This window comes from Hemitrygon akajei, chromosome 31, assembly GCF_048418815.1.
Source record: "Hemitrygon akajei chromosome 31, sHemAka1.3, whole genome shotgun sequence".
Lineage (NCBI taxonomy): Eukaryota > Metazoa > Chordata > Chondrichthyes > Myliobatiformes > Dasyatidae > Hemitrygon > Hemitrygon akajei.
Window position 1 is genome coordinate 33,895,296 of NC_133154.1, and position 71,786 is coordinate 33,967,081.

Consider the following 71,786-nt stretch of genomic DNA (forward strand, 5'->3'; position numbering starts at 1 on the left):
CAATCTATGCCTTAAATGCATCCAATGACTTGGCCTTCACAGCCCTCTGTGAAAACAAATTCCACTGATTCACCACCCTCTGGCTGAAGAAATTCCACCTCATCTCAGATTTGAAGGGACATCCCTTTACTCTGAGGCTGTGCTCTCAGATCCCTGACTCTCCTACTGATGAAAACGTCCTCTCCATGTCCACTCCATCTAGGTCTTTCAGTACCTGGTTGGTTTCAGTGAGATCCCCCCTCCCAGAGGTACAGGCCCAGAGAAATTAACACTACATACTCTGCACTTTATCCAGAGGGTGGTGAATTTGTGGAATTTTTGGGTGGTGGGGTGGAGGTATGCGTCATGGTCCAGTCCGTGGACTCCTCATTCCAGTTATTTCCTTTTCCCCGTGTCCCATTGGACACCTTGATTAAGGCACTTGACCTTCATTTCGAACCGGCAGCATTCGGTGCTGGACCATCATCAGAAGTTCATCACCGGTAACCAGTCACCGGAAACCAGTCACCGGAAACCAGTCACCAGAAACCAGTCACCGGTAACCAGTCACCAGTAACCAGTAACCGGAAGCCAGTCACCGGTAACCAGTCACCGGAAGCAAGTCACCGGAAACCAGTCACCGGAAACCAGTCACCGGAAGCCAGTCACCGGTAACCAGTCAATGGTAACCAGTCACCAGAAGCCAGTCACCGGAAACCAGTCACCGGTAACCAGTCACCGGAAACCAGTCAACGGAAACCAGTCACCGGTAACCAGTCACCGGAAGCCAGTCACCGGTAACCAGTCACCGGAAACCAGTCACCGGAAACCAGTCACCGGAAGCCAGTCACTGGTAACCAGTCACCGGTAACCAGTCACCAGAAGCCAGTCACCGGAAGCCAGTCACCGGTAACCAGTCACCGGAAACCAGACACCGGAAACCAGTCACCAGAAACCAGTCACCGGTAACCAGTCACCAGTAACCAGTAACCGGAAGCCAGTCACCGGTAACCAGTCACCGGAAGCCAGTCACCGGAAACCAGTCACCGGAAACCAGTCACCGGAAGCCAGTCACCGGTAACCAGTCACTGGTAACCAGTCACCAGAAGCCAGTCACCGGAAACCAGTCACCGGTAACCAGTCACCGGAAACCAGTCAACGGAAACCAGTCACCGGTAACCAGTCACCGGAAGCCAGTCACCGGTAACCAGTCACCGGAAACCAGTCACCGGAAACCAGTCACCGGAAGCCAGTCACCGGAAACCAGACACCGGAAACCAGTCACCAGAAATCAGTCACCGGAAACCAGTCACCAGTAACCAGTAACCGGAAGCCAGTCACCGGTAACCAGTCACCGGAAACTAGTCACCGGAAGCCAGTTACCGGTAACCAGTCACCGGAAACCAGTCACCAGAAACCAGTCACCGGAAGCCAGTCACCGGTAACCAGTCACCAGAAGCCAGTCACCGGAAACCAGTCACCGGAAGCCAGTCACCGGTAACCAGTCACCGGAAACCAGTCACCGGAAACCAGTCACCGGTAACCAGTCACCGGAAGCCAGTCACCGGTAACCAGTCACCGGAAGCCAGTCACCGGTAACCAGTCACCGGAAACCAGTCACCGGTAACCAGTCACCGGAAACCAGTCACCGGAAACCAGTCACCGGTAACCAGTCACCGGAAACCAGTCACCGGAAACCAGTCACCGGTAACCAGTCACCGGAAGCCAGTCACCGGTAACCAGTCACCGGAAGCCAGTCACCGGAAACCAGTCACCGGTAACCAGTCACCGGAAACCAGTCACCGGAAACCAGTCACCGGTAACCAGTCACCGGAAGCCAGTCACCGGTAACCAGTCACCGGAAGCCAGTCAGCTCAGCAAGGCGGCTATGCTCGTCTCGGGGCCACCGAGAATCGCGGACTCTAGTTGCTTCTGTGCCGTGGCCGCTTAGTGAATTCAGTCGTTTTCGTGTCCAGCTGGGTTGCCGGCCGTTTTGCCGCTACTCCAAGTAAGATACAGATTCTGTTGTTTCCATGGCCGGCTGAGACTGAGTCGAGTTGGGAGCCTGCCAGGCGCAGTTCCTGGGTGGAGTAGAGAGCCTGCCAGGCGCAGTTCCTGGGTGGAGTCGAGAGCTTGTCGTCCGCTGTTCCTGGGTGGAGTCGAGAGACTGCCGGGCGCAGTTCCTGGGTGGAGTCGAGAGCTTGTCGTCCGCTGTTCCTGGGTGGAGTCGAGAGCCTGCTGTCCGCAGTTCCTGGGTTGAGTCAAGAGCCTGCCGGGCGCAGTTCCTGGGTGGAGTCGAGAGCCTGCCGGGCGCAGTTCCTGGCTGGAGTCGAGAGCCTGCCAGGCGCAGTTCCTGGGTGGAGTCGAGAGCTTGTCGTCCGCTGTTCCTGGGTGGAGTCGAGAGCTTGCCGTCTGCAGTTCCTGGATGGAGTCGAGAGCCTGCCGTCTGCAGTTCCTGGGTGGAGTCGAGAGCTTGTCGTCTGCTGTTCCTGGGTGGAGTCGAGAGCTTGTCGTCCGCTGTTCCTGGGTGGAGTCGTGAGCCTGCCGTCCGCTGTTCCTGGGTGGAGTTGAGAGCCTGCCATGGGCTGTTCCTGGGTGGAGTCGAGAGCTTGTCGTCCGCTGTTCCTGGGTGGAGTCGAGAGCCTGCCGGGCACAGTTCCTGGGTTGAGTCGAGAGCCTGCCAGGCGCAGTTCCTGGGTGGAGTCGAGAGCTTGTCGTCCGCTGTTCCTGGGTGGAGTCGAGAGCCTGCCAGGCGCAGTTCCTGGGTGGAGTCGAGAGCCTGCCAGGCGCAGTTCCTGGGTGGAGTCCAGAGCTTGTCGTCTGCTGTTCCTGGGTGGAGTCGAGAGCTTGTCGTCCGCTGTTCCTGGGTGGAGTCGAGAGCCTGCCGGGCGCAGTTCCTGGGTGGAGTCGAGAGCCTGCCAGACGCAGTTCCTGGGTGGAGTCGAGAGCTTGTCGTCCACTGTTCCTGGGTGGAGTCGAGAGCCTGCCAGGCGCAGTTCCTGGGTGGAGTCGAGAGCTTGTCGTCTGCTGTTCCTGGGTGGAGTCGAGAGCTTGTCGTCCGCTGTTCCTGGGTGGAGTCGAGAGCCTGCAGGGCGCAGTTCCTGGGTGGGGTCGAGAACCTGCCAGGCGCAGTTCCTGGGTGGGGTCGAGAGCCTGCCAGGCGCAGTTCCTGGGTTGAGTCAAGAGCTTGCCGTCCGCAGTTCCTGGGTGGAGTCGAGAGCCTGCCGGGTGCAGTTCCTGGGTGGAGTCGAGAGCCTGCCGGGCGCAGTTCCTGGCTGGAGTCGAGAGCCTGCCGGGCGCAGTTCCTGGGTTGAGTCGAGAGCTTGCCGTCCGCAGTTCCTGGGTGGAGTCGAGAGCCTGCCGGGCGCAGTTCCTGGGTGGAGTCGAGAGCTTGTCGTCCGCTGTTCCTGGGTGGAGTCGAGAGCCTGCCGGGCGCTGTTCCTGGGTGGAGTCCAGAGCTTGTCGTCTGCTGTTCCTGGTTGGAGTCGAGAGCCTGCCGGGCGCAGTTCCTGGCTGGAGTCGAGAGCCTGCCGGGCGCTGTTCCTGGGTGGAGTCGAGAGCCTGCCGGGCGCAGTTCCTGGGTGGAGTCGAGAGCTTGTCATCTGCTGTTCCTGGGTGGAGTCGAGAGCTTGCCGTCCGCAGTTCCTGGGTGGAGTCGAGAGCCTGCCAGGCGCAGTTCCTGGGTGGAGTTGAGAGCTTGCCGTCCGCAGTTCCTGGGTGGAGTCGAGAGCCTGCCGGGCGCAGTTCCTGGGTGGAGTCGAGAGCCTGCCGTCCGCTGTTCCTGGGTGGAGTCGAGAGCTTGTCGTCTGCTGTTCCTGGTTGGAGTCGAGAGCTTGTCATCCGCTGTTCCTGGGTGGAGTCGAGAGCCTGCCGGGCGCAGTTCCTGGGTGGAGTCGAGAGCCTGCCAGGCACAGTTCCTGGTTGGAGTCGAGAGCTTGCCGTCCGCAGTTCCTGGGTGGAGTCAAGAGCCTGCCGGGCGCAGTTCCTGGGTGGAGTCGAGAGCTTGCCGTCCGCAGTTCCTGGGTGGAGTCAAGAGCCTGCCGGGCGCAGTTCCTGGGTGGAGTCGAGAGCCTGCCGGGCGCAGTTCCTGGGTGGAGTCGAGAGCCTGCCGGGCGCTGTTCCTGGTTGGAGTCGAGAGCTTGTCGTCCGCTGTTCCTGGGTGGAGTCGAGAGCCTGCCAGGCGCAGTTCCTGGCTGGAGTCGAGAGCCTGCCAGGCGCAGTTCCTGGCTGGAGTCGAGAGCCTGCCGGGCGCAGTTCCTGGCTGGAGTCGAGAGCTTGTCGTCTGCTGTTCCTGGGTGGAGTCGAGAGCTTGTCGTCCGCAGTTCCTGGGTGGAGTCGAGAGCCTGCCGGGCGCAGTTCCTGGCTGGAGTCGAGAGCCTGCCGGGCGCAGTTCCTGGGTGGAGTCGAGAGCCTGCCGGGCGCAGTTCCTGGGTGGAGTCGAGAGCCTGCCGGGCGCTGTTCCTGGGTGGAGTTGAGAGACTGCTGTCCGCTGTTCCTGGGTGGAGTCGAGAGCCTGCTGTCCGCTGTTCCTGGGTGGAGTTGAGAGACTGCTGTCCGCTGTTCCTGGGTGGAGTCGAGAGCTTGTCGTCTGCTGTTCCTGGGTGGAGTCGAGAGCCTGCCGTCCGTTGTTCCTGGGTGGAGTCGAGAGCCTGCTGTCCGCTGTTCCTGGGTGGAGTTGAGAGCTTGTCGTCTGCTGTTCCTGGGTGGAGTCGAGAGCCTGCCAGGTGCAGTTCCTGGGTGGAGTCGAGAGCTTGTCGTCTGCTGTTCCTGGGTGGAGTCGAGAGCCTGCCAGGTGCAGTTCCTGGGTGGAGTCGAGAGCTTGTCGTCTGCTGTTCCTGGGTGGAGTCGAGAGCCTGCCAGGCGCAGTTCCTGGCTGGAGTCGAGAGCCTGCCGGGCGCAGTTCCTGGGTGGAGTCGAGAGCTTGTCGTCCGCAGTTCCTGGATGGAGTCGAGAGCCTGCCAGGCGCAGTTCCTGGCTGGAGTCGAGAGCCTGCCAGGCGCAGTTCCTGGGTGGAGTCGAGAGCCTGCCGGGCGCAATTCCTGGGTGGAGTCGAGAGCTTGTCATCCGCTGTTCCTGGGTGGAGTCGAGAGCTTCCCGTCCGCAGTTCCTGGGTGGGGTCGAGAGCCTGCCGTCTGCAGTTCCTGGGTGGAGTCGAGAGCTTGTCATCCGCTGTTCCTGGGTGGAGTCGAGAGCCTGCCAGGCGCAGTTCCTGGGTGGAGTCGAGAGCTTCCCGTCTGCAGTTCCTGGATGGAGTCGAGAGCCTGCCGTCTGCAGTTCCTGGGTGGAGTCGAGAGCTTGTCATCCGCTGTTCCTGGGTGGAGTCGAGAGCCTGCCAGGCGCAGTTCCTGGGTGGAGTCGAGAGCCTGCCAGGCGCAGTTCCTGGGTGGAGTCGAGAGCTTGTCATCCGCTGTTCCTGGGTGGAGTCGAGAGCCTGCCAGGCGCAGTTCCTGGGTGGAGTCGAGAGCCTGCCAGGCGCAGTTCCTGGGTGGAGTCGAGAGCTTGTCATCCGCTGTTCCTGGGTGGAGTCGAGAGCCTGCCAGGCGCAATTCCTGGGTGGAGTCGAGAGCTTGTCATCCGCTGTTCCTGGGTGGAGTCGAGAGCCTGCCAGGCGCAGTTCCTGGGTGGAGTCGAGAGCCTGCCAGGCGCAGTTCCTGGGTGGAGTCGAGAGCCTGCCGGGCGCTGTTCCTGGGTGGAGTCAAGAGCCTGCCAGGCGCAGTTCCTGGGTGGAGTCAAGAGCTTGCCGGGCGCAGTTCCTGGGTGGAGTCGAGAGCCTGCCGGGCGCTGTTCCTGGGTGGAGTCGAGAGCCTGCTGGGCGCAGTTCCTCGGTGGAGTCGAGAGCATGTCGTCCGCTGTTCCTGGGTGGAGTCGTGAGCCTGCCAGGCGCAGTTCCAGGCTGGAGTCGAGAGCCTGTCAGGCGCATTTCCTGGCTGGAGTCGAGAGCCTGCCGGGCGCAGTTCCTGGCTGGAGTCGAGAGCTTGTCGTCTGCTGTTCCTGGGTGGAGTCGAGAGCTTGTCGTCCGCAGTTCCTGGATGGAGTCGAGAGCCTGCCAGGCGCAGTTCCTGGCTGGAGTCGAGAGCCTGCCAGGCGCAGTTCCTGGGTGGAGTCGAGAGCCTGCCGGGCGCAGTTCCTGGCTGGAGTCGAGAGCCTGCCGGGCGCAGTTCCTGGGTGGAGTCGAGAGCCTGCCGGGCGCAGTTCCTGGGTGGAGTCGAGAGCTTGTCGTCTGCTGTTCCTGGGTGGAGTCGAGAGCCTGCCGTCCGCTGTTCCTGGGTGGAGTTGAGAGACTGCTGTCCGCTGTTCCTGGGTGGAGTTGAGAGACTGCTGTCCGCTGTTCCTGGGTGGAGTCGAGAGCCTGCCGTCCGCTGTTCCTGGGTGGAGTCGAGAGCCTGCCGGGCGCTGTTCCTGGGTGGAGTCGAGAGCTTGTCGTCTGCTGTTCCTGGGTGGAGTCGAGAGCCTGCCGTCCGCTGTTCCTGGGTGGAGTCGAGAGCCTGCCGGGCGCTGTTCCTGGGTGGAGTTGAGAGACTGCTGTCCGCTGTTCCTGGGCGGAGTCGAGAGCTTGTCGTCAGCTGTTCCTGGGTGGAGTCGAGAGCCTGCCGTCCGCTGTTCCCGGGTGGAGTCGAGAGCCTGCCGGGCGCTGTTCCTGGGTGGAGTTGAGAGACTGCTGTCCGCTGTTCCTGGGTGGAGTCGAGAGCTTGTCGTCTGCTGTTCCTGGGTGGAGTCGAGAGCCTGCCAGGTGCAGTTCCTGGGTGGAGTCGAGAGCTTGTCGTCTGCTGTTCCTGGGTGGAGTCGAGAGCCTGCCGGGCGCTGTTCCTGGGTGGAGTCGGGAGCCTGCCGGGCGCAATTCCTGGGTGGAGTCGAGAGCTTGCCGGGCGCAGTTCCTGGGTGAAGTCGAGAGCCTGCCGTCTGCAGTTCCTGGGTGGAGTCGAGAGCTTGCCGTCTGCAGTTCCTGGGTGGAGTCGAGAGCTTGTCGTCCGCTGTTCCTGGGTGGAGTCGAGAGCTTGTCGTCCGCTGTTCCTGGGTGGAGTCGAGAGCCTGCCAGGCGCAGTTCCTGGGTGGAGTCGAGAGCTTGTCGTCTGCTGTTCCTGTGTGGAGTCGGGAGCCTGTCGGGCGCTGTTCCTGGGTGGAGTCAAGAGCCTGCTGTCCGCAGTTCCTGGATGGAGTCGAGAGCCTGCCAGGCGCAGTTCCTGGCTGGAGTCGAGAGCCTGCCAGGCGCAGTTCCTGGGTGGAGTCGAGAGCCTGCCGGGCGCAGTTCCTGGCTGGAGTCGAGAGCCTGCCGGGCGCAGTTCCTGGGTGGAGTCGAGAGCCTGCCGGGCGCAGTTCCTGGGTGGAGTCGAGAGCTTGTCGTCTGCTGTTCCTGGGTGGAGTCGAGAGCCTGCCGGGCGCTGTTCCTGGGTGGAGTTGAGAGACTGCTGTCCGCTGTTCCTGGGTGGAGTCGAGAGACTGCTGTCCGCTGTTCCTGGGTGGAGTCGAGAGCTTGTCGTCTGCTGTTCCTGGGTGGAGTCGAGAGCCTGCCGTCCGCTGTTCCTGGGTGGAGTCGAGAGCCTGCCGGGCGCTGTTCCTGGGTGGAGTTGAGAGACTGCTGTCCGCTGTTCCTGGGTGGAGTCGAGAGCTTGTCGTCAGCTGTTCCTGGGTGGAGTCGAGAGCCTGCCGTCCGCTGTTCCTGGGTGGAGTCGAGAGCCTGCCGGGCGCTGTTCCTGGGTGGAGTTGAGAGACTGCTGTCCGCTGTTCCTGGGTGGAGTCGAGAGCTTGTCGTCTGCTGTTCCTGGGTGGAGTCGAGAGCCTGCCAGGTGCAGTTCCTGGGTGGAGTCGAGAGCTTGTCGTCTGCTGTTCCTGGGTGGAGTCGAGAGCCTGCCGGGCGCTGTTCCTGGGTGGAGTCGGGAGCCTGCCGGGCGCAATTCCTGGGTGGAGTCGAGAGCTTGCCGGGCGCAGTTCCTGGGTGAAGTCGAGAGCCTGCCGTCTGCAGTTCCTGGGTGGAGTCGAGAGCTTGCCGTCTGCAGTTCCTGGGTGGAGTCGAGAGCTTGTCGTCCGCTGTTCCTGGGTGGAGTCGAGAGCTTGTCGTCCGCTGTTCCTGGGTGGAGTCGAGAGCCTGCCAGGCGCAGTTCCTGGGTGGAGTCGAGAGCTTGTCGTCTGCTGTTCCTGTGTGGAGTCGGGAGCCTGTCGGGCGCTGTTCCTGGGTGGAGTCAAGAGCCTGCTGTCCGCTGTTCCTGGGTGGAGTCGAGAGCTTGCCGTCCGCAGTTCCTGGGTGGGGTCGAGAGCCTGCCGGGCGCAATTCCTGGGTGGAGTCGAGAGCCTGCCGGGCGCAATTCCTGGGTGGAGTCGAGAGCCTGCCGGGCGCAATTCCTGGGTGGAGTCGAGAGCTTGCCGTCCGCAGTTCCTGGGTGGGGTCGAGAGCCTGCCGGGCGCAATTCCTGGGTGGAGTCGAGAGCTTGTCATCCTCTGTTCCTGGGTGGAGTCGAGAGCCTGCCAGGCGCAGTTCCTGGGTGGAGTCGAGAGCCTGCCAGGCGCAGTTCCTGGGTGGAGTCGAGAGCCTGCCGGGCGCTGTTCCTGGGTGGAGTCAAGAGCCTGCCAGGCGCAGTTCCTGGGTGGAGTCAAGAGCTTGTCGTCCGCTGTTCCTGGGTGGAGTCGAGAGCTTGTCGTCCGCTGTTCCTGGGTGGAGTCGAGAGCCTGCCGGGCGCAGTTCCTGGGTGGAGTCGAGAGCTTGTCGTCCGCTGTTCCTGGGTGGAGTCGAGAGCCTGCCGGGCGCAGTTCCTGGGTGTAGTTGAGAGCTTGTCGTCCGCTGTTCCTGGGTGGAGTCGAGAGCCTGCCAGGCGCAGTTCCAGGGTGGAGTCGAGAGCTTGTCGTCCGCTGTTCCTGGGTGGAGTCGAGATCCTGCTGTCCCTGTCCTTCCAGCTGAGTAGGTCCGGCCATTTGCTGCTACTCCGAGTTGGGTATTCTGTCTCCTCGTTGTCCTAGTCCTTCAAGCTCCAAGTCTGAGTCCGAGTCAAGTCCGAGTCCAAGTCGAGTCCTAGTCCAGGTTTTACCAGTTTGTTATCCAACGCTTATGTCCATGTTGACATTTTTGTCGTTGCTCCCTGGCCTTCCTAGTAACTATCAATAAACACTGTTCTGTTTGTACTATCTGTGTGCCTGTGTCCTGCACTTGGGTCTGCTCCCAACGCCTCCTGGTAACACTATGTCTCTAGCAAAGGAGGTGTAAGGCATTTCTTCACTCCACTAGCCTGCTTAGCATCCCCCTCCACCCCCCCCCCCCACCCCCTCGCCATCCCTGGACAGGGTCATGTGAAGCCATGGGAGCAGGTGGTGGTTGGTCGTATGTGCAGCTGGAGTACGTCACCAGTCCTGGTTATGCGACCACTGACACCAGGCAGACAGTCTCTGAAGAGTATTGATAATGGCTGGGGTAAAGGCATTGCTTAGAAGAAGGCAATGGCAAACCACTTCTGTAGAAAAATTTGCCGAGAACAATCATGGTCTTGGAAAGGCCATAATCACCCATGCCATACAACACAGCACGTAATGATAATGATGACATTACTCAAGAACAGCAGATAAATAGAGCACGAGACTTGAATCCACTGCTGCCTAATGCCAAGGCTGGAATATACCCCACAGAGCCACAGCTGGAGGGCATTATAGTGAATGCCAGCTGCAATCACCCTGGCCTCATCTCCCCTTCCATGGCACATTGTGTTCTAATGCATGAGACAACAAGCTGAAGGGAAAGTTGAAAATGTCATTAAGATGGACTGAATACAAAGAAAACTTTCAAAAATTGAGCTTTTACCAGCAGACAATCCAGACATCAGAAGTCTGGGGAGGAGGGGACGTCAATCATGCCCATTGCCTGAGGATAGAAGGCAGGAGCAGGTCACGGCAACGTAATAGAGCTTTGACCAGCGACCAGCGGCATTTGGGATTGATAAGTAAGAGCAAATTACAGGAAGGCCGGGGCAAGCACAACGACCATCATCTGAGTGGGATTAGAGTGGTGATCTTAAGGCTTTAGCTCTTTGAGGCTTTACTCAGAGAAAGCAAAGGAAAGAAAAGCTCAAGTTTCTCCTTCTCTTCTTTATATCTGCTCAGCTTGGACAGTAGAGATACCAGGCAGGATAGTGCTATGCTCCTCTGGTGGGATGTGGGGAGGCAGGGAGACCTCCAGTGTCCCTGTTGACTACAACTGCAAGAAGTTAGTCCAGCTGCAGCTTCTAACAAACCATGTAAAGGAGTTGGTGCTGGAACTGGATGAACTCCGGATCATTGGAGAGGATGGAGGGGTGATAGATAACAACTTATAGAGAGGTAGTTACACCCAAGGTACAGGACACAGGAAACTGGGTGACAGTCAGGAAGGGGAAAGTGTTTACGGAGCCAGTGCAGAGTACCCCTGTGGCCATCCCCCTGAACAGCAGGTATATCACTTTGGATACTATCGGGAGGGATGACCTAACAGAGGAAAGTCTTAGTGGTTGGGTCTCTCTGGCTTTATGGCTCGGAAGGTGAGTGGGGAGAAGAGGCACACTGTGGTGACAGGAGATTCTGTGGGTGAGATCAAGATTCCCACTGGTAGATTCCCGGGTGCCAGGGTCTGGAATATCTTGGATTGAGTCCTCAGCATTCTTAAGTGGGAGAGTGAACAGCCAGGACTCATGGTAGATATAGGTACCAATGACATGGGTAGGACGAGTGACAAGGCTCTGCATTGGGAGTTAGGTGCCAAGTTAAAGGGCAGGACCTTCAGGGTTGTGATCTCAGGATTGCTACCCATGCCATGTGCTAGTGAGGCCAGAGTTGGGAAGATCATACAGTTTAACATGTGGCTGAGGAGTTAGTGTAGGAGGGAGGGCATAAGGTTTTTGGATCATTGGGCTCTCTTCCAGGGAAAGTGGGACCTGTGGAAGGGACGGTTTGCACCTGAACTGGAGGGGGACTAATATCCCAGCAGGAAGGTTTGTTAATGCGGGGTGGGGTTTAAACTAGAGTTGCAGGGGGATGGGAACCAGAATGCCTGGAGAGTTAGTGGAGAGATTGTGGAGACAGATGTTGGTAAGACCTCAGACAAAGTTAGGAATCAAAAGATTGAGCATGGTGTGATTAATATCCTGAGCTGCCTATATTTAAATACAGGAGGTATCGTAGGAAAGGTGGATGATAGTGCTGAAGATGAGGCAGCTGGTTTACAACCAGAGGCAACGTGCAGTGAGGAGAGGCTATTGATCGGGAAAAATTGCAGTCAACAGGATGAGTTGCAAAGTAAAAGATGGAAAAATTCGAAAAGGGTGAATACAGCACTGAAGGTGTTATATTCGAATGCCCGCAGTATGCGGGATAAGGTCGATGTACCTGCAGCACAGTTTCAGATTGACAGGTATGAAGTTGTACACATCACTGAATCACGGCTGAAAGATTACAGCTGGGAGCTTAATGTCCAAGGATACACCTTGTATCAAAAGGGTAGACAGGAAGGCAGGCAAGGCAGCGTTGCTCTGTTGATAAAAAACAAAATCAAATTATTAGAACAAAGTGACAAAGGGTCGGAAGGTGTTGAATCATTGTGGATGGAGCTAAGGAACTGAAAGGGTAAAACGAGTTATATACAGACCCCCAGCAGTAAGGATGTGGTTTACAAATTACAACTGGAGATAGAAAATGCACGCCAAAAGGGCAATGTTACAATAGTCATGTAGGACTTCAATATGTAGGCACTGAGGCCAGGGGAAAAAAAAACAGAGGTCATGGGTTAAGGGTGAAGGGGGAAAGTTTAAAGGGAACATTGGGGGGGGGGCTTCTTCAAGCAGAGAGTGGTGTGAGTGTGGAATGAGTTGCCAGATGAAGTGGTGAATGCAGGCTCACTTTTGACATTTAAGAAAAACTTGGACAGGTATATGGATGAGAGGGGTACGGAGGGATATGGCCCAGGTGCAGGTCAGTGGGACTAGGCAGAAAAATGGTTCGGCACAGCCAAGAAGTGCCAAAAAGCCTGTTACTGTGCTGTAATGTTCTATGGTTCTATTGGGAAAACCAGGTTGGTGCCAGATTACGGGACGGGGAGCTTCTAGAGTGTCTACGAGACTTTTTAGAGCAGCTCTTGGTTGGGCCCACTAGGGGAATCAGCTGCTCTGGATTGGGTGTTGTGTTATGAACTGGAATTGATTAGAGAACTTAAGGTAAAAGAGCCCTTAGGGGCAAGTGAATTCACCCAGCAGTTTCAGAAGAAGATGCTAAAGTCAGATGTATCAGTATTACAGTGGAGTAGAGGGAATTACAGAGGCATGAGAGAGGAGTTGGCCAGAATTGATTGAAAAAGAACACTGGCAGGGATGATGGCAGAGCAGCAGTGCCTGGACTTTCTGGAAGCAATTAGGAAGGCACAGGATATATACATCCCAAAGAGGAAGAAGTATTCTAAAGGAAATGTAACACAGCCATGGCTAACAAGAGAAATCAAAACCAACGTAAAAGCCAAAGAGAGGGCATGTGATAGAGCGAAAATTAGTGGGAAGTTAGAGGATTGGAAAACATATAAAAACCAACCGGGAGTAACTAAAAAGTCATTAAGAAAGTAAAGGTGCGATATGAAAGTAAGCTCGCCAATAACATTAAAGAGGATACCAAAAGGTTTCTTCAGATACATGAAGTGTAAAAGAAAGGCGAGAGTGGATATTGGGTCACTGGAAAATGATGCTGGAGAGGTAGTAATGGGGGACAACAAAATAGTGGATGAACTGATTAAGTATTTTGCATCAGTCTTCCCTGTAGAAGACACTAACAGTTTTGTAGAAGTTCCAGGAGATTGGGCCTGAGAGGAAGATTGGACGACCGAGCAGACTCTATGGGCCAAATGGCCTAATTTTGCTCCTAATCACCTTTCCAGCTCTTAGCTTCATCCCACCCCCTCCGGTCTTCTCCTATCATTTTGCATTTCCCCCTCCCCCCACTACTTTCAAATCTCTTACTATCTTTCCTTTCGGTTAGTCCTGACAAAGGGTCTCGGCCCAAAACGTCAACAGCGCTTCTTCCTGTAGATGATGCCTGGCCTATTGTGTTCCACCAGCATTTTGTGTGTGTTGTTGTTTTAATTTTGCTCCTATATCTTTTGGTCTATGGTCTAAAAATGTTACCCAAACCACCCTCTCTGGCACCAACAATCATTCCATGGTCAAAGCCACTTAGATCACAATTATTCCCCATTCTGATGTTTGGTCTGAACAACAACTGAACCTCTTGACCACGTCTGCGTGCTTTTACGCATTGAGTTGCTGTCACGTGATTGACTGATTAGATGTTTGCATTAACGAGCAGACTTACAGGTGTACCTAATAAAGTGGCGACGGCGTGTAGATATTGAATGCACAGAGTCTTTTTGTCCTGGATAAAGGCAATTAAAACTGGAGGTCACAGGTTTAGGGTGAGGAAGGAAAGATTTAAAAGGGACTAGAGGAGCAACATCTTCACACAGGGGTGGTGTGTGTATAGAATAAGCTGCCAGAGAAAGGAGTTGAGGTGAGGATAATAACAGAACTTAAAAGATATTTGGACAAGTATGTGGATAGGAATAAGGTAATATGCATAAATGGGACTGGCTTAGATGGGGGGCCTTGGTCAGCATAGACAAGTTGGGCTGAAGGGCCTATATTAGTCCCCAACCTCTCTCAGCTGTGTTCAAGAAATGACACCTAATCATCCATTGTGCTTTCATTTTTAATATAAATCCTTTGAGTAATTAGCCCCTAATTAAAACATCAGAATATTAATGGTTTTAAACCCTGTGTAAAATGTTCTCTGAAACTTTGACAAACTTCTGTAGGTGCACAGTGGAGAGTATCCTGATTGGTTGCATCATGGTCTGGGATGGGACCCTGGTGCCCAAGAATGAAAAAAACCAACAGAGAGAGGTGGATCCAGCCAGTCCATTACAGGAAAAGTCCTCCTCACCATTCAGCACATCTACAATCATAGCAACATCCATCATCAAGGACTCTCGCCATCCAGGACACGCTCCCTCTTCGCATGTTTGGGAGAAATTCTTAGTTGCTTCGCCAAGGAAGCCAAAGACCAGACCAAGCCAAGTCCACCTTCATCATGTGAGAGTTCCATGCAAGAGTCTGGTAACAGTGTGATAGAAGCTGTCCTTGAACCTTGTAGTGTGTGTTAGAGACATAGAGTTGTCAAGTTTTAACAGTGCGATAGGAACTGTCGTTGAGCCTAGTGGTGTATGTTAAGGTCATAGAGTTGTTGAGTTTTACAACATGGAAACAGGCCTTTCCAGCCTATCCAGTCCATGCCATCCAGGATTCCCATCTCAACTTGTCCCATTTGGCCCACATCCCTTAAAGCCTTTTCTATCCACACACCTGTCCAAGTCTGTTTTTTTAATATTTCAAGCTTATTATTGTGATTACAAGACCCTGTTAGGCATTGGTAATATCATATACTGCAAGTCCAGTGCACTAGTTTATTAGCAGGACCAATGGGGAGGGAGCTTCATTGCCTGGATTGTGGAGTGGACTAGCCTGAAGCCACGGGCTTCCCTGTTACAGCCACCCAGGAGAGGAGAAGCTGAGCAGTGTGGGAGAGTCTTTGAGGGACACATTGGAATCCATATTAGGTTGGGGGCTGGCCCCTCCTGTCAGTGCTGCACTCCATTGTCAGCTCAGTGCTGCCCTCTAGTGCTCATTCTGTGCAACCCTTGGTGCTACCCTCTGGTGTTTGCTCAATGCTGCCCTCTTGGTGTTTGCTCAGTGCTGCCCTCCAGTGTTCACTTGGTGCTGCCCTCTGGTGTTTGCTCAGTGCTGCCCTCCAGTGTTCACTTGGTGCTGCTCTCCGGTGTTCACTCAGTGCTGCCCTCCAGTGTTCACTTGGTGCTGCTCTCCGGTGTTCACTCGGTGCTGCCCTCTGGTGTTCGCTCAGTGCTGCCCTCCAGTGTTCTCTTGCTGCTGCCTCCAGTATTTGCTCTGTGAAAGAACAAGCTGGAACAGGACTACATGATGTCACTCAGGACCTTGGACAATATTATTTTTATAACTTTTTTCTTTGTGGCTATGTTTTTCTGAAATTACAACCATTTATGCTATTTGCACTATGTGCTATGCACTATTGGTAATGTGTGTTACTGATGGGAAATGAGCGATAGTCTACACTCAGCCAGGCAGAGGTGCATCGTTCCTCCTCCTTTCCCTTCCTCAATAAGCCTGGTCAGCAAGACCACCAACATAAGGAGGCCCACACCTGTGAAATAGACAAAACCTCACTTTGGAACGAATGCTAGGAAATGCTGACTGCCTTGCAACTTTGACAGTACCAGTGCATCAGAGGTCTGTGAACACTATGGATTCCATCTGCTGTTCATTACGGACACCTGTTCAAGGCAACACTTTCTGCATGACATGAGTGCTCGAGTGAGAGTGCTGCCACATCGCCTATTAACGAGAATGCAAAGAGTGGTGAGGCCTCGCTGGAGGCTGCCAACGGCAGCAGGATCCAGACCCACTGAACATGACAGGTGAAACTCTGCTTCAGTGGGTGATATTACACGTGAGACTTCATCCTGACTGAAGAGGCCAGACATCGGCTCGGTGCAAATTTCCTGTGTGCCTAAGGACTGTTAGTCAATCTTAAGAACTGCCGGCTCGTGGATGTCAAGGACTTTGTGTCGTTACCCTGCTCCCCCAGTAAGTTCCCCACAATGACTCTGTCAAGCACATGTACCACCGCATGTGAGTTTACTCGCCTGCCAGGCAAATTCCCAAACCTTACCAAGCCCACATTTTCCGGTACAGTCCCAAAACATGGGGTCGAGCAGCACATTTCCACAACTGGCCTGCCAGTCCATGCTCGCATGCGTAGACTGGACCTAGAAAAGCTGGTAACTGCAAAGGCTAAGCTTACCAAAATGGAAAGACTTGGATTGTACGCCAGTCAAATAGCCCCTGGGCTTCACCCCTGGTTGCCACCCATGTGGTGATTGCTAATGCCTTACCGAGGCCACCATCCCCAACAGTTACTCAGTCCCACACATCCAAGACTTTACAGCATGTTTAGCTGGAAAGTTGATTTTTTTCCAAAGTCAGTCTAGTTAGTGGCTACCATCAGGTATCCTGTGTGCTCGCAGGAGATTCCCAAAATTGCTGTGATAACCCAGATTAGCCTTTTTGTGTCTCTGTACATGCTGTTTGGGCTGAAAAATGCAGCACAGACTTTCCAACAGCTGATGGACTCTGCATTAAAAGACAGATTTTGTTTACTTGTCGCCAGTGTGTCCAGATCTGAACACGTATCACATCTCCACTCATTTTGAGCGCGTAAGCCAACACAGGTGATTATTCACCCTGCTAAATGCCAGTTTGGGTTGTTAACCATTGACTTTCTTGACCATCGCATCTCCGCGGAAGGTGGGAAACCCCTCCAATCAGAAGTAGCCACTGTTATGGATTTCTCACTGCTCTGCACGACTAAAAAACTACAGGAGTTTTTTGTTACGGTGAATTTCTATCAGCACTTCATTCCGCGAGCTTCTGAGCTTAAGCTCCCCCTGTATTGTGTGCTTAAAGGCAATATCCCTAATCACATGCTTGACTGGTCATCGGACATGACCAGGGCAATTGATGATGCAAAACCAGTTCTGTCCAACACAACTCTTCTGGCGTACCCGCTCCCCAATACTCCTGTAGCCATTTTTCGTTTACTTCTTGAGGGTCGCCATTTCACAGCGTTCGTTGACCACAAACCCCTCATGCTTGTGATGGCCAAAGTATCAGATCCTTGGTCTGCACGGCAGCAATGCCAACTGGTCTACAACTGTTATAGAACACACCAAGGGGAAAAATAATGTGGTTGAGAGCATACACATAGGGTTTGACTTTGTTGGCATGGCAGCCAGCCAACCTACAGACCCAGAGGTCCAGGCTTACTGAACAGCAGTCACAGGCCTGTGGTTGGCGGACATTAAGTTAGGGGAAGCTGGGGAATCTCTCCTGTGTGATGTCTCAACCAGTCGCCCTCGGCCCATAGTGCCCGCAAACTGGAGGAGGACTCGATGCATGGCCTCTCGCGTCCAGGCCAGAAGTCTTCGCAGAAACTGGTTGCACTAAAGTATATGTGCCGTGCCCTTAGAAAGGACGTGTGTGATTGGACTGCGGCCCATGTGGAGTGCCAGCGAGCAAAAATTAACCGGTCATTCTTGGCAATTTCTAGAGTGTTGCATTCCCCCCCCCCCCCAACCCTCCATGGATGATGTATCCCGTGGGTCCTGCTGGGTCTCAGAACAGCTCCAAAAGAGGACCTGTAGTCACCTGCTGCTGAATCGGCATACAGGCAGCCATTATGTATGCCAGGTGACGCCATGACCAAGCGGTTGGCCTCTCAACAGCGTTCCACCCTCCTCAGTAAATTCAATTCCTACCTCCCGTCGAGGTGCACAGCAGTCTAGGGTTCCTGTTGACCTGCATTCCGCCTCAGTTGTTTTTTGGCCACCGTGATGCACACCAACATCCCCTCAGGCCACCTTACCATTGCCTGTTCCACGTTTTGGAACAGGGAGAAAAGGCTTTTATCATAGATATGAGGAGTAAACTTGCAAATATTTTGGTCGATCAGGCCCACCAGGATCTGGAGCATTCTGCTGCCATGCACCTGGTGTCACAACATGACCATGAGTGTGTCAATGCTCCTCTGGATGAGCCAGAGGCTCCCGCTGACCCACAGGACACGGGACCCGAGCTGGGTGCTCCAGACAGGCTCACGATGCTGGTGGGTGGTGGGTGGGGGGGGGGCCTCTGTCGGGTAGTGCAATTGGTGGAAACGTACATAATTCACAAACACTGATGTTGAGTTGGGGTTCACTTTAAGAGGCTGGTCTGACCTGATGATGTAATTACACAAAGGACTTATAGCGCATTTTGTTTTCACTTTCTGGTGCTCAATAAATGAGTTACTACTGCTTTTCTGAAACATAAAGCGCCTCCGTCATTTTCTTTGCGAAAACCTACGCAATGACTCCAGAAAGCCCTTAAGGCACAGAGACATGCCAGCTAGACAAAGTGTGTGGAACTGTCAAAAGGCCACTCTCATCCAAACTCCCTTGATAACCAGCCCAAATTCTCAACTTTGCTTCCCATTCCCCTGCTCAATGGTCTCACATCCTGTGCCTCCTTAACCTCCCTTATACCTTTAAAACACAGATATAAATCATAATACTTCTTGACACAGAAGCAGAATTAGGCCATTTGGGCCATCGAGCCTACTCCAACATTCTATCACGTCTGATTTATTATCCACCTATTCTCCTATCTCCTATCTCCCTATTCTCCTATCTTCTCCCCGTAACCTGACTAATCAGGAACCTATCAACCTCTACTTTAACTACACCCAATGGCTTGGCCTCTGCAGCCGTTATTGGCAATGAATTCCACCTCTTCCTTCAGAAATTCCTCCTCATTTCTGTTCTACAGAGATGTCCCTCCATCCTGTTGCTGTGCCCTCTGGTCGTAGACTCCCCCACTGAAGGAAAAATCCTCTCCACATCCACTCTATCTAGGCCTTTCAATATTCGGTATGTTTCAACGAGGTCAACCCTCATTCTTCTAAACTCCAGCGAGTATAGGCCCGGATGCACCAAACACTCCTCAAACGTTAACCCTTTCATTCCCGGAATCATTCTCGTGAACCTCCTCTGGACCCTCTCTAATGCCAGCACATTTTTTCTTAGAAATGAGCCCCACCACTGCTCAAAATACTCCGAGTATGCTCCAACCAGGGCCTTAGAAAGCTTCAGTATTACATCCTTGCTTTTATATTCCAGTCCTCTTCAAACGAGTGCTAACATTGCATTTGCCTTCCTCACCACCGACTCAACCTGCAAATCAACCTTCAGGAGACCCTGTAGGAGGACTCCCAAGTGCCTCTGAACCTCTAATTTCTGAATCCGTTCTCAGTTTGAAAAGTAGTCTATATTCTTTCTACCAAAGTGCATGACCAAGCATGCCACGGCAGCACAGAAGCAGGAGCAACAGCTCAGGGCATCGAGGTTTGGAGTTCACTCCTGGCGTCCTCTATAAGGAGTTTGCACATCTTCCCCGTTTAATTTGTGGGTTTCCTCCCACAGTCCAAAGTCGTACTGGTTAGCAGGTTAATTGGTCATTGTAAATTGTGCTATGATTAAGCTAGGGTTAAATAGGTGGGTTGCTGGGCGGCGCAGTCATTGGGCTGGAAGGGTCTGTTCCGGCTGTATCTCTAAATAAATAAACAGAAGCTCACTTCCCTGTGCTGCTTTCAGTTGCATGATTTGCACTGGGATCAATGCCAGAGGCTGTCGAAAATCTTTGTCAGAACACGGCGCAAGTAAACACAGTCTCCCATCAGCCTCTCTGTGCAGTGTGGCAGCCTAACGACGCTTGCCAAACCAGGAAGTGTGTCGGAGGTACAACTGCTGAGCAGGCCAGCTTCATGAACACCTCACCCTCCCCCCAGCCACCGAGAAACAGAAGCTCTGACCAGATTCTAAAAGTTGAGAATGAAAACAACTGATCTCGTCTCGGGGATGGCTGTATTCGAATGGCTCAATCTCAAAATGCTCCTGATATTCCTGTTGGGTTTCTTGCTGGTGTTTTACCTCATCCAAACAAGGATACCGAACCAGCTTCCCCCGGGACCTTCCTTCTGGACTCAGTGTGGATATCTCCTTACTCGTGACAGGAGGCTTCCCCACATAAGGATGGTACGTGTAGTCCAACGGGTGAATGGGGCAAGGGCTGGGGCAGCGCTTTCTCTCAAGAAACTGTGTCAAGCAAACATAGCGATTTTCTGTTGGTAAACTGTTGAACCGGTCTATTATTGTCATGTGTACTGAGATACAGAGAAACTGTTTTATGTGCTGACCATACAGGGCATTTCATCACATCAGTACAGTGAGGGAGACACACGAACAGAAAATCAGAAACACAAGGGATGCCGTAAATCCGGAGCAACACACACGAAATGCTGAGGGAGCTCAGCCAGTCAGACAGCGTCCATGGAATTGAATAAACAGTCGAGGTTTTGGGCCAAGACCCTTCAATTCTCTATCTAGAGGACCTGAGTTACAGGGAAACGTTGAATAGGTTAAGATTCAAGATTTGTCTTGATTTACCCCCTGGAGCGTAGGAGAAAGAGGGGAGATTTGATAGCGGTGTACAACATGAGGGGTATAGATATAGGGTTAATACAAGAAGGCTCTTTCCGCTGGGGTTGGGTGAAACTACAACTAGAGGTTTAGTGTTCAGGGTAAAAGGTGAAATGTTTAAAGGGAACGCGAAGGGAAGACCTTTTCACTCAGAGAGTGAGGAACGAGTTGCCAGCAGGAGGGGTGATTTCAACATTTAACAGAAGTTTGGATAAGGACGTGGATGGAGGCTGTGATCCAAGTGCAGGTTGATGGGACTAGACTGAAAAATATTTTGGCACAGACTAGACGGGCAGGAGGGCTGGTTTCTATGCTGTAGTTATCTATGTCTCTATAATATAGTGTTACAGTTACAGAGAAAGTGCAGTGCAGACAAACAGTAAAATGTAAGGCCATTATCAGGTAGATCTTGAGGTCAAGAACCATCTTATCATACAAAGTTCAAAGTATTATCAGAGCACATACATGTCAGCACGTACAACTCTGAGATTCTTTTTCCTGTGGGCATACTCAGCAAGTCTATAGAACAGTAACTGAACAACAAACTCTGCAAATAGCAATAAATAAGAAGAGTATGAAATAACAAAACAAAAGAATCTTTAAATGAGTGTAGTTATCTTCTAGAGCCTGATGGTTGAGGGGTAGTAACTGTTCTTGAACCTATGGTGCAAGTACCTTCCACCAGATGGCAGCAGCGAGTAAAGAGCGTGGCCTGGGTGCTGAGGATCTTTGATGATGGATGCTGCTTTTCGACAGCAACGTTTCATGTGGCTGCGCTCAATGGCTGGGAGGATTTTACGTGATGTACTGGGCCAAATCCGCTAACTTTTGTAGGATTTTCTCCTCAAAGGCATTGGTGTTCCCATACCGGGCCGTAATGCAGCCAGCGAAGACAAGTGAGTGGCTGGAGATCTCTCCCCTCACCTTTTTATTCTGGTGTCTCCCCCTTCCTTTCCAGTCCTGATGAAGGGTCACTGACTGTTTATTCATTTTTGTAGTTGCTGCCGGACCTGCTGAGTTCCTCCGGCATTCTGTGTGTGTTCCAGCATCTGCAGGACTGTCTGTGTTTTTGAACATGATGCTGCACAGGAGAGTTAGCCTGGAGCAGGGATTGAACCCGTGGCCTCAGACAACAGGCATGTAAATACAAAACCACTTGGTTGGTGATGTGATGCATCTTTTTGTTTTTCCTCTCTCACCCAGAACCAGGTCGTCAACACATACGGGAACATTTGCAGAGTGAATATGTTTTGGGTCAAAATCATTATCATGAGTGGGTTTCAGACAATTCAGGAAGCTCTCGTCCTGCACAGTAAGGAGTTTTCCGGGAGGCCAAATATGCGTATTAATGATCTTCTGGCAAAAGGCCAAGGTAATGCGAAGTTAATTTATTTCTTTGTAATAACTACACTCAGTGGCCACTTTATTAGGTACCTCCTACCCCTCATTAAGTGGCCACCAAGTGTATGATTGTGGTCTTCTGCTGCTGCAGCCCATCCATTTCAAGTTTCAAATGTTGTGCGTTCAGCGATGCTCTTCTGCATACCACTATTGTAGCATGTGGTTGTGTAAGTTACTGTCAGCTTCCTGTCGGCTGGAACTAGTCCTGTCATTCTCCTCTGACCTCACTCATTAACAAGATCTGCCTCTCATTGTTTTTTTGTTTCTTATACCATTCTTGTAAACTCTAGAGACTGATTTACATGAAAATCCCAGGAATTCAGCGATTTCTGAGATACTCAGACCTCCCCATCTGGCACCAACAATTACTCCACAGTCAATGTCACTGAGATCACATTTCTTCCCCATTCTGCTTTGGTCTGAGTAACAACTAAACCTCTTGACCACGTTTGCATGCTTTCATGCATTGAGTTGCTGTCACGTGATTGGCTGCTTAGGTATTTGCATAATGTGCAGGTGTACAGGGGTAACTAATAAAGTGGCCACTGAGTGTACATTTGGGTTTTTAAAAACTTGCAGATATGAAGTGCCTTCCCAATCTGTTTATGGGCACTTTTGAACCTGGCAACTGGTTGTACCCAGCAAGATCCCATGTACCCAGGGATATTTGTGATAATTTTGGTTTGGCACAGTTGCATGGCATTCCTCCCAGTGCTACTCCACCCAAGCATGTAGGCGGCACCAGGATTTATCACTGGGACCATGGTACGTCAAGATTCAAAATTTTTTAATGTGATTTCGTGTAAAGGAATTAAATAATTGTTACTGCAAATCCACTGCAGAACATAAAAAACACAAAAGGTAAAGAAGACAATAAAAACGCCCAATAAATATAATTTCATAAGATATCTTATATACATAGGTTGACTGTGTGTTGATACAGTGATGCTAGGCTGTACATAAGGTGACTGACAGAAGAAAATAAAGAAGTGGTGGAGTTGGTGGGTGGAGGTGTTGATCAGCCTTACTGCTTGGGGAAATTATCTGTTTTAGATGGTATCTCCACCATGATGGGAGTGGGACAAACAGTCCATGAGCAAGGTGTATGGGGGCCTTCAAGATGTTACTGGCTCTTTTCCGGCACCTTTCTGTATACAGTATATACACCTGATGGCAATTCAGCTGGTGCCAGTGATATGTTGGGCAGTCTTGATGACTTATTATAGAGTCTTCCTGTTGGCTACAGTGTAGTTTTCATGCCAAACAGTGATACAGCTTGTTAGGATTCTCTCTACTGCACATCAGCAGAATGACGTGAGCATGGATGTGCGAAGTTCAGCTCCACATTCCTCAGCCCATGGGACTGGAGGGTCACAGCTGGGGATTGTGCTCCAGTCCCTGAAGTTTGATCGAGCTTTCAACCCCTGACCCAGGATCCACACATCACAGCCAGACAAGGGAGGACTCAAAATTCAAATCCAGTTAGTAAGTTAATTGGACATTGTAAATTGCCCCGTGATTAAACTCAGGTTAAATTGGAAGTTGCTAGGCAGTGCAGCTCGAAGGGCCAGAAGGGCCTGTTCCATACTGTTTCTCTGAATAAAATACAAATAAAAGTAAATGATTTCTGTGTAGCTTTTGTCTGCATTGATGCAAATCCGCTGTAATTATTTACCCCTTTCTACTAGGCATCGTTACAGCCCCCTATGGCAAATCCTGGAAACAGCAACGCCGATTCACTCTCACCATTTTCAGGAACTTTGGCTTGGGGAAAATTGCCTTTGAGGTGAAAATTCAGGAAGAGGCTCAGTATTTGACGGAAACCCTCAAATCGAAGTTTGAAGGTGAGAGTCCGCACAATCTAACCTGCTGGTTTTTCATTCTCTTGTTTGTTTGACTTCACCTGTAGTGAACAACCTGGGCACTGGAAAGGATTTGTTGAATATGATTATTTGCCAAGAATTGCAACAGGTCCAAGGAAATCTCCACATCTCACACAAGGTGTTACGGTCAGGTGTATGGTTAGAGGTTAGGATTAGTGATAAACGTTGGGCCTTTGAGTTCTGATTACTATTAAGACGTCAGAGTTGAAGATTGAAGACAAAGATTGATTTGATTTGTCACGTGCACATCAAAGAATGCAGTGAAATACGTCACTTGCGTACAGTCAAATAGGTGATGATTGTGCTGGGCAGTCGGCAATTATCACCACGCTTCATAGCAAGCCCACAACTTACTAACCCTGATTTGCATGTCTTTTCAATGTGGGAGGAAACCAATTAGGTCACAGTGAGAATGAAAAAGCTCCTTACAGACAGAGGCAGGAACCGATACCTAATCTTACAGCTGGCATGTTATAGCATTACGCTGACCACTATGCTACCATGCCACCAGATAAGGGACACATTTGGGGTTAATATTAAAGTGTTAGGGTTCGCGCTTTGCTTTGTAACTTCAAAACATTAAACTAATTCAAAGGAAGACATGGAAGTCCAAAATGTGGGATGAACTCAAGTTTACTTTAAGCAAGGTGCACACGTATCATGATTTGCAATTCACCTATAAGCTGCAATGAATTACTTAAATGAACAAGAATGCTTAATCAACCAATATATGTATGAGACCAGGGCATTATATATATATATATATATATATATATATAGATATATGTAATACACACACACACACACACACACACACACACACACACACACACACACACACACACACACACACACACACACACACACACACACACACACACACACACACACACACACACACACCAACCTATATATATATATATACTCAAATATTACTTAAATGTTAAATACCCTAAAATACCTTGTACAAGTATTCTTCCCTGCTTAGCTATAAGCACCAGCTCAATGTAGAATGCATCTCAACCAAATACACAGTACATTATATAATACAACTACAGTATACAGAGATCCACGGCATAGTAAATTTTAAGTTGTCTCATTTAGGTCCATAGATTTAATTGTTATGGGGGATAATGTCTTTCCTGACCTGGGGGCTCACTCTGCTTGCCAGCTGAGACTTGTGGCTGTGAAACAATCTCAGGTTCTGGGGCCTCCTCCATGGTGGAGTTGACTCAGAGACCGCTGGAAGCGGTTCTCACAGCAGAGACCACCTTCCTTCTTCTTCTTTCTTCTAGTTTGTGCATCTTGATCTTGGGAAGGTGCATTTAGTTCACTGGAGTATTCTCTTATTAAACCCTCTATTCCTCCCTGTACAATCTGATCTCTCCTCTTGGTTTCCTCAACTACAACACTGTCTGATGAATTGTCTGTTTCTGAATCTCTGTTGACTCCTTCTTTTTGGCCTTCCATTCATCCAGCTGGTCTTGGGTCTTTACATCTACTTTTACAATCAGCTTTTTGACTCCCACTTGACATTCATGCAATAACCTTAAAATACACAGAGTAGATTCTGGTTCTTTACACTCACAAAAGCTGAATGCTTGCAGCTCTCCTGAAAGTTCTTGAACTTTCTTTCAGCTTAAAACCAAGCCACGTTTGGCAACTAACTACTGGATTAACATATCAGTTGTAATCAGACCACTGTTTTCGATACTTCCACACTCCCTCTGAGCAGCATGGTCCTTCCTTGGTCCGATATACTTTCCAACCAGAGGCACAGAGGTTGGCACCAACAACAGTTTGTCCTCTGCTGGGCAACGGATTATGGTGTTCGGCATGGAGACAATTGTGGCGTCATACAGTACCATTCTTAATTCACTTTCAGTTGACTTCATTGTAGGGGATGTGACTGGCAAATTGTCAATTTGGTAGCTGTCTCAGCCAATCACGCCCACAATGCTGGTCCTTCTGTTTTTGCCACATGCAAGCTCAATGTGGCATGTTGGTTGCTGCATTTCGCAGTTACAAAAGCCATTCCCACAGGAGATATCTTTTCTCCAGTATAAGTTCTTAGTTGGATCTCCTTAAGCTTCAGTTTGGTATCTTTGAAATGCCATTGAAGTTCATTTTGTGGTATGACTGAAACAGCTGAGCCAGTGTTCAATTCCATTTTAATTAATTTGCCGTTCACTTCTGGCATAAACCATATTGCTTGTCTATTGTTAACTTTCATACTGTAAGTTTCAAGGCTACACACTTGTGTCACTCTCATCATTATCAGATTTTTCATCAACAGCGTGCAGATTAGTGCTCTTTTTGAACCTGCAATTTGACTTTATATCTTTTCCTGTTCTCTGCCCGACATGTTCTTTGTATGTGTCCTACTTTGTTGCATTTTCTGCAAGTTTTGCCTTTAAATCCGCATTTATTTCATGTATGTGATCCTCTGCCACAACCATAACACAATTTGCTAGGATGCTGCAATTTTGTTCATGCTCACTTTCATTCCTGACTGCAACTCAATTGCATCTCTGCCTGCTGTTTCCATTGAAACAGCAATTTCAACTGCTCTTTTGAATGTAGGCTGTGCTTCAGTTAGGAGCCATTTTGAATGCTTTCTTTTAAGATTCCACAAACTGTACGATATCTTCATGTATCATTAAGCCCATTACTGAGCTGACAATGCTCAGACAATCTCTTCAATTCAGCCAGATACATTGAAATATATTTCCTCTTCTTTATGATTCCACTTATGAAACCTAAAGCATTCGACAATCAACAATGGCTTTGGCTCTAAATCTTCCTGCATCACTTTAACAATATCAGTAAGCTCATTCCTGGTTTGGCTGGAGCAGTTAAACATCGAAGCAAACTGTATGCCTTTAAACACAATGCATTCAGCAAAATTGGTACGTGTTTCTCACTGGATATTTCATTTGCTTCAAAATATTGCTGAATTAGCGCAGTATACATGAGCCAGTTTCCAGTTGTACAATCAAATGGATCAATCTTTCCAATATAGCCAGCCATTTCTGCTTTTTTATGATTATTACCACCCAATACCCTCTGCTTATGAACCCATGAATTCTTCTGTTTCCTGACTTTTTTTTAAAATCACAATCGCGTCTTCCCTTCTGAAGAACATGTGTCGCACTGCTTTTATGCTTAAACTTGATGAACTGCATATGCTGGGTTGCAATTTTTACTCGCCATTCATCACCGCATTTTTTTTTCCGTTCTAACATCTCACTGCACTTCACCAGTTTGATAGCTGTCTTGGGTTCCTTTTAAAATTACCTCATCACCAATGTTATACTCGGTAACCTCAAAACATCAAACTAATTTAAAAGACGCAGGAGTTTAATATGCAGGTCTAACTCTGAGTTCACATTAAGTGAGGTACACACTTATCACATGGTAGCGTGATGACATATGTATGTCACATATTTTTACATAAAACCTGTAATGAATTATCTAAACAAACAAAAATGCTAAATTACTCTCTCTGTACATATATATTTCTTTACGGGATATATGTAACAATATATACATAGGTAATGCCATATTTAAGATTTCTACTGCTCTGATGTGGGGTATTTATTTTAGCAGTTTTCTGTAAAAGCAGTGTGTCCTGCTGGTAAGAGTGTCTTGGCTTTGGCTAAAGATATGGAGCCACGTTGTCCAACGTTGGAATGTCGTGTCAGCCGATCAAGATTGTGGGATGTGAGAAAAGGTCTAGATTGCTGGGTGGGAAAAGACGTTTGAAGGACAATAGTCTGGTTTGGGGTCCTCTTGGGAAGACATGAGAGAATGCTGCTGATGGGAGAAATCCATGGTAAGAAATGCTTTTGACAGATGAATGGCCCTGAGGAGGATGTGACTGGAGTCCTGAGAGGGCCAGGTCATTCGAATTGGTCTTTGAGGGAAGGTCAGCCTGTAGCTGGTGTTCTTCACACAGAATGTGGGTTCAGTGTGTAAGTGAAGTGATTTCCCCAAATACTTCAGACATGAGCTACGTTTATCGGCGCAATGGACTGGCTTAACTTTTACTTTTTCCCCTGTAACTGTAAATTCAGTAAATAAATGTCTTTATAATTTTATGCTGGTGTATGATCTGTTAATTTTCGGGCGGATGATAACTTCACATGGAGCAGTAGTTACACAGGATTCACTACAGTCAATGTTCCTTAATCAGAATATCCCAACTTTCCTGTTTGGTTGAACCCCAAATCATACTGACCCTAGACGTGTATTGAAGGGTTAGTTTTGGTAGTTAGGTGTTAGGGCGAGGGGATCAGTTTGCAAGAAGTAGGTTTCTGGGCTTCCTCTCCCCAAAAAGGCCAGGCAAGCCACACCCCAGCTGGGGCCACATGCACTTCTGTAAATTCCCCTCACACACTTCTACCGGGGTCCCGGACAAATCTTCCAACACAGACCACCTCAGGTAGCACCCGCTGCCATCTAGCATACAACACTATACACTCATGTTAGGCTTCTGGGCATCCTTTCCCCAAGCAATCAGACAACACACAAACCCCCTGACTGCACATCAACATCCACACATCGCCAATCTGTCCCAGACAGACCTGCCAGGCAGGACCAACTGAGAGACAGCACTGACACATGACTATACTGCAATATGGCCTGTACAGACCAGGAGACACATAAGCACTGCTTTGTAGGGTTGGAGTTAAGATCGGGGTTAAGGTTAGGCTCCCAGATTGCAGGCCACAGCATAATTTTCCCTCGTGTTTATTCCAAATGTCAGCCTCAGTGCCATGGGCTCCTTGGACATCTCCATGCCATCTTTCATTTCCCCAATTCTACCTGTCTTCATGCTCCCCCTCTGGGCTTCTACTCATCCAGCTGAGCTATCGGTTAGATCGAAAGAAGATTCAAGATTGTTTAATGTCATTTCCTGTACACAAGGAGAACGAAATAATTGTTACTCTGGATCAGATGCAGCACAACAATCATGAAAGATAAAGATCACGAAAATAATAATACAGAATAACTATGAACCCCCTCCCCCACCTCTCCCGGTTTCCTTGGCTGATTAGGGCTAGGGAAGACACACTCCGGACCTGCCAAACTCATGAGCTGGAGACAGCTCTCCCACCCCAAACTCCGGTTTGTGTGGATGCTGTGTGATCTGCAACCCTGTGCCAAGAAACAACAGACAGCACACTACACGCGATTAAAGGAATCTTAACTGAAGGGTCAGTAAAGAATAGGAAAAAAACAAAACGGGCCCATTATAATTAAATAATTCAAATGTGCCCAAGCTGGAGCTCGGCTCTTCCCAAAAGTCATATTCAGCGATCCTTAGTCGGCTGCGGCACTTTGCTCCACCGAATCACAGTCCCCCACCGGGTCGAATCTTACGACCGGTTCTCTCCAGCATCTCCCATCGAACAGAGGACCCAGCTCACACCAGTGTCAGGAACACAAAAACCCGATCCCCTGACTGCATGGCTCACTTTCCACAGCACCTGGTATCTGTAACCATAACCCAAACACTGCTTCTACAGAAAGACCATTATGTTAGCAGTGAAACCATTCCCAGGGTGTTACAAATATAAGTACATAAGATAGCTTATATATATATAGATTGATTTTATGTCCATAAAGTGACACGAGGCTTACACAGATGACTGACAAGAAATAATACAGTAGTGGTGAAGGTAGTGGGTGGAGGTGTTGATCAGTCTTACAATTTGGGGAAAGTAACTGATTTTGAGCCTGACGAAGGGTCTTGGCCCGAAACGTCAACTGTATTTCTTCCAATAGATGCTGCCCTGGCCTTCTGCGTTCCACCAGTATTTTGTGTGTGTTGCTTGGATTTACAGCAGCTGCAGATTTCCTCCTGTTTGTTTTTGAGTCTGGATGCTTTGTAGCCTCCTCCCTGATGGGAGTGGGACAAAAAGTCCATGAGCAGGGAGGGTGGGACCCTTCATGATGTTACTGGCACCTTTCTGTATGTACGTATGTCCTTGATGGTGGAAGGCTGGTGCCAGTGACATGTTGGGCAGTTTTGACTACCTGTTTGTAGAGCCTTCCTGTCCACTGCACATCTGTAGAACGTAGAAGCTGTGGGATCTAATTAATTCCTATTTATTGAGTTAGGCCTCACCATTGGTGGGACCTGGCCTGGGAGGCTGGGAACAGTTACCATCAGTTCAGGGTCTGGGTCTGACACATTTCTCAATTTAATTTCCTCCCATTGACTCTCCAAATTAACAAAAGGATGAAGCAGTATTAACAAAAATTCCCAAAATATTGCTGGAAATTTAATCACCAAATGATTTCCCGTTGAATGTCTTGTGACAGGAAGATTAGCCCGTGACAAGAGTTTCGAGATCATTCCATGTATTTGGCCAGATACTCCCAAAGCCCATTCCCTGTGGCACGGGGTGGTGTCATCTCCTCAGCTTGGTACATTGCTCAGCAGGTCAGGCAGCATCAACAGAGAGGGAAAACAGTTGACATTGCAGACCAAGACCCTTCATCGGAACTAGAAAGAAAGGAAAAAGCAGCCAGAAGAAGGTTATTTGAGCCAAAGTCACCTTCCTGTCAGCTTGAAGTAGTCCTGACATCCATTTTCCTCTGACCTCTCTCATACACCAGACTGTTTCACCACAGAATGGCCACTCACAGGTTGTTCCCTGTTGTTACTCTCACCACTCTCTGTAAACTCCAGAGACTGTTGTGTGTGAAACTCTCAGGAGATCAGCAGTTTCTGAGATACTCAAACCTCCCTGTCTGGCACCAACAATCGTTCCACGGACAAAGACACTTCGATCACCTTTCTTCCCCATTCCAATGTTTAGTCTGCACGACAACATGTCCGCATGCTTTTATGCATTGGGTTGCTGCCTCATGATTGGCTGATTAGATATTTGTATTGACAAGCAGATGTACAGGTGTACCTAATAAGAGTGGCCACTGAGTGTATATTCTCCGTTCTACCTGAAATGCTGCATCCCAGGCAACATCCTAGAAAACCTCCCCGTACCCTCTCCAGCACAGTCACAGCTTTGTTATTGTTCAAAGAAAGTTGAATGTATGGCTTTGTGCTTTTCATGGCAGAACCATCTTCTCTTGGGCTACAGTGAACCACCTTCTATTCTTCTGCAGGTCAAGTTGTTGATCTCAAGCCCCTTATCACAGCTGCGGTTTCCAACGTGATTTGCTCGATCGTTCTTGGCCAGCGTTTCCACCATGATGACAAGACCTTCACACGATTGATCAAGTTGTTTGATGAAGCGCTGGAGTTGTCATCAGGATTCTGGATAAAGGTAAATAGAATTTCAGTGGGTGTAGGCCAAAGTGACCTCCTGCACCCCCTTGGAGGCTATCCTCATGCCTGATAGAGACAGATTTGGTTTATTGTTGTCACATGTACCAAGATTCAGAGAAAAACTTGTCTTGCACACCGTTCCTACAGATCAATTCATTACAAGGTGCACTGAGCTAGAAGGTAGTACAACTCCAGTGCACGGTAGTGTAGTGTTTAACGTAACACTACTACAGAATCAGAGACCCAAGTTCAAATCCTCCCACTGTCTGTAAGGAGATTTGTATGTCCTCCCTGTGATTGTGTGGGTTTCCTCTGGGTGCTCCAGTTTCCTCCCACATTCCAAAGACGTACGGTTAAGGTTAGAAAGTTCATGGGCATCCAATATTGGCACCAGAAGCGTGGTGGCGCTTGCGGGCTGCCTGCGGCACATCCTCGGGCTGTGTTGGTCACTGACGCAAAAGAAACCATTCACTCTTGCCTTCAGTGTTTCGATGCAGATGTGACAAAGAAAGTTCATTGTTAATCTTTTTTCTTGATGAATGTGAGAAACAGCAAGAGCAAAGGTCCTCTGATCAAACAACAGCTATCCCACATCATCATCCTTCTCCAATCATCAAGCTTCCATTTTAGATACACACTTGTGGCTAAAACAGGAATAAGGTCAAAGTTGTGATTTCTCTTAGGCCTGTGCTGTGCTTCCTGCTATCTACCATCTCCCTGGGCCACACCAGAGGATATTTGAAAACAAGGCCGCCATTGAAGCCATACTTCAGGATTTCATCAGGCAGCACCGAGAGACACGGGATGGGGAAACCATCCGGGATTTTATTGACGCCTACTTGCTGGAGATGGAAAAGGTGAGTGGGGGCTTTCAGACACTTGCATGAGTTTGCTTGCCTTTGTTCAAAGTTAAATTTATTAGCAGAGTAATAATGTCACGGTAATGTGCTGTTCACATAGGCAGACAGCTTGACTCCCTATTTAAACACAAAGTACACTGCAGATACTGTGGTCAAATCAAGACGTACAAACAAGCTGGATGAACTCAGCAGGCTGGGCAGCATCCCATGAAAGAAGCAGTCAATGTTTCGGGTCGAGTCCTAACGAAGGGTCTCAACCCGAAACGTTGACTGACTCCTGTCCTGACGAAGGGTCTCGACCTGAAACGTTGACTGACTCCTGTCCTGACGAAGGGTCTCGACCCGAAACGTTGACTGCTTCTTTCAACGGATGCTGCCCCACCTGCTGAGTTCATTTACTCCCTATTTGACTGCATTGGCATTGACTTGAAAAGCAGGGCAATGTTTTTTTTTCCAGAAGCAAGAAGCTGACTCGTTTATGCTGGATGGAAACCTGCTATATAATATTTACGACCTTTTCCTGGCAGGAACTGAGACCACGACCACCACCCTTCAATGGGGGCTGATGTACATGATGGCTTACCCTGACATACAAGGTAAAGCCCAAGCCTGCCAATGGGCCACCGGAAGTCTGTTACGCCATTCCTGGAAGTTGTGGGGTTTATCACAGAGCCATCATTGCACAGCATGGCCCAACTGGTCCACGCTGACCAAGGTTCGCATCTGAGCTGGTCCCACTTGCCCACCCCGTGCCCCTATTCGGGCAGCTCAGTAGTGCAGTGGTTGGCATAAGACTTAAAGCACCAGTGACCTGGGTTCAATCCCACCGCTGTCTGTAAGTAGCTTTGTAGTTCCTCCCATGGCTGTGTGGGTTTCCTCCCAGTGCTCCAGTTTCCACCCACATTCCAAAAACGTGTCTGTAGGTTAGTTAGGCATAGAGTTAAAGAGTCTTAGAGCATTGCCACACAGAAACAGGCCATTTGGCCCATCTAGTCCATGCCCAACTGTTATTCTGTCTAGTCCCATTGATACACACCCAGACCATGGCACTTCATACCCCTCCCATCAACATAATTATCCAAACTTCTCCTAAACAATGGAATTGAACCCACATCCACCAGTTGCTTGCCAGCTCCTTTCACACTCTCACCACCCTCTGAGTGAAGAGGTTCCCCCTCATGTTCCCCTTAAACATTTCCCTTTCACCCTTAACCTATGACCTCTAGTTATACTCACACCCAACCTCAATGGAAGAAGCCTGCGTGAATTTAGCCCATCTACATCCCTCATAATTTTGTATACTTCTATCAAAATCTCTCCTCATTGTCCTACATACGCGCACACCTATCAGGAAAGTACATTTCCGCCACCTACTGTGATGGGGAACATGTCCTGCCTCCCAAACTTGTATTAATTAGAAAGTTCACCAGGGCCCCTCATGACGTAACCATCCCTGCTCCAGGTGTCAGAATACCCTGCAGACTCAGCACCACAGATCTACCCACTAATTCCCTAAACAGCTTCCTACGTTCTAGCGAACACGTCTCTGGGACCTTACAAAAATCACACCACCCATTCCCGTGCTTAGCAACAGTGGAGCACAAATTTGCATGTCTAAACCTCAGTCTTGCCAACCACACATCTTCCCTCCCACTCCTTCCCAAAAGGAGCCTCTCCTGGGCTGATGGAAACAAATGTAATCCCACTCCAATCCCACAATTTCTGCCATTTCCCAATCCCAGTCAACCTAGTACAAGAGTTGGCTTCATACTTTCCACAGTGACTCTGATATCTACCTCGCTCTATCACCTGCCTTTCATTACCCGATACACCCACATGTACAGGTACCCAACAAACCTGAACTACTATTCCCACACTCTCCAGAACATATAAATTATAATACAGATCAGGTCTCCTTGAACACTTTGATTCCAACCTCTGCAGTACCGAGGCAGAATCCGAGCAGGTCACGACTCTGTTTGGCTTAACTCGTTCAGCCCATTGCAAACAAATAATAATGGCCGTAAATTCTGCTGCATAGGCAGACACCCTGCACCCCCCTCCATGTCAGCCTCTTCCCCACCTCAACATTAAACTACGGGATAAATATCCCTGAGCCCACCCGGTTGCTAAATGGCTCTTTAGAACCATTTGTAAAGATAGGCAAAAAGGAAAAACCAGACACCCTCTCACCACACACGAGACCTATCCCCCAGTAAGGTCAAATCTATTCCCACATTTGGAAATCTCCATGGTGGAACTCCTGGCCAGGCCACTGTTAGGCTATTCCACATATACCCAAGACATACTCCTGCACATATCACCTAATTATCTACCCCAAAATTTACCAATTCTGCTAGTACATTCTCAGCAATCCGTTAAAACTGAATATGGCAAATGGGACATTCCCCACCCTACTCAGGAACCCAGTATGCAAGGTTCAATTTTTAATTCTGCAGGTGAAGAGGCATCTCGCCTAGTTCAACCCTCAATGCATCTACAGGTGTGGTCCGGAATTCTCCACTGCAGATTCTAAGTGCCCTGGACTGTAGAATATCCAACCTATATAAAACTGAACGAGCTGCTTTCCCATAAATCATAGAACCATAGTCTAGACAAGAGAGTATTAAAGTGCAGTAAATTGTCAATAGAACACCCCTAGAATCTCCCCAGTCATACCCAGCCACACAGTACGTAAAGTTAATGACCTGCTTCCATTTATCATCCAAAAACTTTGTATGTGTTCTCCAAGTCAGTCTCACATCCAGCCACAACCCCAAACATTTAAACACATGAACCCTAGACAGTGTACACCCAGAGTAAGGTGATTTTTCAGACTAAAACCATATATTTTGACCTAGAAACTGAAAATTTAGAACCACAGTCCAAAGACCATCTTCCCTTGCTGATAATGCTGTTTATACAGACCTGACCACATAGGCAGCATTACGGGGCCCCTTTTCCACAGAGGTCCACCATCAGCACATAAAGCCAATCCAAAGCCAGGCCCAACACCATCAAAGGTATCATTAATCATCAGATTAAACAACATTGGACTAATGACACCACCAAAAACTCTAATGATGCTTCTTCACTCACCCTCACCCTAAACGACCAGCCAAGCAAAAAAGAATCCAATACCCAGTTGTGAAGCCTCCCACCAATACCAACCTTCCTGAATTTAATCAAAAGCCGTCCCCTCCATAGCATATCATAAGCTTTTCCTACGTCCAGCAACTACTGGTTCTTTTACTGTAAAAGCTTTCTGAATGTCGTTTCCCAGTAGTACAAGACATCATATGTAGATCTCCCTTTACAAAACCCACACTGGTAATGACTAATTCTCTCTTCTCCTAAACAAACATCAGCCTAATTACTATAATTTTCTGCATTATTTTACACAGTGGTTGGTGAGAGCAATAGGGCTGTAGATACTTGGCAGGGTTGGATCATTCCCAGGTTTAACAATAGGCAATGCCACAGCGCTTTTCCAGTCTCCCGGAAGCATTCCTTGCTTCCAGACTTCATGATAACACCCAAGCAGCTTCTTCAGGATTGCCTCAGGCAGATGCTGGAGCATACAGTAGCTCATCACATCCCGTCCTGGGGCTGTAGTTCTCACACAATTGGTAGCAAATTTCAGTTCAGCCAATGTAAGGTTATCATCCTGCCACTCTCAAACGTCTCCTGTTTCTCCCAAATCTTCCCATTGTCCTTCAAAGTACACTCTCATCTCTTCATGTACACATCCACTAAATTGTCTAGCCTACGTATCTTTGCAAACATTCGCAGACGTTTTTCCTGCCCTTTGTCTATTGCAGCCAAGTGTCCATTCTCCACTAACACTGGAATCTGGTGATAACCTCTGTCACAATTCATTTTCTTTATCATTCTCCACACCACTGTCGCGCCAGTTTCCTTCCCAAATAATGAGCAAAATCCACTCCCAGCCACCTTCTCAGCATTCCTAATATCTCTCCTTTTCTTCTGAAAGCTCAGCAAGGCTTCTTACATTAATCTACGTTTGAAAACAGGAAATGCCCATCCTGGGTCCCTGCTGGCCTCTGTCCATTCCTGTGGCCACCAAGGGGGCATTTCTTACCAGCTCTCCTAGACACCAGAGGAATGGCTTGACACACAAACCAGAAATTACACTCTGATAATCAGTCTTCTTCTATGGTATCACCTACAGACAACTGGTCAAATGATTTATCACACTTAACGGAACATTTTCCCCAGTTTGCCCTCTTAAAACATCATTGAGTACCACAGCCCAAATTCTGTTAGTGAACCTTGATGCCCATAATACACAGGACTGAGAAAAGATTATTACATGATCATTACATCTCAATCATTACATCACAATTACTAAGTGGAGCAGAGGTAAGAGTCAAGTCTAGACAAGAACACCCGCCTTTGGCAATATCCACCCTTGTCTTTCAGCATTTAAAGAAATTAAATCACATTCTTTCCAAAACACCTCTACTGCTGCCCCATTGGCACCTATTGTCTTACAGGCCCACCAAACCACTATGTGCATTAAAGTCACCCAAAAAAATTATTTTACCAGAATTAGGACCCACCATTCTTCCCAACCCTTCCACAGACAGTTCCCGACCTGGGCTATAAAATTTTACAATTTTGATCCCACCGTGTGGATCTCACAGTTCAATAATTACACATTTGGTATTCACTGGGTATACAATAAGCCCTCATTCACAAAGGTGGCATAACCTCCCCCACCGTTGTACGTCTATTATAATATGTCACAGCCTCACAACCGGTAATTAACTGAACCTTTTGACCATGTCTGAATGCTCTTCAGAATTGAGTTGCTGTCACATGATTGGCTGATTAGATATTTGTATTAATGAGCGGGTGTGCAGGTGTACCCAATAAAGAGGCCACTGATATCTTATGGTGTTAATTGCCCATTGTAAGTTGAGCCAATTGTGTAGATGAGTGGTATAATCTTGGGGGGGGGGCAGGGTGAAGCTGAGAACTAGTGCAGGGTCGGTGTAAATAGGTGTTTAGTGTATAGCATCTACTTTGTGGGCCGAAGAGCCTGCTCCATGCTGTGTGACTCTGAGTGATTCCTCCTCTCCTGATCCCCAGAGAGATGTCAGAAGGAGATAGATGAAGTGATCGGTCGGTCCCGTACCCCGTCCCTGGAGGACAGAGCCAGGATGCCATTTGTCAACGCTGTCATCCATGAGATCCAGCGATTTGCAAGCGTACTGCCATTTTCCGTTATGCACACAACCACGCAAGACACTAGATTTATGGGATACACCATCAAAAAGGTAACTCCTCTCCTCATTTTGTGTTTGTGTTTGTGTTCTTCCTGGCTCCCACTAACCTTAAGACCATAAGACATAGGAGCAAAAATCAGGCCAATTGGCCCATCGAATCTGTTCTGCCATTCCACCATGGCTAATTTATTATCTCCCTCAACCCCGTTCTTCTGTCTTCTCCATGTAAACTTTGACGCCCCGACTAATTAAGAATCTATCAACCTCCACTTTAAATATACCCAGTGACTTGGCCTCCACAGCTGTCTGTGGCAATGAATTCCACAGGTTCACCACCCTCTGCCTGAAGAAATTCCTCCCCATCTCCATTCTAAAAGGATGTCCTGAGGCTCCCTCACTATAGGAAGCATCCTCTCCATGTCAGCTCCCAGGACACAGAAGCTATTTGGTTCAGTTACTCAGTACTGAGTTCCAAGGCTGTCCAGCTGAGGAGTGGTAGTGGGAACAAGCTCCCACTACCTAAAAGCGCGCCTCAAATAGCCTCTGACAACCAAGTCAAACTCCTGGCCTTCTCGTGTGGCTCAGCCTCTGAGCCCAGCGGAACTGTTTCTACTGACAGGAGAGGGGCGAAGGCGGGTCCTGGCGCCTTAAAACCAGTGCTTCGGGTAGATGGAGCTCGTCAGCCTGGGTTTAACATCACTGGCACATGCCATGGGGTTTCATCTCCCAGCACTACATCAAATTTTGTTTTTGCTTTACTGTAGTTATCCAAACACAAGGAAATTATCCAGTAGGTAGTTATCCATGCTGTTTCTGTGGCAAGATATGGGAGTAGATTGCTGGGCCTTTCTCCTGCCCGGATACTGCCGCTGACCAGCTGGGTGGTTTGTCTTAGTTTGATGCCTCAGCTGAGACCTGAGCATCATGGGAGACCCTGCCAGTAGATGGACTCCCAGTGGCTGAGCTCTCAGTATCATTGATGCACCCGAGCCCTTGCAGCAGAACAAGCCAACAAACCATGCACATACAGTACCTATCCAAATTTCTCTTAAATGTTGAAATCAAATCCACATCCACCATTTCTGTTGGTAGCACATTCCACGCCACACTAATCTCTGTTTGCCAAGAAGTTTCCCCTCATGTTCCCCCTCAAACATGTCACCTTTCACCCTTAACCCATGAGCTCTAGTTCTAGTCTCATTTAACCTCAGTGCATTTACCCTATCTATACCCCTCATAATTTTGTATACCTCTATCATATCTCCCCAGTCTCCTATACTCCCGGGGATAAAGTCCTACTTGCATATGAAATAGGATTAAAATGTTCTGAGCATGAATTATAGAAATTTATATTTATATTCTCTGTAATCTAGTACACATTTGATGGGCCAAATGTCCTTTTAGTATGAAAATATGAAAACCCTCCTACATCAGTGAATTCATTTTCCTACTTAATCTTTCAAAAATAGGAACTATATTCTGTTTTGCGTCATAGAGTGGGGCTGTTACAAAAGGATTTATTTATTCTGACAACAGAAGATGAAATTCTGCTCACTTAAGCATTATGTACACTGTGGAACTTGTCAGCACAGCATCCTGCTGCAGCAACAGGGAATGTGGGAAATACTGAGCAGTCTGGATCTGTGGAAATGCTTCTGGTATAAGAAAGACGCTTTGCCAGAGCTGCGAAGGAGGGAAACAAAGCTCGTAGAGCTACAGGGAGGTGGAAGTATGCGTGTGAGTGGATAGAGAGAGACAGACAGAAAAACAGACAAGAGACAGAGAGACAGACACAGAAAGAGAGACAGACACAGAAAAAAGGAGAGTGAGAGGGAGGGGGAGAGACAGAGAGCAAGAGAGGAGGTAAAGGAGAGAAATAGAGGTAGAGAGACAGACAGATGGGCGGGAGAGTGAGAGACAGAGATGGAGAGAGGAGAGAGATAGAGGAAGAAAAAGAGACAGACAGAGAGAAAGGGAAGAGGGAGAGAAAGTGAGAGGAAAGGGGGAAGTGGGAAGAGGGAGAGGAGAGAGTGGATGAGGGAGGGAGACAGAGAGGAAAGGGAAGAGAGCCAGAGAAGTGGGAGCAGAGAGGGAGAGGGAGAAGGGGAAGGGGGCAATCAGACAGATAGACCATGAGAGAGAGCAGACAGTGCAACCTAATAAGGGGAAGTGAGCTGACCATTGAGATAAGCTCTGCTCAAGGTCTCTGGGAGTGGAGGACTTGCCCAGTCTGATCCATTGAGTTCCTTCAGCCTTGTTTAGTTCTACATTAATGTTCTGTTTCTCCAGGATACCCTTGTGTTATTCAACCTGTGGTCGGCTCTGACTGAAGAGGGTCAGTGGAAGCACCCACACCAGTTCAATCCAGAGAATTTTTTAAATGACAGCGGGGAGTTTTTCAAGCCGGATGCATTCATACCCTTCTCGATGGGTGAGTAGTTTGCTGTTAAGGCTCTAGATGATTGTGATAGATCCTTGTACATCCACTATCATGCGGCATGGTTAGCATAATGCTTACAGGCCAGCACCGTCCGTTTGTACGTTCTGCCCTTGACCACATGGGCTTCCCTCCAGATACACTGGTTTCCTTCCATATTCCAAAGACGTACACTTTAGTAGGTTATTTGTTCACATAGGTTAATTGGGGTTCCTTAAGGTTGTCACAGCTGGGACTGTAATGGGGACATGCTCCCGCTACCTATTAAATGCTCCTAATGGCATGCAGCTCAAATAGCCTCTGATAACCAGTCCAGCTCCTGGCCTTCACAAGCAGCTTAACTACCAAACCCATCAGAACCCTTTATATGACAGGAGAAGGGGTGAGAATGGGTTACTGGCACCTCAAAACCAGTCGCTTTGGGCAGATGGAGCTTATCAGCCATGGTTGGCAGCTCATCTAGGAGAAGGAAAACTCTGATCTCAAATCTCCGCTGCCTTGCGGCCGTACCCACTCATGGGGAAGGCTTCGGGAGTGAACCCCAAGGAAAAATCCAGAGATGGAGACCCTAAGGCAGTCCTACACAGAGTTCATCGCTGACTGGCAGCTCCTGGTGCCAACCTGTATCAGTCTCTGCCATTCCTTTGGGTTTCTCATCTGCGTGGAGAGTGGTGCCCGTTGCATGGGCAGCAGCTTGCTCTCCACATCGTACTGCCCTGGCTTGTATATCACATAGAAAGCTAGGACGCAACATCAAGGTCAACCCCGACCAGCAGAGGGCATTTTGGTGTAACTGGGTAATGTGGGTTCATTGTCCATTTCTCTGAGAAACAAAAAAGCGAGTAAAAAGAGCTAGGTCTTTAAATATTATTATTATTAGATCAATAGACAGATAGAGAGAGACAGACAGATCTATCAGTGAAGGTTTAGACAGCTGGCAGTGAAGAACAAAATTGTACCAATGTTTAAGGAGTTCCTCCTTCCCAGTACACAGCTGTCCAGTGTGATAACTTAAGTATTGTTAGGTAGGACTAACTTTATTAATAACATGTACATTAAAACATACAATGAAACGCATGGTTTTCAATCAACACCCAACATGGTCCGAGGATATGCTGGGGGCAGTCCACCTGTGTTGCCATCTTCTGGACCAATATAGCTTGCCTCCTAATTTACTAACTCCAACCCACGTGTCTTTCGAATGTGGGTAGAAATCAGTGCACCCAGAAAAAACCCACACGGTCACAGTGAGAACATACAAACTCTTTTCAGACAGCGGTGGGAATTGAACCCTGATCTTACAGTTGGCACTGTAAAGCACTGTGCTAACCGCTGTGCTGCTGTGCTATACCCCAACTCACAGTGCCGGTGAGTTGTAGTTCATTGTAGACTCGCCAGAAACTTGCAGATCACTAAAGGTGGTGGAGAGCAGGGAAGGTATTCATAAAGGATTTTCAATTCTCTCCTTGATAAAATGAGACAGAATTTAAACCACGGGGATGCTAGGATTGAAAAACAAAACTCAGTGGCCGTTTGATTTGGTACCTCCTGTAACCATCCATTTTTCTAATAAAGTGGCCTCTGACTGTATATTCATGGATTTCTGCGGCTGTGGCCCATCCACTTCAAGGTTGAATGTGTTGTGTGCTCAGAGACACTCTTCTGCACACCACTGTTGTAACGTGTGGTGATTTGAGATACTGTCGCCTTCCTCTCAGCTTGAACCAGTTTGGTAACTCTCCTTTGACCTCTCTCATTAACAAGGTGTTTTCATCCACAGAACTAATGCTCAATGATTTTATTTGTTTTTTGCACCATTCTCTGTAAACTCTAGAGACTACGTGTGAAAATCCCAGGAGATCAGCAATTTCTGAGAGGCTCAAACCACTTAGGTCAAAGTCACTTAGATCACATTTCTTCCCCATTCTGATGTTTGGGCTGAACAACAACTGAACCTCATGTCCAAGTCTGAATGCTTTTATGCATTGAGTTGCTGTCACATGATTGGCTGATTAGGTATTTGCGTTAATAAGCAGGTGTACGGGTGTACCTAATAGTAGCCACTGAGTGTAAATGAATGTATTCGTTAATTTCAGCTAGAGCACCGCATAACATTCTGGCCTTTGTTCTGTTTCTGTGGGCTATGGTTTGCTGGTTGTAGAATGTAGGATCGTATAACCCTTCAGGCCACCATGTCGTGCTAACCTGCAGTAGATTAAACTACTCTATTTTCAGTTTAGACCTTCCCTCCTACACAGCAATAACCAAGCACTGGAGAAACTCAGCTAGTCAGGCAGCACTTGCGGAAGGGCTCAGCCTGACATGTTACCTGTTTATTCCTCTCCATCGACACTGCCTGACCTGCTGAGTTTTGAGTGTGTTGCTCCTGATTTTTGGCATCTGCAGAATAGCTTGTGTTCAAGAGTTTCAGCCCATAACCATCCATTTTTCTATGGTCCACGGGCCCACCAGCCCCACAGTACGTTCTGTGTAAATCACCCACAAATCCTACCTCCGACATCTCCGCTGATCTTTCCTCCACTCAGAATAAATAGATGGCCTCTGTTATTGCCCATTGCCACCCTTGGGGGGGAGGTGGGGAAGGAACGAGCTGTACACTCGATCTATGCCTCTCATAATCTTATATACCTCAGTCAAGTCACCTCCAGTCTTCTAGTGAAGTGAAGAGATTGTCCTGACCAAGACTCAATTTAAATGAAGTGTGCCCAGTGATGAGGGATAATGACAGGAAGGGATGATATCCCTTGCCAAAGAGGTTGGTAACTCATGATGCAATAATTCCATAAGACATAAGAATAGAATTCGGTCATTTAGACCATTGAATCTGCTCCTCTATTCCATTCTGGCTGGCTTATTATCCCTCTCAACCCCATTCTCCTAACTTTTCCCTGTAACCTTTGATGCCCTGACTAATCAAGAACTTACCAAGCTCCGCCTTAAGTACTGTTTACCCAATCAGGTTCAGTTTCATGGTAGAAAGATTAGAAGAAAATTTGGGGAAGTTATTTTTTTCCAAGGAGTGTTGGGGATCTGGAATCTCCTGTTAGCCAAAAAGAAAATCAGAAGCCTGAGAGGGCATAGTCTCACTCAGGTTCACTGATTGAGTAGAAAAGACAGTGATTCACGGCAGTTTTGGAGCTTTGGGCAACAGTCAGTCAGTATTCAGGATTGATTGACAAGAACAAATGAAAGTAAGGCATAGGCAGGTGGAGCGGTCATCGTCAGATTGAACAGAGTTAGAGTGGAGTGTTTGAGGCTTCAGCTCTACAAGGCTTCAGTCAGAAAAGACAAAAAAAAAGCTGCAGGTAGCTGTAAAAGTTTTTTCTCCCCCTTTACATTTGCCCAGTTAGAAGAGTAGGGATGCTCGGCAGGATAGCGGAATGCTCCTCCTGTGGGATGTGGGAAGCCTCCAGTGTCCCTAATGCCTTCACCTGCAAGAAGTGCATCCGTGTTAAGGAGCTGGAGCTGGAACTGGATGAACTCGTGATCATACAGGTGGCTGAGGGTGTGATAGATAAGACATATGGAAATATAGTTATGTTAAAGGTGCAGCAAACTGGAAATTGGGTGACAGTCAGGAAAGGGAAAAGAGTTAAACAGCCAATAGAAACTACCCCAGTGGCCATCCTCCTCACCAACAGGTGTACCACTTTGGATACTTCTAGGGGGTGACCTAGCAGAGGAAAGTCACAGCAGTCAGGTCTATACACAGAGTCTGCCTCTGTGACTCAGAATGGGAGTGAGGAGAAGAGGTGAGCTGTGGTGATAGGGGTTTTGTTAGTTAGGGGTACAGAAAGGAGGTTCTGTGGACTAGAATGAGATTCTTGGATGGTATGTTGCCTCCTGGGTGCCAGGTTCTGGGACATCTCAGAATGAGTTCTCATCCTTCTTAAATAGGAGGATGAACAGCCAGAGGTCGTAGCCTATGTAGGTGCCAAGTCGCATGGGTAGGAAGAGTAATAAGGTTCTGCAAAGGGAGTTCAGGGAGGTAGGTGCCAAGTTAAAGGACAGGACCTCCAGGGTTATGATCTCCAATAGTTGCCTATGCCACGGTCTAGTGAGGCCAAAAATAAGGAGATTATACAACTTAACATGAAGCTACGGAATTGGAGGGAGAGTGTAAGATGTTTGGATCATGGGGCTCTCTCCCAGCGAAGGTGGGACCTGTACAGAAGAGACCGTTGCATCTGAACTGGAAGGAGACTAATATCCTAGCGGGAAGGTTTGCTGGTGCTTCGCGGTGGGAATTAAACTAGAGTTTCTGGAGGATGGGAACCAGAGTTCCAGAACGGTTAGTGGAGAGCTTGGTAAGAACACAAAGACAGGAATCAAAAGCAATACACAGGAAATGCTGGAGGAACTCAACAGGCCAGGCAGCATCTACGAAAAAGAGTAAGCAGTCAACATTTCGGGCCGAGACCCTGGAAAGAAGGAGAACTCAGAGTAAGAAGGTGGGGGAAAGGGGGGAAAAAGTACAAAATGGTAGGTGAGAGGTGAAACCGGGAGAGGGGAAGGGAGCTGAAATAAAAAGCTGGGAAGTTGATGGTGAAAGAGATAAAGGGCTGGAGAAGGGGGAATCTGACAGGAGAGGACAGAAGGCCATGGAAGAAAGGGAAGGTGGAGGAGCACCCAAGGGAGGTGATGGGCAGGTAAGAAGATAAGGTGACAGAGATAAATGGAAATGGAAAATAGTGAAGAAGAGGGAGGTCAATTACCAGAAGTTCAAAAAATCTACGTTCATGCCGTCAGGTTGGAGGCTCCTCCAGCCTGAGTGTGGTCTCATCGCAGGAGTAGAGGAGGCCATGGACTGACATGTCGGAATAGGAATGGGAAGTAACATTGAGATGGGTGGCCACCTGGAGATCCTGCTTTCTCTGGCAGTCTCCCAACCTATGTTGGTTCTCACTGATATACAGGAGGCCATACCCGGAGCCCCAGATACAGTAGGTGACCCCAACAGACTCACAGATGAAGTGTCACCTCACCTAGAAGCACTATTTGGGTTTCTGAGTGGTAGTGAGGGAAGAGGTGTAGGGGCAGGTGTGGCACTTGTTCCGCTTGCAAGGCTAAGTGCCAAATGGGTGAACTTCAAAGAGCTGGAACCAATGGACCAATGGACCAAGAGCTGAGAGGCATGAAGAACTAAATATGTTTGGTTAGTTTGGATGAATGGTCATCCACTGCTCTGTGAATCTGCACAATTTTATAAAAACACAGCGTGTACACGATTTGTTTCTGAGCTCTGTTAAAGCTGATCCTCTTTCACCTTGCTTCTCCAACAGGACCCCGTGTTTGCCTTGGGGAAAAATTGGCCAGAATGGAGCTCTTCCTCTTCTTCACCTTGCTCCTTCAACAACTGGAATTCCGCTGGCCTGACAAATCATCCCCTCCAAATCTGGAAGGAGTGTATAAAATTGTGTGGGCCCCACACCCATACAAGGCGGAAGTCAGGTGCAGGGAAACCTGAGCGGTCATCTGAAACTATAAGACCATAACACATAGGAGCAGAATTAGGCCATTTGGCCCATCGAGTCTGTTCTGCCATTCCATCATGGCTGATTTATTATCCCTCTCAACCTCGTTCTCCCCATAACCTTTGACACCCCGACTGATCAAGAACGTAGCTTTAATTATTTAATTCAATTGTCATTTAACCATAGATGAATACAGCTAATCGAGACAGTGTAACTACAGGGTCAAAGTGCAAAGACACAACACCAACAGTCACACACAGTAAGCACACACAAGATCATAATCTCGCAATGAGATCCACCCCAAACCCCGTGACCCTATAGCTTGATGCCCAGGCCTCACAATTACAAGTCAACAAACCCATCTAGAATATCAGTAAAAATACAGCGACACAGAATATGCACGTATATAGTCCAGAACAACTGCACCCCCCCCCCCAACCCACCGATATCATCTGTCGACTGTCCCACTAGGCAACTCCACAGCTTTGAAGCCCAGTCCTCCCATAGACAGACACATATAGCGAAAACACAACCACACAACTATCTATGTGTACAGTTCAGACCCCTCGGTCCAGTTGAGGTCTTCAGTCGTCACAACTGTGCTGCACTGCCCTGACAGAGCACGCTGCTTTGGACGCTTCTTCCCCCGGCGCCTGAGAAGCAAGTGTCCCCACAGCTTGAGTCCCCAATTTCATTGAGCGCCTCCACAAAAAACCTGCAGCTGGCCGCCATAGAGCTTGTCTTCTGCCCAGCAAAACACTGGGTGGGCAGAGATGTTGCATCCGTACTGCCCCCGGAGAAGCGCCAACAGATTTGACCCATCGCACGGGGCGGCAGCACGGCTGCAAACGAGTGGCACCATGGTTTCAGGCCCAGTCCTTGCTATGACACAGGCCAGGGAGCTTCCCCTCCATCCACCCCAATGACCTGGCCTCCACAGCAACCTGTGGAAATGAATTCTACAGATTCACTACCATCTAGCTAAAGAAATTCCTCCTCATCTCTGTTCCAAAGGGATGTCCTTCTATTTTGTGCTGTGCCCTCTGGTCCTAGGCTTGCCCCACTGTGGGAAACATCCTCTCCGCATGCACTCTATTTGGAGTTTTCTATGTTTGACAGGTTAAATGAGATCCTCTCTCGTTCTTCTGAACACCAGTGAGTACAGGCCCAGAGCGTTCAAAAACTCCTTTCATGTTAACCCTTTCATTCCTGAGATCATTCTCATGAGCCTCCTGGGGACCCTTTCTCAAACTGGCACATCCTTTCTCAGATAAAGGGCACAAACCTGCTCACAATGCTCCAAGTACAGTCTGACAAATGCCTTATAAAGCCTGAGCTACTTTGGTTCATAAGAACATACAAAATAGGAGCAGGAGTCGGCCATCCGGCCCATCGAGCCTGCTCTGCCATTCAATAAGATCATGGCTGATCTGACCATGGACTCATCTCCATGCGCTGGGAATGAGGCAAAGATGAGTGTTTCAGAAATGACACATGGGGAGGGGGCAAACAGCTGTTTATTTCACCGTGACTTCACTCAGTTGAAGTCAGCCGTGTGACCCCTTTAGCCTGTCCTACCTTTCGTACACCAGCATTTTCCTTCCAAGCGATTCATGTTCTATTTAGAGTCACAGAAAAGGACTGCACAGGAACAGGCCATTCAGCCATCTAGTCTGTGACAAACCATTTGTACATTGACCCAGAGAATCGACCTCCATAACCTCCTGCCCAAGCTTCTCTTAAACATTGAAATCGAGCTCTCAAGCACCACTTGCTCTGGCAGCTCGTTTCTCACTCTCATGACCCTCTGAGTAAAGAAGTTTCCCTTCATGTGCCCCTTAAGCTTTTCACCTTTCACCCTTAGCCCATGACCTCCAGCTGTTCTCCCATCCAATCTCAATGGAAAAAGCTTGTTTGCATTTACTCTATCCATACCCTTCATAACTTTGTATACCTTTATCAAATCCCTCTTCAGTCTTCTGCATTCCAAGAAATAAAGTCCTAACCTATTCAATCTTTTCTTACAACCAAGGTCCTCAGGTCACAGAAACATCCTTGTAAATTTTCTCTGTACTCTTTCAACCTTACTTATATCTTTCCTGTCGGTAAAGTGTTCTGAGTTGCATTAACTACAACATTAATTGAGGAATCCATAACTCTCTCTATAATATTCCCTTCTGCTGTTTGAAAATGGAAAAAACCTTCCATAGAAGAATGGATGTAACTCTACTGCCTTTATAATTAAAATTCACTAATATCTTACCTACATAATTAATGTTCAATATCTTGCAGCAGAATTTACAAAGCAAAACTTGAAGAATGAACATTGCCAGAATCATAAACACAAGAGATTCTGAAGTTCTGGAAATGCAAAGCAACACACACACAAAATGCTGGAGAAACTTAGCAGGTCAGGCAGCTTCTGTAGAAGTGAATAAACAGTCAACATTTTGGGCCAAGACCCTTCTTCAGGACTGGAAAGGGTGGGATGGGGGACAAGCAAGAAAGTGATTGGTGAAGCCAGGTGGGTGAGAAAGGTAAAGGGCTGGAGAGGAAGGAATCCGAAAGGAGAGGAGAGTGGATCATGGGAGAAAGGGAAGGAAGAGGGGACAGTGGGAGGAAATAGGCAGGTGAGAAGAGGTAAGTGGCCAGAGAAGGGGGAGGGAATTTTTCAAAGGTTTCAAAGGTACATTTAATGTCAGAGAGATGTATACAATATACATCCTGAAATCCTTTTTCTTTGCAGCCATCCACAAAAACAAAGGAGTGCCCCAAAGAATGAATGGCAGTTAAATGTTAGAACCCCAAAGTCCCCCCCAGCTCCCCTCCCACACATAAATGGCAGCAAGCAATGATCCCCCTTCCCACACTGGCAAAAAAAAGCATTGGCAGCCACCACCGAGTGTGTAGCAAAAGCAACAGCAAAGACACAGATGCAGTTACCCCAAAGACTACGCGGTCACCCAGTATTCGACATACCGCAGGTTCTCTCTCTCTCCCTAATAAGGGAGAAAGCGATGTCTCTGTTTTCACAGCGAGAGGGGAGACATATCGAACAACTCACTGGCTTATGACATTAAAAGTCCGTTGCATCGCTTTTTCTGAGCTCTGTACCCAAAGATCTCAGGTCGCTGGGCACACAGCCAAAGATCTTCCGACTCCCACAACACACCAGTCTGTTGGGACACCGACCTTCGATCCACCCGTCTGCAGAGCCCTCCAAAGGTGAACTGAACTCTTAGGCCACGCCCTCGGCATGTCGGATAACAGCCAGTCATGAGACCCCGAGAGAGGGTCCCAATCCCACAAAGAACCAAAGTCAGTGTGTAACTCCAGGTCAGGGTTTTCAAAAGATATTAATGATGGAAGTAGAGCTGTTTCCAAAGATGCAAGTAAAGGAGTTGCCATTTAGTACCATCTCATTGTTTACTGGAATGAGAAAGTGATGTTTATGCCATCCGATTGAAGGCTACCCAGATGGAATATAAGGTGTTGCTCCTCCACCCTGAGGGTGGTTTCATCTTGGCCCAATAGGAGACATGGCAGAATGGGAATGGGAGTTAGGATTAAGTTGTTTGGCCACCAGGAATGTTCTAGTGAGCTCCGCCAATGACTGAACCCAGCTGCAGAGGACTGACAAACTCCCATATAGAGACAGAAACAAGAATTTATACAAAGGAATTTCACAGAACATTGGTGGCTCAACCAAGCGATACTGTAAAACAAATCTGTCTGAGAAAAAGGACCCCGCGATAAGCACTGATCAGGAGTCTGCTTTAAGTAATCACAATAAGCAGAAAACCCATGCCAGTCAAAATAAACTTGGCAAGATTAAACAGAATGCACAAGTGCTTAATGACTTTCATTAAGACAACAATTAGCAATTAATTACTCTAGAAACCTTGGAACCAACACTCTCCTGCTTGCCACAAAAACCCACAGGGCTTATGACGGAGAAATTCCATTTTAGGAGCAGAGCTGCTTGACAAAACAGTCCCCCAACTTACAAGGAGTCTCACCAATGCAGAGGAGGCTGCACTGGATGTAATAGACGGTCCCAACAGATTTACAGGTGAAGTGTTGCCTCACCTAGAAGGACTGCTTGGGGCTCTGAATGGAGATGAGAGAGGCGGTGAATGGACAGGTATAGCACTTTGCCCACTTGCAGGGTTAAGTGTCGGGAGGGACAAATGGACAAGGGAATCATGCCGGGAGCAATCCCTACAGAAAACAGAGAGTGGGGCGGGGGGAATGTAAAAATAAGTTTGTTCGTAGGTTCCCTTTGGAGATGGTGGAAGTTATGGAAGATGATGCATCTGATGTGGAGGCTAATGGAGTGTTAGGTGAGGATCTCTGTTAAGGCAGCGGGAAAATGGGCTGAGCATGGATGTTCAAAAACTGGAGGAGATGTGGGTGAGGGCAACGTCAATGGTGAAGGAAAGGAAATCCCGCTCTCTGAAGGATATCTGTGATGTCCTGGAAAGGAAAAACACATCCTGGGAACAAAGACAGTGGAGATAAAAACACTGAGAAAAGGGAATAGCATTTTTACAGGAGACAGGGTGGGAAGAGGTATAGTCAAGATAAACGGGGGAATCAGTAGGTTTATAAAAGATGTCAGTCAACAGTTTGTCTCCTGAGGTAGAGACAGATCAAGAAAGGGGAGAAAGCTGTCAGAAACAGTACTAGAATCCATGTTTTGGAATATAATTAACAGTTCACGATTCAAGATGGTTTATTGTCTTTCTTCAGGGCATGAGTTTGTCTTCTTTTGCACATTGGTTCATTGACCATCTTTGCTTGTGTGTAATTTTCATTAATTCATCAATTACTGTGAATGCCTGCAAGAAAGTGAATCTCTAGGTAATGTATGGTGACGTGCAATGTACGTACTTCGTGATACATTTACTTTGAACTTTGCATATGGGAATTTTAGCTCCTATTTCATTATTTCCAGATCCATCAGATAACTGAAAATGCTGGAAATACTCAACAATTAGGCAGAAAACATGGAAAGAGGGGAAATGTTAATGTTTCCTCTACTCAAGAGGACTAGGGTGGTCTAACTACTGAATATATTCAAGGCAGAGTACAATGGAGGACCAACTCTCCTTGCAAAATACTGGAGGAACTCAGCAGTTCAGGCAGCATCAATGGTGGGGAAGAAACAGCTGATGTTTTGGGCTGAGACCCTTCATCAAAGTCCATAGATGCTGCCTGACCTGCCAAGTTTCACCTGCCTTTTGTATGTGTTTCAGATTTCCAGTATCTGAAGAATCTCTTGTGCTTGTACTTTCCTGCCCAAAACTTCATATTCAAAATTTCCAGGGAATATCTTGAAGACACCATGCTGTATCTCTACATCAATAAGTTTTTTAAAAATCAAAATATACTTTATTCAAAAATAAAATTAGGTACAATAAACCATTCCATGACTCTCAGTCCTTTACAAATGTTTCCATTACAGTCTTTACATTCCCACACTTTTGCCACCCAGGTGGCATTCTGTTATTCCATATTTACATACAATGGTTTAGGGGTATACACCCCGCCACCCACCCCTCAACTCCCAAGGGAGAAGGACCCTAGACTGTGGTCCTTCCCCACCGGGCCTTTGCGGTGGCTGCACCGAGTTTGAGTGCATCCCTCAGCACGTACTCCTGCAGCCGAGAATGTGCCAGTCGGCAGCATTCCCCCACGGACATCCGTGTGCTGGTAGACCATCAGGTTTCGGGCCGACCAAAGAGCGTCTTTGACCGAGTTGATGATCTGCCAGCAGCACCGGATGTTGGTCTCGGTGTGCGTCCCCGAGAACAGCCCGTAGATCAGAGAGTCCTCTGTTACGCAGCTGCCGGGGATGAATCTCGACACCGTCCCTTCCATCCTCCTCCACACCTTCTCTGCAAACCCACAGTGTGCAAAGAGGTGGGTCACCGACTCCTCCTCACTGCAGTCCTCCCGTGGGCAGAGGGGTGTGGAGGCGACGTTCCGGGCGTACAGGAGGGATCGGACTGGAAGGGCCCCTCTCACCGCCAGCCAGGCGAGGTCTTGGTGCCTGTTGGTGAGGTCTGGCGATGAGGCATTTTGCCAGATGAACTGGACTATCTGCTCAGGGAACCACCCCACTGTGTCCATCTCGTCCTTCTCCTGCAGTGCCTGCAGGACCTTACGCGCTGACCACTGCCTGATGGGCCTGTGGTCAAAGGCGTTGACCTGAAAGAACTTATCTACGAAGGACAGGTATGGCAGCAACGATCAGCTGACAGGGGTGTTGCGCGGGAAAGGGGCCAGACCCATCCTTCGTAGCCAGGGCGACAGGTAGAACCTGGGCACATAGTGGTACTTGATGCCCCCGTACCTGGGATCCACACACAACCTGATGCAGCCACACACGAAGCTGGCCATCAGGGTGAGGACGACGTTGGGAACGTTTTTGCCCCCATTGTTCAGGGACTTGTGCATGGTGGTCCGTCTGTCCCGCTCCATCTTGGATCCCCAGACGAATCTGAAGACGGTTCGGGTGATTTCTGAGCTGAAGGAGCGGGGGACTGGCCACACCTGCGCCAAGTACAGCAGCCCTGAGAGCACCTCACACCTGATGACCAGGTTCTTGCCCGTTATCGATAGGGAGCGCCCTCCCCACAGCCCCAGTTTCTGTTTGACCTTGGCAGTCCGCTCCTGCCAGTTCTTGTTGCACGCCTCGGCCCCTCCGAACCAGATCCCCAATACCCTCAGGTGATCAGCCCTGATGGTGAAGCCCTGGATCGGTCGGGCCAGTTGCCGAAGAGCATGGCTTCACTCTTCGTGTGGTTGACCCTGGCCCCCGACGCCTGCTCGAACTGTTTGCAGATGCTGAACAGCCTGCGAACTGATCTCGGATCAGAGCAGAAGACGGTGACGTTGCCCATCTACAGGGAGGTTTTGACTTGGGTCCCACCACTGCGTGGCAGCGTCACCCCCCTTATGCCCCCATCCCTCCTGATGGCTTCGGCAAAGGGTTCTATGCAGCACACGAACAAGACAGGGGAGAGAGGCAGCCCTGCCTGACTCCAGACGTGATGGGGAAGCTGTCTGTTTCCCACCCGTTGACCTGGACTGTGCTACAGATGTCCGTGTAGAGCAGTTTGATCTAATTCCGGATTCCCTCCCCAAATCCCATTCTGGAGAGTACATCCGCCATGTACGTGTGCGATATCCTGTCGAAGGCTTTCTCCTGGTCCAAGCTGACCAGGCAGGCGTCCACCCCTCTGTCTAGCCTTGGACAGGATCTTGTAGTTCACATTCAGGAGTGAGATGGGTCTCCAATTTCTAATGTCTTCCCTCTTCCCCCTTCTGAGGGTGATGATGCCCTTCCTTATGGGTTCTGACATGCTGCCTGCCAGGAGCATAGCGGTGTACACTTCCAGCAGGTCGAGGCCCATCCGGTTCCACAGAGCCGAATACAACTCGACCGGTAAGCCGTCGCTTCCGGGAGTCTTACCCGACTCAAAGGAACAGATGGAGCCAGTCAGCTCGTCCAGGGTCAGTGGCTGCTCCAGACTCTCCCGCTTGCCGTCGTCTAAGACCTGCGTGATAGACGACAGGAAGCTGCGGGAGGCTGTGGAGTCTGTGGCCTTTTCTCCGTACAGACCGGCATAGAAGGACCTGCAGATCCTCAGTATGTCTGTCTGCGAGGACGCGACTGAGCCGTCCTCTTCCTTAAGGTTGTGGATCACAGAGCTCCCCCTGTGCACCTTTTGGAAGAAGAATCGTGAGCACGTCTCGTCCTGCTCCACGGTTTGGACCCTTGATCGGAAGATGATCTTGGAGGACTCGGTGGCAAAATGCTGGGCCTGCTGGCCCTTCACCTCCCACAGTTCCTCCCTGACATCCACCCCCCCCCCCCCCCACAGTTCCTCCCTGACATCCACCCCCCTCGACTGCAGAAGCAGGAATTGCTGCAACTCTGTCTGGAGTTTACGCAGTTCCCTCTGCCCCTGCCTTGCTCTCTGGATGCCCTTGCGGATGAAGAACCTCTTGATGTTCTCCTTGGTGGCTTCCCGCCAGTGAACCGGGGAATCAAAGAAGGCTTTCAAGGTTCCCCAACCTGTGTACTCCTTCTCTAGTTCCTCGATGTTCTCTGGGGTCAGCAGTTTGACGTTCAGCTTCCACGTCCCCCTCCCTGCCTTCCGGTCCTCTCGCAGGTGACAGGTGGCTCGCAGGAGGCAGTGGTCAGAAAAGAACGTCGGTGGTTCTGACCGTGAGGGACTCTGACAGGAAGAGGAAGTCGACCCGGGAACGGGCTGAGCCGTCCGATCGTGTCCAGGTGGCTTGCGGCTGAGCTGCCCCTGTGGGGTCGCCAAAGACGTCGCGCAGCTTGGCTGTCTTTACCGTTTCCATCAGGAGTCTGCAGGTACTGTCCAGCCTGCCGTCGGCGCTGCCGGATCGTCCAGCCTGCCGTCGGCGCTGCCGGATCGTCCAGCCGCAGCAATGGTGCAGTTGAAGTCTCCGGCCAGAACGACCGGCCGGGCCGTCACCAGCAGCGGTGGGAGCTGCTCGCTCCACACGGGAGAGGCGGACACGTTGATCAGCCGGAGCGGAGTGCCCCGGTATTTGACGTCTGCTACCAGGAGGCGCCCCGCAACCACCTCTTTGACTTGGGTGATTGAGAAGTTGCCTCCCCGTAGCAGAATCCCCAGGCTGGAAGCGCGACAGTCGTTACCCCCCGACCACACCGACAAACCCCGGGTCACCAACGTGACCACCTCCGGTAGTTTGCGGAGGTGTGGCAGTCCACACTCCCGGAGGAAGGTCACGTCGGTCTTCACCGAGTCCAAGTACTGGAGCGTGCTGACGCATCGCCCGGTACTCTTCAGACGGCGCACATTAACAGATGCCAGTGAAATGTCCGCCATTAAAGTTCTTTATTTTAACAGCACACTGTCCTTACCTTCGCAGTCCTGAGCCTTCATGCCCACGGCCTTTGTGAAGTCCTTCACCTTCTGTGGGCTCAGGAACTGCAGGTTATTCTCCCCCGGGTGTGGCAGTTCCTGTTCTGTGCCTGGGGGCTTGGTGTCTCCCAGGCCTGGTGCCCCTTCAGGCTGCGAGGCGCCATACGTGTCTCGGCTCCCGGGTTCCCGGAGCTGGGGGTCCCTGGTGGTCTCCGCCTCCCGTGCTCGTGCTTGGGGGTGGCCAGCAGGCTTTCCTCACTCTCACTCCTCCTCTCCGCCGGCTCTGTCCGCCGCTTCATCTTCTGGGACTGCTGCTGGCCTCCCCCAACTCCTTCCTCCTCTGAAGTGGGCAGGTTGCTGGGGTCTGCGTGGTCCCCTGCCCTTCTCTTCACGCCCTCCTTTCTTTCCGCCCTCTGTCATTTCGCCGGAGCTTTTTGGGCCTTCTTTCATTTGCCCGCAACGCTCCAGCCTTCCTCCCCCTCGGCTCTCCCCTCCTCCATGGACTCCTCCTCCTTTTCCTGTGGCGGGTCCTGGAGGGTCTGCGAGGGGGTGGGGCTCCTCGGGGTGGCTGCGTCTTCTCCTCTGCTGGCGTTTCGGGCGCCGCCTCAGCAGGGGTGGCGGGTACATCCGATCCTGCCGGGGCCCTTCCAGTGCCAGCACCTCCCCGGTCCCCTGTGCATGGGTGCCAGCATGTTTCGGACAGGCCCTGTACAGGTGGTCGGTGCTTCCACAGAGATTGCAGGACTTGGCCTGCGTGCAGTCCTTGGTGAGGTGGCCCTCCACCTTACAGTTCCTGCAGATTATTGCTCTGCACTGGGCTACTACATGCCCCGCCTTGCTGCAGACTGTGGTCCTTCCCCACCGGGCCTTTGTGGTGGCGTAGACCAGGTAGCCTCGGTTCCCTCCAATGGCAAAGACCGAGGGCGAGTGGATGACACTGCCGTTCGAGTTGACCCTCAGTTTCACCTTCATCTGCCGTTTGCTTGTCCAGCATCCCAGGCTGTCCTTCACGTCCAGACAAGCTCCTACACTCTCCACATACCGAGCGAGGAATGTAAGGACGCCGGCCACCGGCACATACGGGTTGAACATGTGCACGGTGACAGTCCGTTCCTGCTGGGCAGCAGCGAAGAGGGGCTGTGCTTGCAGCAGTGACAGTGGCGCCTCTCTCCCCTTCTCCTGGAACAGCTGGAGCAACTTCTGCCACCCTGCGGGTCGTCGGAAGGTGACGTCGAAGAACCCAGCAGAGTCCTGGATGCAGTAGATGTCGTCAATGGTAAATCCACAGCAGTCCATCAGGACCTTCTGGATGAAGGTCACTCTCGAAAATCCTTTGCCCTCGCTCTGGCGTCGCACTGTCAGCCGGACAGTGTTCTTGATGCCCGGGCCTTGGGCCGATGCGCTGTTGTCTTCAGCCATCTTCTTCACCGCTGTCGTTGTTGTCGCTGGTATGGGGTGTTAGATTGGGAGCCAATCAGCATTAGGATCCACCCCTGCGTCAGCGAAAAACCTTCTCCGCCTTTCGATCAGCCAGCACATTTTTCCCAGGGCAGCAATGGCTACTAGGAGAGGGTATCATTTTAAGGTGATAGGAGGAAAGTATAAACAGGATTGTCAGAGATAGGTTTATTACACAGAGAATGATGGGTGCATGGAAACTCTGCCGGGGTGATGGTAGAGGCAAATGCATTAGAGATATTTGTAAGACTCTTCGATAGGCTTATGGGTTATGGAAAAATGGAGGGCAGCATTGGAGAAAAGGATTAGACTGATCTTAGAGTAGATTAAAAGATCAACATCATTGGCCAAAGGCCTGTACTCTGCTGCAATGTTCTATGTTGGATAAGTTATCACAATTTAACATAAATTATTCATAACTTACACAATTATGTAACTTCCCTGGTAACATTCTGGAGTATTACTGCTTGTGTAAGATCTTGAGACCATAAGACCATACGCTTCCCTACACTGTATTTCTTCTACCACTTCTTTGCCCATTCTCCTAAGCTGTTGAAGTCCTTCTGCAGACTCCCTGCTTTCTCAACACCACCTGCCCCACCATGCATCGGCCACAAAGCCATTCATTCTGGGCTGCAGATGAGGTGGGAGGGGGTTGTCACACACTGGACTAAGCCAGCTTGTCGGAAAGCTTGTGGGTCTCGCAGGGAGCTCTCATTCTCTCAGATCATGGCTGCTCGCTCTCTCCCAGTACTTTCTCCATATCCTGGGTTACAGCTCCCTCTGCTGACAGAGGCGGAAGGCCAGCGTGTGAAACTTCACTCCTGCCGGCCAGTCTTCTAAGTAGATTTATTATTAAGATACATATATGCGTCCATATACAATCCTGGGATTCATTTTCATTCAGGCATTCACAGCAGAATAGAGACATACAATAGAATTAACAAAAAAGCTACACTCAAAGACTGACGGACAACCAATGTGCAGAAGAAGACAAAGTGCAAAGGATATAAATAGACAAGAAGATAGGTAAATGAATAACGCTGCAAGCATGGGTTGTGGAGTCATTGAAGGATGTGTCCATAGGTTGTGGAATCAGTTCGGCATTAAGGTGAGTAAAGTTCCTTTTCTTGTAGGCATTCACAGCAGAACAGAGATACACAATAGATCGATGTAAAACTACACACAAAGACTGACAAACACCTAATTTGAAAAAGAAGACAATAAACACTAAAATAAATATATAAATAATACTGAGAATGTGAGTTGTTTAATCCTTGAAAGTGAGTCCATAGGTTGTGGAATCTGTTCAGTGTTGGGGGGGGGGGGGTGTTGAAGTTATCCACGCTGGTTCAGGAGCTTGATGGTTGAGGAGCAATAACCGTTCCTGAACCTGGTGGTGTGGGTCCTGAGGCTCCTGTGCCTTCTTCTTGATGGTGACAGCAAGAGGAGAGCATGGCCTGGATGAATGCTATTTTCTCAAGGCAGTGCTCCTTGTAGATGTTGTCGATGGTGGGGAGGCTTTGCCTGTGATGGGCTGGGTAGTGTCCACCACTTTTTGTAAGCATTTCCATTCTTGGACAATGATGCTCCCACACCCGGCTGTGATGCAACCAGTCAGGATACTCTCCACAAACAAGAGGAAGTGTGCAGATGCTGGAAATCCAGAGCAAAGTGCTGGAGGAACTCAGCAGGTCAGGCAGCATCTGTGGAAATGAATAAACAGTCAACGATTTGGGCTGAGACCCTTCATCATGACCGAAAAGGAAGGGGGGGGAGGGATGCCAGGATAAAAAGGTGGGGAGGAGGGGAAGGAGACTAGCTGGAAGGTGATAGGTGAAGCCAGGTGGGTGGGAAAGGTCAAGGGCTGGAGAAGAAGGAACCTGATAGGAGAGGAGAGTGGACCATGGGAGAAAGGGAAGGGGGAGGGGACCCAAAGGGAGTTGATAGGCAGGTAAGAAGAGGTAAAAGGTCAGAATGGGAATAGTGGAAAAAGGGAAAGGAGAGGGAATTTTTTTTAACAAGGAGATACTGATATTCATGCCATCAGGTTGGAGACTACCTAGACTGAATATAGGGTGTTGCTCCTCCACCCTGAGGGTGGCCTCATCTTGGCATAAGAAGAGGCCATGGGCCAACATGTCGGAATTGGAATCAGAATTAAAATGTTTGGCCGCTGGGAAGTTTCACTTGTGGTGGATGCAGTGAAAGTGCTCGATGCGGCAGCCTCCCAATTTATAAAGGGTCTCACCAATGCAGAGGAGGCCACACCGGGAGCACCAGACACAATAAGTGACATCAGCAGATTTGCAAGTGAAACGTCGCCTCACCTGGAAGGACTGTTTGGGGCCCTGAATGGAGGTGAGGGAGGAGGTGTAGCACTAGGCCGCTTGCAGGGTTAAGTGTTGGGAGGGAGAATAGTGGGAAGTGACAAGTGGGCAAGGGAATCACGGAGGGAATGAGACCTATGGAAAGTGGAGGGCAGGGTGTTTAGTAAGATCCCTTTAGTACTGGGGAAAGTTGCAGAAGATAATGTGTTGGATGCAGGGGCTCATAGGGTGGCAGATAAGGACAAGAGGAACTCTATCACTGTAAAGGCGGCAAGAAGATGAGGTAAACAGATATACTGTTTTGGATGCTGTTGGGGGAGATGTCTCATCAGGGGAAGGCAGCAGCAGCTGAGTTCATGTCACCATGGCTGGTTCTGTGGCACAGGAGGGAAGGAAAAGGAGTGGGAGAGCTATAGTGATAGGGGATTCGATTGTAAGGGGAATAGATAGGTGTTTCTGCGGCCACAAACGAGACTCCAGGATGGTATGTTGCCTCCCTGGTGCAAGGGTCAAGGATGTCTCTGAGCGGCTGCAGGACATTCTGGAATGGGAGGGTGAACAGCCAGTGGTTGTGGTGCACATAGGTACCAACGATATAGGTAACAAATGGGATAAGGTCCTACAAGGTGAATTTAGGGAGTTAGGAGATAAACTAAAAAGTAGGACCACATAGGTAATAATCTCTGGATTACTACCAGTGCCACGTGCTAGTCAGAGTAGAAATAGGAGGATATTTCAGAAGAATACGAGGCTTGAAAAATGGTGCAAGGGGGAGGGATTCAAATTTCTGGGACATTGGAACCAGTTCTGGGGGAGGTGGGACCGGTATAAACAGGACGGTCTGCACCTGGGCTGGACTGGAACCAATGTCCTAGGGGGAGCGTTTGCTACTGCTGTTCAGGAGGCTTTAAACTAATGTGGCAGGGGGATGGGAACAAGTGCAGAGAGACAGAGGGGTGTAAAATGAGGGTAGAAGCAAAAAGTAGTAAGGTGAAAAGTAAAAGTGGCAGGCAGGCAAATCCAGGGCAAAAAGCAAAAAGGGCCACTTTTCAACATAATTGTATAAGGGCTAAGAGTGTTGTAAAAACAAGTCTGAAGGCTTCGTGTGTCAATGCGAGGAGCATTCGTAACAAGGTGGATGAATTGAATGTGCAGATAGTTATGAATGAATATGATATTGTTGGGATCACAGAGACATGGCTCCAGGGTGACCAAGGATGGGAGCTCAACATCCAGGGATATTCAATATTCAGGAGGGATAGACAGGAAAGAAAAGGAGGCTGGGTAGCATTGATGGTTAGAGAGGAGATTAACACAATAGAAAGGAAGGACATTAGCCTGGAGGATGTGGAATCGATATGGGTAGAGCTGCATAACACTAAGGGGCAGAAAACGCTGGTGGGAGTTGTGTACAGGCCACCTAACAGTAGTAGTGAGGTTGGGGAAGGCATTAAACAGGAAATTAGAAATGCATGCAATAAAGGAACAGTAGTTATAATGGGTGACTTCAATCTACATATAGATTGGGTGAACCAAATTGGTAAGGGTGCTGAGGAAGAGGATTTCTTGGAATGTATGCGGGATGGTTTTCTGAACCAACATGTCGAGGAAGCAACTAGAGAGCAGGCCATTCTAGATTGGGTATTGAGCAATGAGGAAGGGTTAGTTAGCAATCTTGTTGTGCGAGGCCCCTTGAGTAAGAGTGACCATAATATGGTGGAATTCTTCATTAAGATGGAGAGTGACATAGTTAATTCAGAAACAGAGGTTCTGAACTTAAAGAAGGGTAACTTTGAAGGTATGAGACGTGAATTAGCTAAGATAGACTGGCAAATGATACTTCAAGGGTTGACGGTGGATATGCAATGGCAAGCATTTAAAGATCACATGGATGAACTACAACAATTGTTCATCCCAGTTTGGCAAAAGAATAAACCAGGGAAGGTAGTGCACCCATGGCTGACAAGGGAAATTAGGAATAGTATCAAGTCCAAAGAAGAAACATATAAATTAGCAAAAAAAAGTGGCACACCTGAGGACTGGGAGAAATTCAGAGACCAGCAGAGGAGGACAAAGGGCTTAACTAGGAAAGGGAAAAAAGATTATGAGAGAAAGCTGGCAGGGAACATAAAAACTGACTGTAAAAGCTTTTATAGATATGTGAAAAGAAAAAGATTGGTTAAGACAACTGTAGGTCCCTTACAGTCAGAAACAGGTGAATTGATCATGGGGAACAAGGACATGGCAGACCAATTGAATAACTACTTTGGTTCTGTCTTCACTAAGGAGGCCATAAATAATCTTCCGGAAATAGTAAGGGACCGAGGGTCTAGTGAGATGGAGGAACTGAGGGAAATACATGTTAGTAGGGAAGTGGTGTTAGGTAAATTGAAGGGATTAAAGGCAGATAAATCCCCAGGGCCAGATGGTCTGCATCCCAGAGTGCTTAAGGAAGTAGCCCAAGAAATAGTGGATGCATTAGTGATAATTTTTCAAAACTCCTTAGATTCTGGATTAGTTCCTGAGGATTGGAGGGTGGCTAATGTAACCCCACTTTTTAAAAAAGGAGGGAGAGAAAAACCAGGGAATTATAAACCGGTGAGTCTGACATCGGTGGTGGGGAAAATGCTAGAGTTGGTTATCAAAGATGTGATAACAGCACATTTGGAAATCATCAGACAAAGTCAGCATGGATTTGGGAAAGGAAAATCATGTCTGACGAATCTTATAGAATTTCTTGAAGATGTAACTAGTAGAGTGGATAGGGGAGAGCCAGTGGATGTGGTATATTTAGATTTTCAAAAGGCTTTTGACAAGGTCCCACACAGGAGATTAGTGTGCAAACTTAAAGCACACGGAATTGGGGGTATGGTATTGATGTGGATAGAGAATTGGTTGGCAGACAGGAAGCAAAGAGTGGGAGTAAACGGGACCTTTTCAAAATGGCAGGCAGTGACTAGTGGGGTACCACAAGGCTCAGTGCTGGGACCTCAGTTGTTTACAATATATATTAATGATTTAGACGAGGGAATTAAATGCAGCATCTCCAAGTTTGCGGATGACACGAAGGTGGGCGGTGGTGTTAGCTGTGAGGAGGATGCTAAGAGGATGCAGGGTGACTTGGATAGGTTAGGTGAGTGGGCAAATTCATGGCAGATGCAATTTAATGTGGATAAATGTGAGGTTATCCACTTTGGTTGCAAGAACAGGAAAACAGATTATTATCTGAATGGTGGCCGATTAGGAAAAGGGGAGGTGCAACGAGACCTGGGTGTCATTGTACACCAGTCATTGAAGGTGGGCAAGCAGATATAGCAGGCGGTGAAAAGGGCAAATGGTATGTTGGCATTCACAGTAAAAGGATTTGAGTACAGGAACAGGGAGGTTCTACTGCAGTTGTACAAGGCCTTGGTGAGACCGCACCTAGAGTATTGTGTGCAGTTTTGGTCCCCTAATCTGAGGAAAGACATTCTTGCCATAGAGGGAGTACAAAGAAGGTTCACCAGATTGATTCCTGGGATGGTAGGACTTCCATATGAAGAAAGATTGGATCGACTAGGCTTATACTCACTGGAATTTAGAAGATTGAGGGGGGATCTTATTGAAATGTATAAAATTCTAAAGGGATTGGACAGACTAGATGCAGGAAGATTGTTTCCGATGTTGGGGAAGTCCAGAATGAGGGGTCACAGTTTAAGGATAAAGGGGAAGCCTTTTAGGACCAAGATGAGGAAAAACTTCACACAGAGAGTGGTGAATCTGTGGAATTCTCTGTCACAGGAAACAGTTGAGGCCGGTTCATTGGCTATATTTAAGAGGAAGTTAGATATGGCCTTTGTGGCTAAAGGGATCAGGGGGTATGGCGAGAAAGCAGGTACAGGGTTCTGAGTTGGATGATCAGCCATGATCATACTGAATGGCAGTGCAGACTCAAAGGGCCGAATGGCCTACTCCTGCACCTATTTTCTATGTTTCTATGTTTCTATGTAAGCACAGATGTTGGTAAAATGGAGAAGATGTGGGTAGGGGCAGCATCAATAGTAGAGGGAAGGAAAACCCATTCTTTGAAGAAGGGGACATCTCTGATGTCCTGGAATGGAAAGCCATGTCCTGGGAACAGATGCGGCTGAGACGAAGGAGCTGAGGAAAGGGAATAGCATTTTTACAGGAGATAGGGTGGGAAGAGATAACCATGGGAATCAGTAGGTTTATAAAAGATGTCAGTTGACAGTTTATCTCCAGAGATAGAGACAGAGAGATTGAGAAGGAGGAAGGAGGTCTCAGAGACAGACCAAGTGAATTTAAGGGCAGGTCCTCTCCACAGTGCATCTATAGATGTCTTACTTCCTTGGGTGCTCTGCTCTGCAGGGAAGCAGAGGCCACTGGAATGCCAGGACCAGCAGCATCATAAAAATCTCCAAGGCCCAATTCAGGATGCAGTCCCCCATCTCTAAGCCGGAGTCTGTTCCAAAGACCACCCCCACCCCCCAGAGTTCTGTACACAAACTTCCAGACTGTCACTCCAGTGAAATGCTGAGGGAGGACTTCACAGTGGTGGTGGCTGTATTCTGGATGTGACATTAACCCAAAACCCCACTTGCCCCTCTCGGATAATGTTGCAGCTCTGTTCACTGAACTATGGGTGCAGAACAAAATCCTAAGGACGTTACTGGGACTGCAGAGCTCGATTCATTAGAAAAGACTGGATAGTCCAGGGATTTTTGCTAAATTGGTAAATTGATTTATTGTTGTCACATATACAGTGTAAACTTTGTTTTGTATGCTAGCCATACGCATAATTTCATTACAAAGGTGGATTGAGGTTTCTCTTAGAGTCAATGAATCACAGAGTCATAGAACACTTCAGCACAGTAACTGTCCCTTGGGCCCACCTAGTCCATGTTGAGCTGCTATTCTGCCTCATCCCAACAACCTGCACACGAACCATAGCCCTCCATACCCCGCCCATCTATTAACTCATCCAAACTTCTCTTAAATGTTGAAATCAAACTGGTATCCACCACTTCCGCTGGCAGCTCGTTCCACACTCTCACCACCCTCTGAGTGAAGAAGTTCTCTCTCATGTTCTCCTTAAACATTTCAACTTTCACCCTTAACCCATGACCGCTATTTCTAGTGTCACCCAACCTCAGTGGGGAAAAGCCTGCTTGTCCTGTCTATACTCATAATTCTGCATACTTCTATCCAATCTCCCCTCATTCTCCTACAATCCAGGAAATAAAGTCCTCACCTATTCAATTTTTCCCTATAACACAGGTTCTCAGGTCCTGGCAACATCCTTGTAAATTTTATCTGCACTCTTTCAATCATATTTACATCTTTCCTGCAGATAGATGACCAGAACCGGATACAGTACTGAGAAATGTAAGGACAGAGGTGACCTTACCGGGGTCCATAAACTCATGAAGAGATGTCTATAAGGTCACAATCTTTTCCCCAGCATAAGTGAATCTAGAGCTGGAAAGTATAAATTTAAAGTGAGCGGAGAAAGATTTAAAGGGAGCTTAAGCTCCAATGCCATATTTAAATTTGCTGACAATGCCACTGCAGTTGATGAATGGTGATGAATCAGCATGAAGGAGGGAGATTGAAAATCTGGCTGACTGGTGTAATAACAAAAACCTCTCACTCAATGTCAGCAAGACCATTTACTGACTTCAGTCCTCACTGAGGATCAGATGTGGAGAGAGAGTGAAAGAGTTTGTATTTTAAACCAAGATTTTGGTGAATGACGTTTGCCACATGATTGTGTCTGTGCAAGGAATCAGATTGAGCTAAACTGCTACAGGATTGTAGAATGTGTAGGATTGTTTCTGGTTTCTCTTGGCATTTTCTGCATTTACCGTCTTGAATTTTCTGGTCTTTGATTATGTATTTTGATCTTTTTTTGTGTTAACCACCTGGTCCAGTATTGCCACAAGGAACCCTCCTGTTATTGGGAAGAGGTCTCCAACTCTGAGCCAGGCGTTTGACACTTCCTTGTTGGCATCTAGTCTGCTCAGATTGTGGGATTGTCTTCCACAGAGGGTCATGGCTATCCATTGGTTCACTTTTCTTCTGTAGTGATATGTTAATAATTTTTCTGGGTTATGCATTTATTTAAGTTTGTATATGCTCAGGTGGAGTGCTGAAACCTGGTTATGTTGATGAAAATACGTTCTTTGAATTTTTATCTCGGTGTTGGGTAAAATGTTTATGTCTGTCATTCTTCTTCCCCCTTCTGTCCTAAGTAGTGTTAATTGAAATGTGTTCAAGTGAACACAGTGTTTTCTGAAATTTGTCATTTCAGTTCTTATTTTTAGAATATAGAACTTACAGCACAATACAGGCCCTTTGGCCCACAAAGCTGTGCCGAACATGTCCTTACTTTAGAACTACCTAGGGTTACCCCTAGTACTCTATTTTTCTAAGCTCCATGTATCCATCCAGGAGTCTCTTAAAAGACCCTATCGTTTCCACCTCCACCACCATCACTGGCAGCCCATTCCACACACTCATCACTCTCTGCATAAAAAACTTAACCCTGACATCTCCTCTGTACCTACTTCCAAGAACTTTAAAACTATGCCCTCTCGAGCTTACCATTTCAGCCCTGGGGAAAAACCTTTGACAATCCACATGATCAATGCCTCTCATCATCTTATACACCTCTATCAGGTCACCTTTCATCCTCCTTCGCTTCAAGGAGAAAAGACTGAGTTCACTCAACCTATTCTCATAAGGCATGCTCCCCAATCCAGGCAACATCCTTGTAAATCTCTGCTGCACCCTTTCTATGGCTTCCACATCCTTCCTGTAGTGAGGCGACCAGAATTGAGCACAGTACTCCAAGTGGGGTCTGACCAGGGTCCTATATAGCTGCAACATTACCTCTCAGCTCTTAAACTCAATCCCATGATTGATGAAGGCCAATGCACTGTATGCCTTCTTAACCACAGAGTCAACCTGGGTAGCAGCTTTGAGTATCCTATGCACTCGGACCCCAAGATCCCAATGATCCTCCACACTGCCAAGAGTCTTGCTATTAATGCAATATTCTGCCATCATATTTAACTTACCAAAATGAACCACCTCACACTTATCTGGGTTGAACTCCATCTGCCACTTCTCAGCCCAGTTTTGATCCTATCAATGTCCCGCTGTAACCTCTGACAGCCCTCCACACGATCCACAACACCTCCAACCTTTGTGTCATCAGCAAATTTACTAACTCCTCCCTCCACTTCCTCATCCAGGTCATTTATAAAAATCACAAAGGGTAGGGGTCCCTGAGGCACAACACTGGTCATTGGCCTCCATACAGAATATGACCCATCTACAACCACTCTTTGCCTTCTGTATGCAAGCCAGTTCTGGATCCACAAATGTCCCCTTGGATCCCATGCCTCCTTCCTTTCTCAATAAGCCTTACATGGGGTGCCTTATTAAATGCCTTCCTAAAATCCATATACACTACATCTACGGCTCTACCTTCATCAATGTGTTTAGTCACATTCTCAAAAAAATTCAATCAGACTCGAAAGGCACAACCTGCCTTTGACAAAGCCATGATGACTATTCCTAATCATATTATGCCTCTCCAAATTTTCCTAAATCCTGCCTCTCAGGATCTTCTCCATCAACTTACCAACTACTGAAGTAAGACTCTCGGGTTTATAATTTCCTGGGCTATCTCTACTCCCTTTCTTGAATAATGGAACAACATCTACAACCCTCCAGTCCTCCTATTCTCATTGATGATGTAAAGATCATCACCAGAGGCTCAGCAATCTCCTCCCTCACTTCCCACAGTAGCCTGGGGTACATCCCGTCCGGTCCAGGCGACTTATCCAACTTGATGCTTTCCAAAAGCTCCAGCACATCCTCTTACTTAATATCTACATGCTCAAGCTTTTCAGTCCACTACAAGTCATCCCTACAAACACCAGGATCCTTTTCCATAGTGAATACCGAAGCAAAGTATTCATTAAGTATCTCTGCCATCTCCTCCGGTTCCATACACACTTTTCCACTGTCACACTTGATTGGTCCTATTTTCTCACGTCTTATCCTCTTGCTCTTCACATACTTGTAGAATGCCTTGGGGTTTTCCTTAATCCTGTCTGCCAAGGCCTTCTCATGGCCCCTTCTGGCTCTCCTAATTTCATTCCTCAGCTCCTTCCTGCTAGCCTTATAATCTTCTAGATCTCCATTATTACCTAGTTTTTTGAACCTTTTGTAAGCTCTTCTTTTCTTCTTGACTAGATTTACAACAGCCTTTGTACACCATGGTTCCTGTACCCTACCATCCTTTCCCTGTCTCATTAGAATATACCTACGCAGAACCCCACGCAAATATCCCCTGAACATTTGCCACATTTCTTCCGTACATTTCCCTGAGAACATCAGTTCCCAATTTATGCTTCCAAGTTCCTGCCTGATAGCCTGATATTTCCCCTTACTCCAATTAAACGTTTCCCTAACTTGTCTGTTCCTATCCCTCTCCAATGCTATGGTAAAGGAGATAGAATTGTGATCACTATCTCCAAAATGTTCTCCCTTTTTCTTTGTAAATTTTCCAGATTGAATTCAGACCAAGGTTTTATGCCAAAAGAACAGGTTAATATGGACATAGTGAAAGTGTTATTTTTTTTGCTATTGAGCTCAAAAACTTCTACAGATGGGGGGGGGGGGGAGAAAACTGTCTTGTATGGGGGGAGGCGACTGCACAGGATTGAAAGGAGCTTACAGAAAGTTATAAAATCAGTCATCTCCATCTTGGGCACTAGCCTCCACAGTATCCAAGACATCTTCATGGAGCTTTGCCTCAAAAAGGCAGCGTCCATTATTAAGGACCCCCATCACCCAGGACATGCCCTCTTCTCATTGTTACCATCAGGTAGGAGGTACAGAAGCTTGAAGGCACACACTCAGTGATCCAGGAACAGCTTCTTCCCCTCTGCCATCCGATTTCTGAATGGACATTGAACCCATGAACACTACCTCACTTTTACTATTTCTGATTTTGCATTATTTTTAATATAACTATTTAATATACATATATATTCTTATTTTAATTGAATTATTTATTTTTTCAATATTATCATGTATTTCATTGCACTGCCACTGTTAAGTTAACAAATTTCATATGACAGAGCTATTAAACCTGATTCGGATTCTGAGCTGTGCTTAGCCACACAGTCATAGGTGTAAAGCAAGTAGAGCAGGGGCTAAACACACCACCTTGTGGTGCACCTGTGCTGTGACCCATTTTCCTGCCTTCTCCCTGTAACCTTTGACACCCTGACTAACCAAGAGACTATCTGGATCAAACACAGGCAAAATGAGATCACCATAGGTAGGTACCTCAGGACAAGCTAGGCCAAAATCCCTGTGCCCAAGAATCTGGACCTCTGTAAAAGATCCCGTGACACCAGTGTGTTGGAGAGAAGGAATTTTTTCCCAGTGTCTTGGCCAGCATTTGGGCTGCACGTTAGTGTAGTGGTTAGCACAACACTTCAGAGTACAGTTGACCTGGCTTCAATTCCTCCTGCTGCCTATAAGGAGTTTGCACCTTCTCCCTGTGACCGTGTGGGTTTCCTCCAGGTGATCCAGTTTCCTCCCATAGTCCAAAGATGAACCAGTTGGTCATTTTAAATTGGCCCATGATTAGGCTCAGATTAAATCAGGGGATTGCTTGAAGAGCCAATTCTACGCTGTATATCAATAAATAAATAAACATTCCCCCTCAACTAACAATATCAAAACTAACCAGGTCATTAGGTGCAATGCTCTTGTGGGATCTCACTGTGCACATATTGGCCACCATACTTATACAACTTAATTCATTTAATTTAATTTAAACTTAATTAAATTTAAATTTAAGATAATGTGTTATATATATTTATTATAATTTGTAGTACTTTCATAAATTGCAAAGAACTGCTGCTACAAAACAACAAATTTCACGACATTATTAAACCTGATTCTGATTCTGATTCTGAATTGCAAACCTGAGACATTAACTTCTGTACTCAGTGCCTGGACTGATGATGGCCAGCCTACCAAAAGACTCCTCCATCTCCCTGTCTACCTCTGACGCTACTTTAACTGTGCTGCTGCCTAAAAACACTTAGCCTTGCTTCACCGGGGTGAAATTGGCTCAGGAATCCAAAGGAAAGATGATACGCGAACAGATTGCAACTGACAACAAGGTCAAAAAATCCATCAGTTCCTGATGTCACTGAGCTCAGAAATTGCCCCCTGAAGTCACCTTTACATCACCATTCAATGAGGGAAAAAGATCAGTTTGTTACTAACTTCACCTTATTAACTTTGAAACTATATTAAAGCCATTCTTTTGGAATATTGAGCACTGGTTTCTAAACTGATAACATAATTGACTACTACTGAATTCAGTTTCTCAAGAGGGTTTTGAAAGATAAATCATAATATAATCTGTCCTTTCAATGCCTCATACTCCAGGTAAAATGTCATTACAAGGAGCATATGAACTATTAAAACTGTGCTGTGACAATGTTGCCTCAGTCTCATTCTCCCAAAAGATTCATCTTTCTTCTTTTATCTATTATAACAAGAATATTAAAACTGGGGATGTTTGCTCTGGTCTGCAAGCATGATCGTGTGTTCATTAAGTTCTAAGATCCCATTGTAGACTACTCAGCCATATGTTTGACTGGAGTCAAAGTCCAGCTTATTGTTGGCAGTCACACATACTAAATGCTGGAGGAACTCAGCAGGTCAGGTAGCTTCGATGGAGAGGAATAAACAGTCAGTGTTTTGGGCTGAGGCTCCTCACCATTGACTGCTTATTCCTCTCCACAGACACTGCCTGACCTGCCGAGTTCCTCCAGCGTTTTGTGTGTGTCTGGGTTTCCAACATCTCCAGAATCTCTTGTGTTTACTCTTGGAGTACTGCGTTCAGTTCTGGTTATGGAAAGGATGAGGAAAATTCAGTGAGAGTGCAGGGCCGATTTACCAGGATTCTGCCTGGATTAGGGAACATGTCCTATGAGGAAAGGTTTCTCTTAGGAGCAAAGGAGGATGCAAAGAGACTTGATAGAGGTCTATAAGAGGCATAGACAGAGAAGACAGCCAGTGCCCATTTCCCAGGGCAGAAATAGCTAATACGAGAGGACATACTTTTAAGGTGATTGTAGGAAAGACTCGAGGGATGTCAGAGTGATAGGTGTATAGAATGCCCTGCCAGGGGTGGAGGCAGAGACTGATACTTTAGAACATAGAACAGTACAGCCCAAGAACAGGCCATTTGGCCCACAATGTTGAGCCAAGCCAGTTAAAGAGCAAATCAAAATCACCCAAACACTGATCTCTCCTACCTATACAACATCCATATCCCTTCATCTTCTTCACATCCAAATGTCTCTTAAAAGCCTTGAATGTTTTTGCCTCTACCACCACACCAGGGAGTGCCTTCCAGACATCCACCACTCTCTGAGTAAAAAACTTACCCTTCACATCCCCTTTGAACCTACCCCCTCGCACCTTCAATGCATGCCCTCTGGTATTAGACTTTTCTACCCTGGGAAACAGATACTCTCTGTCCACTCTATTATGCCTCTCATAATCTTGTAAACCTCTATCAGATCTCCCCCTCAGCCTCCGACACGCCAGAGGAACAACACAAGTTTATCCAGCCTCTCGTGATAGCACATGCCCTGTAAACCAAGCAGCGTCCTGGGCTGTGTCCACTACTCTCTTTTTGTCCACTACTAGACCACTGTGCACACATCTGGAGTTACAAATCCAATGAAACACTGTTTACACCAGCACGTACATTCGGACAACACAGAGAACATTAGATATACACAAGTTAGAAAGTCCAGGTTCCTTAAGACTGTCATAGATGGAGGTTGGATGGTGGGGGCAAGCTCTCAGTGATGAGCATCTGAAATAGCCTCCAACAAACAAGTCCATCTCCTTCACACGTGGCTTAGTTACTAAGCCCAGTAGAACTGGTTCAACCGACAGGAGATGGGGCAAAGGTGGGTTACTGGCATTTTTAAAACCAATTGCTTTGGGCAGATGGGGTTTGACAGCCATGGTTGGCAGCTCATCTAGGAGAAGGAAAACTCTGATCTCAAACCTCCGCTGCCTTGCGGCCGTACCCACTCATGGGGAAGGCTTCAGGAGTGAACCCAGATGAAAGGTCCGGGGCTGATGTCCCAAGGGCAGTCCTACGTTAAGTTCAATGCTGACGCAGCTCCTGCAATGCTGCTGGTGTCAAATCATATCAGTCTCTGCCGTTCCTTTGGATCCATCAGCTGCATGGGGGGGGGGGGGGGGGAGCTTGCTACATGGGCAACAGCTTGCTCTCCATATCGTACCGCCCAGGCCTGTGTACTGACAGCTAGGGCTCAACCTCCATGGTCAACCCCAACCAACAGAGACCCTCAGATAATGATACAAGACATTAGCACGGAAATAGAATCAAAGACAAGTCCATGTTAGATCTGTCACCAGGGTTGGATTTGAGTTGTACAGATCAGTTCAGGAACCTGACGGGTGTAGGGAAGTAGCTGTTCCTGAACCTGGTGGTGTGGGACTTCAGGCTCTGAGCTTCCTGCCTGAAGGTAGGAATGAGAAGAGGGCATGACCCAGATGGTCAAGATCCTTGGCGAAAGATGCTCCTAGTAGTGGAGAGGCTGGTGCCTGTGTTGGACCAGTCTGTGTCCACTACTGTCTGCACCTTCTCGTATTCCTGACCATTGGAATTTTCATCCCAGGTTATGACAGAAGTCAGTCAGGATACCTTTGACAGTGCCTCACAGTATTGGTGATGTGCTGAATCTCCTTAAGCTGAAGTCTTCTACTGATGTGGCTCAAGGTTTGACATGTTGTGCATTCAGAGATGCTCTTCTGCACACCACGGTTGTAACAACTTGGCTATTTGAGCTACTGTCACCTTCCCATCAGCTTGAACCAGTCTGTCCATTCTCCTCTGATCTCTCTCTTAACAAGAACTGCTGCTCACTGAATGCTTTTAGTTTTTCCCACCGGATGTGTATTTAATATTTCAGTAATACCAGAGTAACATTGTAAATAAATTGTTTGATTAAGCCTTCTTTATTGTTTACAGAATGCAATACAGGTTACAGTTCCTATAGAAAGTATTCCACCCCCCATGGAAGTTTCATGTTTTATTGTTTTACAACATTGAATCAAAGTGGATTTAATCTGGCTCTTTTGACACATATCAACTGAAAAAGACTTGTGTCAAAGTAAAAACAGATCTATTCAAAGTGATGTAAATTAATTACAAATATAAAACATAAAATAATTGATTGCACAAGTATTCATCCCCTTCAAGTCAGTATTTAGTAGATGCACCTTTGGCAGCAATTACAGCCTTGAGACTGTGTGGATAGTTCTCCATCAGATTTGCACACCTGGACACTGCAATTTTTCCCCATTCTTCTTTACAAAACTGCTCAAGCTGTGTCAGATTGCATGGGGATGGTGAGTGAACAGCCCTTTTCAAGACCAGTCACAAATTCTCAATTGGATTGAGGTCTGGACTCTGACTTGGCCACTCCAGGATATTAACTTTGTTGTTTTAAAGCCATTCCTGTGTAGCTTTGGTTTTATGCTTGGAGTTATTGTCTTGCTGGAAAACTAATCTCCTCCCAAGTCACGCGTATATTGCGGACTGCACCAGGTTTTCCTCCAGGTTTTCCCTGGATTTTGCTGCATTCATTTTACCCTCTACCTTCACAAGCCTTTCAGGGACTGCTGCAGTGAAGCATCCCCACAGCATGATGCAGCCACCACCACGGTGTGTTTTTGATGATGTACAGTGTTTGGCTTACACCAAATGTAGCATTTAGTCTGATAGCCAAAAAGCTCTATTTTGGTTTCATCAGACCATAAAACCTTCTTCCAGCTGACTTCAGAGTCTCCCACGTGCCTTCTAAAAAATTCTAGCTGAGATTTCATGAGACTTTTTCAACAGAGGCTTCTCTTCAACACTTTCCTGTAAAGCTGTGACTGGTGAAGCACCCGAGCACCAGTGTTATACACAGGTCTCTCCCATCTCAGCTACTGAAGCTTTGTATCTCCTCCAGAGTTGTCATACGTCTCTTGGTGGCCTCGCTCACTAGTCCCCTTCTTGCATAGTCACTCCGTTTTTGAGGACAGCCTGCTCTAGGCAGATTTACAGCTGTGCCCTATTCTTTGAATTTCTTGGAGATTGACGTAACTGTACTCCACGGGATATTCAGTGACTTGGAAATTTTCTTGCATCCGTCTCCTGACTTGTGCTTTTCAAT

At 48.2% G+C, this 71,786-nt stretch overlaps 1 protein-coding gene across 1 annotated transcript; it reads left to right on the forward strand.

Moving 5' to 3' along the window:
* Positions 1 to 19,271: 19,271 nt before the first annotated feature.
* On the forward strand, positions 19,272 to 47,021 carry LOC140719135 (cytochrome P450 2B4-like). Its single transcript, XM_073033536.1, has 9 exons — positions 19,272 to 19,687; positions 21,335 to 21,503; positions 23,221 to 23,376; positions 30,553 to 30,713; positions 31,399 to 31,572; positions 32,033 to 32,171; positions 36,691 to 36,878; positions 39,117 to 39,258; positions 44,568 to 47,021. Exons 1-9 carry the CDS (start codon positions 19,484 to 19,486, stop codon positions 44,750 to 44,752), a joined length of 1,518 nt encoding a protein of 505 aa, XP_072889637.1. The 5' UTR covers positions 19,272 to 19,483; the 3' UTR covers positions 44,753 to 47,021.
* The last annotated feature ends 24,765 nt before the right edge of the window (positions 47,022 to 71,786 follow it).

Excerpts from the sequence above, each read along its gene's own strand:
- LOC140719135 (XM_073033536.1), top strand. The coding sequence starts at position 19,484 with ATGAAAACAACTGATCTCGTCTCGGGGATGGCTGTATTCGAATGGCTC. Across the intron at positions 19,688-21,334 it reads GGCTTCCCCACATAAGGATG|AACCAGGTCGTCAACACATA; the intron begins GTACGTGTAGTC and ends TCTCTCACCCAG. Across the intron at positions 21,504-23,220 it reads TCTTCTGGCAAAAGGCCAAG|GCATCGTTACAGCCCCCTAT; the intron begins GTAATGCGAAGT and ends CCTTTCTACTAG.